Source organism: Zalophus californianus, chromosome Y (assembly GCF_009762305.2).
Source record: "Zalophus californianus isolate mZalCal1 chromosome Y, mZalCal1.pri.v2, whole genome shotgun sequence".
Taxonomy (NCBI): domain Eukaryota; kingdom Metazoa; phylum Chordata; class Mammalia; order Carnivora; family Otariidae; genus Zalophus; species Zalophus californianus.
The window spans coordinates 1,821,132-1,893,031 of NC_045613.1; the positions used below are offsets into that span (position 1 = coordinate 1,821,132).

General features: G+C 42.7%; 3 protein-coding genes and 1 pseudogene across 4 annotated transcripts; 2 read left to right on the forward strand and 2 right to left on the reverse strand.

The window, feature by feature from the left end:
• Nucleotides 1–351: 351 nt before the first annotated feature.
• LOC118356621 (transcription elongation factor A N-terminal and central domain-containing protein-like) lies at nucleotides 352–8,854 on the reverse strand. Of its 2 annotated transcripts, none has more exons than XM_035725912.1 (3): nucleotides 8,783–8,854; nucleotides 6,717–6,843; nucleotides 352–1,572 (listed from the first exon to the last, which is right to left on the reverse strand). In XM_035725912.1, exons 2-3 carry the CDS (start codon nucleotides 6,772–6,774, stop codon nucleotides 524–526), a joined length of 1,107 nt encoding a protein of 368 aa, XP_035581805.1. In that variant the 5' UTR covers nucleotides 6,775–6,843; nucleotides 8,783–8,854; the 3' UTR covers nucleotides 352–523. The 2 variants fall into 2 exon arrangements, with proteins under 2 accessions (XP_035581805.1, XP_035581806.1); XM_035725913.1 differs by having other exon boundaries at nucleotides 8,697–8,811.
• A 6,523-nt stretch (nucleotides 8,855–15,377) lies between these two features.
• Nucleotides 15,378–45,084, reverse strand: LOC118356649 (epidermal growth factor-like protein 6). Its single transcript, XM_035725943.1, is given in 10 exon segments — nucleotides 15,378–15,488; nucleotides 22,266–22,531; nucleotides 25,179–25,283; nucleotides 26,897–26,977; nucleotides 28,030–28,353; nucleotides 37,400–37,522; nucleotides 39,511–39,645; nucleotides 42,054–42,173; nucleotides 44,772–44,922; nucleotides 45,013–45,084. Coding segments are annotated over 10 exon segments (1,488 nt in total).
• Nucleotides 45,085–51,939: 6,855 nt separating this feature from the next.
• On the forward strand, nucleotides 51,940–56,634 carry LOC118356650 (annotated as a pseudogene).
• Nucleotides 56,635–70,548: 13,914 nt separating this feature from the next.
• On the forward strand, nucleotides 70,549–70,956 carry LOC118356633 (NADH dehydrogenase [ubiquinone] 1 alpha subcomplex subunit 1). Its single transcript, XM_035725931.1, has one exon. It carries the CDS (start codon nucleotides 70,608–70,610, stop codon nucleotides 70,818–70,820), a length of 213 nt encoding a protein of 70 aa, XP_035581824.1. The 5' UTR covers nucleotides 70,549–70,607; the 3' UTR covers nucleotides 70,821–70,956.
• Nucleotides 70,957–71,900: the final 944 nt, after the last annotated feature.

The window sequence follows — 71,900 nt, forward strand, 5'->3', positions numbered from 1 at the left end:
TTTCCTTCCTCTTAGGATTAAGAATATTGTTGGGGGGGGGGGGTACCTGGGGGGCTCAGTCGTTAAGCGTCTGCCTTCGGCTCAGGTCATGGTCCCAGGGTCCTGGGATCGAGCCCCGCATCGGGCTCCCTGCTCCGTGGGGAGCCTGCTTCTCCCTCTCCCCGCCTTCTGCTTGTGCTCTCTCTCGCTATCTCCCTCTCTCTCCAATAAATAAAATAAGATTTTATTTATTTTATTTATTGGAGAGAGAGCGAAAGTGACCGAGCATACAAAGGGAAAGGAAGAAGCAGGCTCGCTGCTGAGCAGGGAGCCCCATGCGGGGCTCAATCCCAGGACTCTGGGACCACGGACCTGAGCCGAAGGCAGTCGCCTAACCAACTGAGCCACCCAGGTGCCCCTAAAATAAAATCTTGGGGAAAAAAAAGAATATAGTGCATGTAAGATTTTAAAACCAAGCACAAAAGGGTGGCACCAAAAAAACGGTATCACTCCAGTTCTTGGTTAAGAGAACGTTTATTTACCATCACAGGCAGACCCACTTGCTATGATACCACTGCTCCCCACATTCGTTACAGATCATATAGGTCATCATCTCTTCATCTGGATTTGAATTCCGCACCCAACTTGGCAGGAAAAGTGTTCCTCTGGCGATTACGGTGACCTTGCAATTGAACTTCTCACAGTGTCTGCATTTTATTTTCTTTGTCTGCATGCCCTCAGTGGCGTGGGGAAGGTGATGCTCCTGTATGCAAGATTCTGTGTTGGAGGCTCTCAACTGCTTCAGTTCCTTGCTTGCCATCTCCACCACCGTCATTTCGGCGAATTCTCTCGGAGACGTGGTCCCAGAGAGCAAGTTCTGTTGTAAGTGAGAATTTTTGGGGTTCTTCAGGTTGGCAACTTTGCTTCTAACACAAGTTTTGTACTTTTTGAGGTTCTTCGAATGAAGAGTAAAAATGTGCCCTTCAATTTCTCTTGCAAAGTTTTGCCACAAATCAGCTTTGGGCTGATCTGTGCAAGAACTTGTTAAAGCTTCATAAAGAAGCTCTGCGCATTTAGCTCTCACAGGTACTGTGGGATCCAGCGACTCACTGGATCTCTGGTCAGTGGATTTTGGGTCACCACCCCTGAAATGCTCCTCCCTGGGCTCCATCTGACTCGTGCTATTTTCAGGCACAAGTGTTTCAATAGCTCCTGCAACATCGTGGGGTGATGAATTAGACCTGGAGCCGCCTGGTATCTCATCCTGACTTGGGTCATGAGAAAGTCTGGAGTTTCTGCCGGTAGGGAGTGATTTAGGGCTGTCCCTTGGTTTGAAGTGGAGATCCTTATAAAGAGCTTTCCATTCTGACAGCAAATGCTTGGCTTTCTTTTTCAAAGCCACCGTAGGGCAGTTTTTGAGGACTCTGTACACCGCCCTCACCACAACAGTCTCCTGGAGATGCTCTTTAGTCACATGAAGAGTCTCCAGCTCAGTAAGGTGGTTGCCAAGATCCTCAAAATTCCTTTTAGACATCAGTTGCTCAATAAGGGAGGCTTTGGCAGCTCCCTGCTTCTGGTCAGACATCTTTACAGCTGCAAAGAAAAGAGAAAAGAGGTTTCTGTTTTTTTAAGCTTGGGCTTACCAGTTGCAGCTTCCTGATAGTAGCAGAGTGCTTTCTGCCAGTTACCTACGCGGCGTTTTCTGAAAGAGTTACGTAACAGAAGTGGGCGTGACCTGTTAGAAAATGGAATCTGCAATGTGGTATGGTTCAGTTGCAAAAGGCTGAGTCTGGGTAGTTGGGGGGGAAAAAAAAAAGCAGCACTGCAACCAGCTTCCACATTAACGGTTGCTTAAAAGAAGCTTACTAGAAGAGCTCTAAAACTTTTGCCAATCAAATTTTCCAAATCAATGCTCTTTCCAGATCCAGATTGGTCAATTGCTTTGGATGGAATTTGGTGGTCATGCTGGGCATGGAATCATGCCAGTGTCAGCATGAACAGGGTAAGTCTGAGCAAGACTGGACTGTTTACCCCCATATTCAGCTATATAGCTGAACTACTTGCTGATTTTATCATATTTAAGTGGTATTTTTCTGAATAACAGAATGAGAAACAGGGCAATAGGGGGATGCTGTTTAGATGTCCCAAGGAATCTGAAGAAATCATAAGACAGTTATCGGCTGCAAGGCAGCCGGAACCAGATCCGATGGGCCCCAAGAGTCAACGGGCACTGTGCTGACATCCGAGTCTTCTGAAAAGCAGGGTAAGGGTTCACACGAAGCGATCTGGACCATTTATGACTTTGGACCAGCTAGTCCCTAGGCCACTTTGGTTCCGTTAACTTTTCTGTTTAACTTTGAGGTGCAAAAAGTTGCTTGATGATTATCTCATCCTGGGCAGGTAAATATTTACTTTATCTAACCAGTCTATTTTTCTCTCCACATAATGCACATAACCTTGCTACCTAATACCCCTGGATCTGCATCTGCCCATCTGGTCTAAATATGGACTTATGCATCTTGATAGCAGGGACCTTGTCTTTTCAAAAACTCATGGGCTTCTGTTTCATAGCACTTTATATTAAATGCCCATTACTGGGGCGCCTGGGTGGCTCAGTAGGTTGAGCATCTGATTCTTGGTTTTGGCTCAGGTCATGATCTCGGGGTCGTGGGATCGAGCCCCGTGTCGGGCTCTGCACTCAGCAGGGAGTCTGCTGGAGATTCTCTCCCTCTCCCTCCCCCCTCTGCCCCTCCCCCTGCTCTCACACACTCTAAATAAATAAAAAAATCTTTAAAAAAATGCTCATCACTAAGCACATAGTCTAATAACACTGAAGCGAGCACAGAGAGGATCAATGCCATCTTCTTAGAAACCATCCGACAAGTTCTGTGAAATGCAATGTCTTTTTCTTTTGGTCAGTGATTCCATTTCTATAAAATTACTTTAGGGAAGCAAGAGGCGTGGAAGCTGTCCATGTAAGAATTTTCTTCCAACTCTGAAGAAACTGTAAGGTCCCAAATGGTTAAGCTTGCAAACACATGTTCACAGCAGCATTACTCTTAATAGCCAAAAAGTGGAAACAACCCAAATGCCCGTCAACTGGAGAAACAACATGTAGCCTATCCATCCAATGGAATGGTATTTGGCAAAACAAAACAAAACAAAACCATGAAATTCTGATATATACTGCAACATGGACGAGCTTTGAAAACACTATGCTAAGTTAAAAAACACAGAAGACCCCATATTGTATGATTCCATTTATATGAAATGTCCGGAACAGGCAAATCTATTTGGTGGTTGACTAGGGCTGGAGCAGAGGGATGCAGGGAACCAGTGCGGTGGAATGAAAGGGGGGTGGCTGCCAACGGGTACAGTTTTTCTTGGGGAAACTGAACAAACTTCTCTAAAGTTGACTGTGGTGATGAACTGCACAACTGTAAATATATTAAAAATCACTGAAGTGTACACTTTGAGGAGGTGAACTGTATGGTATATAAATATCTGAATAAAGTTGTTATTTAAAAACAGCATATAGAGTCTGATCCAAATTTTATTTAAGAATCACATGTGAAGAGAAATGGTCAAAAACAAATACACAAAACTTTAGACAGTGACATTTTCTGAATGGCAAGATTTTAGATGATTTTTTGTTCGTTCTTTTATTCCTTCCCGTATTTTGTATGATGAGTATGTATTATTTTCATAACCAGAAAAGTGACTCGTCCAATATCATTTCATGATAAACTCCACGTATTTACAATGTTTGCCTATTTGAAAATGGCACGGTAAATGGATCAGTCTTCTACCTTCCCTCTAGAATCAGAATATCATGAAGGTGCTAAGCGACGTGTGGCTTTGCCTTCAGATTAGCATTCACAATTTCCTAAGAAGTCTACTGCTGGGTCTAAACCAGTTGCATCTCCTCTCAAGCAGGAAGAGTAAGTACCCTGGGTCACAACTGTGAGGTTCCTACGGGTGTTTCCCTGCTGGGCCAGCTCAAGGATGACAGAGATTGCGAGTCTGGCAGTTTTGCCACCAGAGGGAGCTGGTATGTGGACAACCCGGGCAGTCCCTTGTGAGGCAGCAACTCAGGATCTTAACAGGCTTTTTTTTTTTTTAAGATTTTATTTATTTGAGAGAGAGAGAGAGAAAGTGAGAGAGAGCACGAGAACAGGGTGAGGGGCAGAGGGAGAAGCAGACTCCCTGCCGAGCAGGGAGCCCGATGCGGGGCTCGATCCCAGGACAATGAGATCACGACCTGAGCCGAAGGCAGATGCTGAACGGACTGAGCCGCACAGGCGCCCTTAAGAGGCTATTTTTTATCATTATCAAGAATCAGTACTTCAAGATCATTGTTTTACCTGTTTTACAATTCCAGAGTGAAAACAGTGAAGGAGGTCTTCCTAAGGATCAGAGGCTCAGTAAACAAAGAACAGGCAAGGTAAAAATGCAGAAAAATTAAAAATACATGGCCTCCATTGCTGAACTTTCTCTCAGAATTGTCTGCCTGACATCCTGGCATCTGGAGGAAGTCACGCAGCCAAGTCACCGTGATAAGGTTTCAAGCTGCTTAAGATACTTGAACCCTCCCCAACTTGTTGGGAAGTTTCCTAACAAAGAAGAAATAGTCATCTTGCTTGCATTCCGTATTCATTCTAGAGGCACTGCTACTGAAGAAATCAGGATGGAAGTTTGCCAGATGTTGGCAAGGTGGTTAATAAGAGACAGGTCTAGAGTGCCCACAGGGAGGTTGGGCAATATTTAACTCAGGTCAGAATTTCTCAACGAACGGTCAGAGTCTCAAGGAGAGTCTGAAGGGAACTTTATAGCTTCGGAGCTTCAGAATGATGAGAACAGCAGTCTGTCTTACCAGCAAAACTTTTCTTCACTTCTGTAAATCCACAGACGTTAATGTATTCACACATAAGTACTCTGCTCTTTATTTCATATGTCCTTTTATTTACCTCTCCTCTGTATTTCTTTTTCATTTCTAATTGTGGTAAAATACACACACCGTAAGACTTATCATCTCAAACATTTTTTTCCCATCTTAAACATTTTAAAGCAGTATTCAGTAGTGTTAAGTACATTCACGTTGTTGTGCAACCAACTCCCAGAACGCTTTTCCTCTTGCAAACCAAACTTTGTACCCATTAAACAACAGCTCCCTGTTCCTTTCTCCCCCACAGCCCCTGGCAACCATCATTCTACTTTCTGTCTCGATGAATTTGACTACGTGCTGCACGTTAAGTGCAATCATACAGTATCTGGCCTTTTGTGTCTGTCTCATTTCACTCGGCATAATGTCCTCAAAGTTCACCTGTGTTGTAGCCTGTGTCCTGGACTATTACTATTCCACTGTATGTATAGACCACGTGGTCCTTATCCATTCATCATAAACATTTGCGTTGCTTCCACCTTTTCGCCGTTGTGAATAAACGCTGCTATGAACACGGACATACAAATCTCTCTTCGGGACCCTGCCCTCAATGCTTTTGGGTAAATATCCAGAAGTGGGATTGCTGGGTCACATGGTCATGCTATTTGCAATTTTCCGAGGAACCACCATACTGTTCTCCACCCTCCTCCTCATGTCTAACAGCACTTAAATCCTGCCAAACCTTCTGCTCCCCCTGTGGGACAATGACGTGGATATAAAGCATTTACTGCCCTAGGAGGGTATGCTGTGAAAGCAACGGAGATAGAGACTTTTGAGTACTGCCATAAGAAGACAAGGAAAGCTGTGTATCCAGTTTATAGCTCTACAGAGCTCATTCAATAAATATTTATTACACATCTAAGGACACATTAGCTGCTGAGCCTAAAGAGATCCTCTCTGCCTTGAGGGAGCTGACAGCCCAGTGGAAGGAATACGGACAAGAAACTGGCCACTTTCAACACAGGGTGTCTGCAAAGGATAGACAGGGCTGCTAGAGGACACTCCCAGGAGGAATGCTGGGGCCCAATCTGGGCTTCCCACCATCTGGCAGGTTCTAACTGCTTCTTCACTGCGTCCCTTCTGATTCACGGCACTCTGTCAGAGGGATCATCCTCTACTACAGAGCTCACCAAGATATCCCCTCAACTTCCCACTTAAAGCCCTTCAGAGGTGCCCCTGTGCTCTCAGGATGGAGCCCCAAGGCCCTTGGCCAGGTGATAAAAGGCCCCCCTTCCAGCCTCCTCCGTGATCCTCCTCCATGACCTCGCTTGACACCGACAGGCTCTGCCCATTTCACAGCTCTGTGCCTTTGTGTCACTAGCTCCCTGGGCCCAGCCTAATTCTCACCATGGGTGGCTGTCCGTCCTGACTATAAACCTGAATCGGCTGGAGAAATTGAACAGCAAAAACAAAAACAACGCCAGGGCCTCGTCCCAGGCAGAAGCGATCAGAACCCCTGAGGGTAGGCCTGGGTATCCTCCCAGCTATCCCAGTGACTCTGATTTAAACCAGAGCTGCCACCACTGCCCTGTGCGCACGGGCAAGAGGCCCTCCCGCGGCAGGACCGTCTCAGTTACGCTGCCATCCCCCTGAAGACAGCCCCGGACCTGCTCCTAGACCAAATACATAGAACCTCTCTGCTTTCGGATTCAGCTGGATGAGTCCCACTGGGAAATAGTAAAAACACCTGCCATGTACCGCTCACCTGAGAACGTTCTCTACAGTGACAACTGGTGGTTGCAGTGTGTTAAGTGTCACGATGCACCCAATGCCCTGGACTCATTCCCTTCCTTACCTCTTAACAGCAGAAGGCAATGTACATTTATTGAAGTCCATGTGCCACACACATTCATGTCATCTCCATCCTCACAATGAGCCCGAGTCAGGTATATGGCTTATCTCCATCTTACAGATGAGGAAACCTGTTAAAAACAAAAGAAAACAAAACAAAAAACCATCCAATAGTTGCAGTGGTTTTTTTTCATGGTGTGTATCACATTAAAAATTGTTTTATTGTCTGCCTTCCCCACAAGACCGTAAAAGAATGACGTCTGTTTCATTCACTGAGACATGCCTGGCAAACACCTGGCCAGTGCTTACTATCACTCAACAAGTGTTTCTATGTTAAATGAGAAAAGAGCACCCAGAGCGCTCCCTCTCCTCTCTGCTCGTGCGCTTCATTCTTTTCACTACAGACCAGCTTGCTTGTACCCACGGCACCGAAGCCCAGTGCCCCTCAGCTTCTTCCACGGGAGCCGACCTCATCTCAAGTCTAGTTCGAAAAGTCATTTAAAATTAAAAAATAATTTAATAAAGGCAGCAGCATGGGGCCCACTGTGGGCTAATCAAGCAGACTCCAGGAATCAAACGTGTGGGGATAAGGAGGGTCAAGAAGGTATAGTTCACAGAAGTGAGGGGTGTTGAGCGTGTCTGGTAAGTTTCTTGCCCGTTCTGGGCCTCGATTTCCTCATCTACAAAATCGGGGAAATTCCACATCCTAGGATTAATGCGGGAAATAAATGAGATAGTCCTTATAAACTCCTTAGAACCAGGCCTGTCACACAGTAAGCCTGAATGACAATTATACAGGGCTGTAATGAAAAGATTTACATGACATGTATTTACCATACCAGGCGCTGTTCTAGAGCAAGGGGTCGGCAAACTTTTCCTGTAAAAGGGCAGATAGTAAATATTTTCAGCTGTGCAGGCCATCCGATCTCTGTATGGACTACTCAACTCTGCTGCTCTTGTGGCAGACACGGCAGCCATAGACAATCCATGAAAGAATGAGTATGGCTTTCCTCCAATCAATCCTTTTTCAAAGACAGGCAGGCTGGATTTGGCTGCATTTGGCTGCAGGCCCTAGTCTGCTGACCCCTTTCTAAAGCAGTGCTATCCAACAGAAATATAATGCATAACTTAAAATTTTCTAGTAACCACGTTAAAAAATGAACAGGTGAAATTAATGACATTTTACCTAACCAGTGTATCCAAAATACTGCCATTTCAACAGGTAATCGATAAAAACAAATTAGTGATATTTTACATTCTCTTTTTCATTCTAATTCTCCAGAATTCACTGTTTGATATATCTCAGTTAGGACTAGGAACATTTCAAGTGTTCATTAGCCTGTGTAGCTAGTGGCTACCTATTGGACAACACAGTTCTAGAGCATATGCTAAAATGGGTAATGCTTACACACACACCTATAGCCCTAGCTTCTGAATACATATCACAAAGAGTTTATACCGGGCCGGCAAGAGCCGGTCCTATATATCTGTTGACTGAATGCATATAAAAGCTCGTAAATATTAACTAATATGGGCAGGTTGCACACATCTGCCCACATCTGGCTTAAACCCCGGGGAGAAGGGAGATCAAAGAGAAATTCTGTTTCTGGTCATAAGCCACATACACTTCTCCAGCTACACAGGGAGGCCCTTCCTCTATGGAGAGAACTGATGCCACCTGTTGGGGCGCCGCCGTTTCTCAACAGCCCCTCAACACGGCGCTAGGGCCCTTTCATGTTAGGACGATCCCTAGCACAGGTGCAGCGAGTGGAAGGGACCAGCCCAAGGGCCCGCTCAGGCCCGGGTTCGGGTTCCGCAGGGTGGGGCGGGGCGACAAGCGAAGGCTGCTGCAAGCCGTCCCCGTGTGCCAGCCCGCCACCCAGCCCAGAAGCGGCGGCGGTCCCGAGAGATCGGCCCACCCCGGCGACTTCGGGTGGAGAAGAGGAGCGAGGGCACGATCGGGCCTACCCGACCCAGGACGCACCGAGGGCACCCCCCGGGGCAGTGGTGGGCTTTTCGGAGCACCGGTGCGCAGAGACACCGGAGAACCCAGCCCAAGGAGTCGCTCACCGAGAAGCGCAGGAGCCGCGGAATCTCGGGAGACCTCCGCGTCAAGAGACAGTTTCCGGTACGCGGGGCGGGACCACCGAGGCTCAACCAATCCAAGCCCGCAGAGTAGAGAGCGCGAGCCCGGGCCCCAGCGCATGCGTGCTAGGTAAATGGCGTCTGCGCAGAGCGACTAGCGGCGGCGGATCCGCCTCCGCCGCTGGCTGCAGGGCGGTCCCTGGCCGGGCTGTCGATCTGGCGGCAGGGCCTGAATTCAAAGAAACTAAAAGCTTTTCAGCTGCAAAGTTTGTTGAACTACTCTACGGCGTACGCTTTCTGCTCTCATTCAAGACGTTGCTCAGCGAAATGTTGACAAAACTTTGGCCAGAAATGCGATATACCGAATGTAGTCATTAACTCGACAAGGTATTTATTGCACCCCTAGCACACAGCAGTTGATGTGAAAGTAGCAAACATTAAGCGGCCATGTGAGTCCTGCACTTCTCACCTGTACACATTGTTTCCCTGCAAGGGTCCAATAAAATCAAAGTGATGGTAAAGCTAGAGACTATTTTCAAAAGGCTATTGCTTTAAGATTGTTTCTATCACAAGAACAAAGTGCGACACCTATAAATCTAATTTATTGAACAGGCTCTTGGGGGCGCCTGGGTGGCCTCAGTCAGTTAAGTGTCTGCTTTGGGCTGGGATCCTGATTTCGGGGTCCTGGGATCAAGCCCCTGGTCAGGCTTCCTGCTCAGCGGGGTGTCTGTTTCTCTCTCTCCCTCTGCCCCTCCCCACTGCTCATTCTCTCCCTCTCTTAAATAATAAAATCTTTGAAAAAAAAAAGTAAATCTCTTGAATTGGTAGGCTGGCTGGGGCAATTACATGTACCCGATGCCAGCTTTTATGTAATGGGGTCCAGGTGGTGGACTTTGGTGGGTTTGGGCCACTCAGCTTTCAGCCCACCTTCTGAACAGCCGATTGGGTGCCGCCATCTGCCCTAGCCAGGGGCCAGCCACAGGAACAAGCTGGGCCCATTGCACACCCCTCCCTAGACTGTGAATTTTGAGCAGAGTAATGTGGAGACTAGTATGGTGAGAGATCATTCCAGCAACGTTGGCATGCTGATCAGCAATGGCTTCTTTCCACTGCTCTGCTTCCAGCCCTGGAGCCCGTTTCCAAGGCTGGATTGCTGGCCTTCCCATGCACCTGAACACTCCTGTTTCCTTACCATAACTTCCCTTTGCCATAAGTTAGCTGAAGTCTGGTTCTATTGCTTGCTACCAGCAAACACTAAGTGACACAGCCCCCATCTTAATGTATCTGTGTGATTTGAGGGCCATCCAAAGAGAATCCCTGATCGTTGATGGTGCTGAAACTGCCTTCTTACTTGTTCCTTCATATTAAAGCACTGGAAGCTGCAAATCTAAAAGAACAAATATCAGAAAGGTTACACTTGCCGCTCTTTATTCCCTACACCTGAGTTATCTTAGAAGGGTCGCCTCTCTTCACCTGTCAGAGACCAGCAGAATGGGACAGAGGACAAGTAAATGTTGACCCGGGTAAATGGGAAAGAATGAAAGGGCCGCAAGATTGGATTCTTGGAGATCTCCGGAGTCACTGAATTGGAAGGTTCTAGGTATCCAGAAAGAGGCATGAGTTCACAGGACACGGGGGAGGGGAGAAATGGAGCAAAGCAGGAGCGGGAGATGCTGCAGACAGCCCTCTCTGCTGTTTGCCAGGTGGCAGCCACACACGGGCACGTAGGCCGTCACAAGAGGGCACTGCCAGAGCTCTGAGAAGGGTCCAAAAACTGAATGCGAGCACCCAGTGCCTCACCTTCAGGAGGAGAGCTGTGTGACTGCAGCTTGGACCCATGAGGAAAAAGATTTCTAAAGGGACAGTCACAGGGACAAGAAAGGGGGCTGTAGAAATTTTATGGGTGTCCAGGAAGACCAATAGATGTGTGGAAGGAGAGGGTTCAGGCTTTCTGAGCATCAGGCACATTTCCTCAGGCCTCAGCCCCCTCAAAATTCCAATGCCGTTGACCTCCCGCAACCCGCTTGATGTCCAGAGTCCATTGGTATCCTGGAGAGCAAGCCAGGGGACATCCCCAGTGTCAGAGTCATTGGTGGCTGGATTATACATGAGTCTGTGGAACTTCAGTTACAGCCTGCCTGGTATCGAGGGCTGAATTCACTCGAGGGGTCCCAAGTCAACTGGCACAGTCAGATAGGTGAGGCTCAGTTGGGGGGGAGGGGGCGGGCTAATACTTTCACTTTCTAAAGTAAATTTTCATTGAAGTATAACCCATATGTAGAAATGCTGGTGCGTAAATCCTAAGTGTACTGCTCAATGATTTTCACAAAGTGAACATGTCCATCCAAAAAGCATCAAGAAACAGCATGACCAGGCCCCGAGACACCACCCCCTCGTGCTTCCTCCTAGCAACCCCCCCAGAGGGTAACCACAACCCCAACTTCTCCAGCATAGATTAATCCTGCCTCGTCTTGAAACTTACGTAACCGGAGCCACACAGTATGTCCTTTCTGGTTTCTTTTGATCAATGTCATCTTTTAAAATTCATCTGTCTTGCTGTGGGCAGCATTAGTTTCTTCATGCTCACTGATAGTATTTCACTGGATGACTATACCACAGTTTATTTTTCCATCCTACCCACAAGGGACATTATGGATATCTGAGTGGTCCCACTGTGACCATTACAAGTAGTGCTTCTGTGCAGTTCTATTGAGTGTATACCTAGGAGTGGAATTCTGGGTTGGTAATACTGTTTGGGGCCATAAATGACACATGACCTTAAGTTGTTGATACAAAGTCTCTTGCATGATTTTTCTACCTGAAGTCTCTTGAAGTCTGTAAGGGAGGGACAGGAGAGACTTCCCTGGCCACAAGGAGGCTTTTCCCAACCCCTAGAGCAGAGGACTCCAGTGTCATTCAGTACCCCTCCCTGCTTATGACAAAGGCCCAGATGTGTTTTCAAAATCACCTTGGTGCTTTAGTCAGCCACTGACATTCAGCCCCAGAGAGGAGGCAAAAATGGGGGGCAAAAATTGTGCCATTGTTATTTCAATGTGTTAATATAAACCCATGAGGCCGGAAGACGCGGGACGTCCTGTGACTGTTACCTAGTCTATGCCAGCGAATAGGCAAGCGCCACTCAGTGGTAATTTGGGCAGCATTCGGGGTCTGTGCAAGGTGGAAGATCATGGTTTTGTTGAAGAATCAATCTGCACAATGTGTCATTTTTTGTAACACTGCTCAGCAGTCTGGTGATGGGATAGAGAAAAGAAAGCAGTGGGGTGATCAAGATTGGGGCTCTGTACGGTGGCCGTGGTGGAAGAACACAAGAGCGTGGGTCTTGGGGGGGCAATGGCAAGAGTGTCTCTGAAGGGACGGCGGGCCTTAGAATCTAGGTTATGTTTTATTAGAGAGTCAAGACAGGAAGCCAAGAGATGGGAAGAAAATGAAAATGTCAAGGGAACAGAGCTTTCAAAAAGTCCAAAGGAGAAATGTGAGGAGATTAGGAGAAAGCCAGATAAACTAGACAGTTTGATGTTGGAGTTCAAGTCCAAGGTGGTGGCCATGGTGCAGTGACCAGAGAGATGATGGTAAGTGGAATAGAGGTCAAAGAACCGTGGGGCTAGGACATCAGATGGGTCATTTGCATAGATGTCACCACATTGGTCGATGACAATGGCAACGAAGGGCCGAGAGGCCTGTAGAACTGTTTAACTGCACCCTCAAGGAACAGTGGCTTTTACATGGAAATAGAGAAATAGGAGATTGTGAACAAGAGTGGGGCAACCAGGGTGCCACCTTCAACCGGACCCTGCATGTGTGCAGCATGGAAGGATGAGCAGATTTCATTTGCTAAGGCTGCAAGGGGAGAGGTCGCCCAGGAGAGAGCTCAGCTGAGGAAGAGGTCGTTGGCAGAGTTAAGATGGAGGGGAGTTTGTTTACCAGACAATGCAGTGTATGTGATGGGGGAGAGGGCAGAAAGAGTGGAAGTTAGTATCCAGAGGAATGAGCCCATAACAATGTGGGGAGGAGAGTAGGAGAGGGTGGATGACAAGGGGGTTTCATGTTGAGTGGTGGCCAGGGACAACAGATATGCATGCTGGCTAAATTATCTGACTTTAGGTTCCCCAAAGGAACCCAAGTATGACTCGGTGCTAGTGCAGGCTAGAGTTCCATGACACAATAGCCCGTTGACTGGAATTCAAAACAATATGTTGGTATTTAAGGGTCCAAAGAGTTAGTCCCCGAAGACTATGGTCATGTGGTGGAAATGGCAGGGGCAGCCCCCAGGGGTCAGGGAAGAGTGGTCATCACCGGAGTCTGGATTGTGCTTTGTTTGAAATCCTAGATAGGCCCAGAGAGGGTTCATTTTTCTCTCACTTAATAAAATGTTGAACAGTGACCGGTTTGGGACAGGGATCGTGATGCCACAGTGTCATCAGGGACCCAGGCTTCTTCCAGCCATGCACTCCTCCGTAAGGTACGGTCTTTGACTTCATGATCACAAGGTAGTTCAAAGAGCTCCCGCCTCCACAACCAACCACACTGCAGGAAGGAAGGAGGAGGAAAAGAAACGGCAAGAGAGGCTGCCAACTGACAACTCTCTTTAATGAGCCTTCCCGGAAGCCCCACCAATGACTTCAGTAGGCTCTCCATCTGAAAGAAAGGTCGGGAAGTGCTCTCCTACTCCTTCTAATTCAGCACATTCCCCTCCCCACCCACCAAAAAAAAGAAAAAAAATAAAGAAAGAAAGAAGGAAAAGAAAAAAGAAAACACACAGACATTTATAGGGTTATACTAGTAAGGAAAAAATTCAAGAATGGATATTGGGTAGACAACTAGAAATCTCTGCTACAGATATTAGAGAAAATGAAATACTATTATTCAGTTCAACTTGACTCAGCCCTGTGCAATGATTTTCTACCCATTTTTAACATGATTCCCAGGCTTCCCTATTTCATTTCTGGTTCAACATCTCTTCCTCTAACCTGGATCACTGGGGCACTGATCCTTCATTGCAAGTTCTCCCTTCTATCTTCCTTTATTCTAAGCCATAACTGTGCTCTCGAATCTCCTTGGTCACTGAAGAAATAGAGGGTTCTTCTTCACGTTCTATCACAGTATTAGAAACCACCTGTATCAGTTAGCTCTTGCTGCGTAACAAACCACTTCAAATCTTAGTGTCTTCAAACGACCATTTTATTATCTCTCACAATTTTGCAGGCTGATTTGACTTAGCTAGGCACCTCTTCATCTGGTCTCACTAGAAACACTATTTTTTGGGTTTCTATAACTAGCAGTTGTCCTAACAGATACAATTACAGCTGTTGAAGACAAGACTTTGTAGGCCAAAATTACTTCACACTAAAGGAAAACAATGTTTTTCCCCTACAATCTTAAAAGGTTGTATGTGTTCGTTGTATTAAAGGTTGTATGTGTTCCCCTACAATCTTAAAAGGTTGTATGTGTTCATTGTATTAAATTCCACTGTTGAAAAAAAAGGTTACTAAATTAAAAAAAAGGATTACTAAGAGTTTCAGTTTAAAAAAAAACTTTGAGTGAGGCTACAAATATTAAAGATTAGTAAGTGGACTACCTTCTCTCTTTCCTTTCTCCTGCAGCTGAAGGCCTTCATTGCTTTAGGGGATAACAGGCAAATATCTGGAGAACCTTCTGTTTATGATCCAGAATCTTAAAACATAATATATGTTCATCCTCAGGGAATATACTCAAGATTCATTACCACACAAAGCTGTTGTTGAATTTGGAAGAAAAGAGAAACAGAGAAAAGAAGACATTGGTCTTTCCTCTGAATCCCGACACTTGTGTGATTTAGTTTTAGGTATTTCTCTTAGGCCTTAAATTCAACGACTTAAGCTAATTTGTATCACACTTATGAGGCCTAATAAAGCAGTCACGTGTGCTCCCATAAAAGGAATTTCATGAATTTTTAAGAATATAGAGTATTTCCAAGGAAAAAGAAGAAAACCCATGTTCCAGTAAAACAAATAATTATACACATAATGAAACAGAGCATTAACAACACATTTTCTTACTTAGAAAAACTTAAACCATGACACAAGGTGATTATTTGAATATTATTACAAAGAATTTAAATATACAAGCTTGGCTATAAAAGATCAGGCTAAGCCACTTAGATAAAAATCTACCTGTGATGTCAGTTTCCAAGAAGTGCCAGAACAGTCAAATAGAGAAACAATTCCCTGTGGGGTTTTTGTTGTTGTTGTTATTTGTTTTTTATAATTCTAAAAATGTTATATAAAGGCTCATCAACACACGGAGACAAATCAGATACACTGGAGGTGGGGGCGGGGTGGAAAGCTGAGCTTTTCCCACATTTCCACATTTTATAAATTCAGAAATGAATGAGTGGTGCTATATTGAAAGCAAATATTGGCACATCTTATACAAGAAAGGCACCTTACAATAATGTTTCTGTTGGTATGTTATGGTTTTTCAGTTTGTATTTCTAAAGTGGGGCGATCTATGATGTAATATCAGAAAATGGGGAACTGACATAAGAAGCCACATATAAAGGCACAAAAGACCCTAGTAACATTCAGCCATTCGCAGATAAAAGGCCATCTGGACACAAGCCCGAGAGCAGCAAGATGCCATCCACTGCAATTTCTCCACTTTTGCCCTTGCCACGTTCTGCTTCAAAAATGATCTAATAATGAAGAAGATAAAAAAAATATTACTTCAAACTATTCAAGTCAATGACAGAAACAAACTATTTAATAGTGATTAAAGAGGACTAAACTCGGGGCGCCTGGCCGACTCAGTCAGTGGAGCGTGAGACTCTTGATCTTGGGTCATGAGTTCAAGCCCCATTCTGTGCATAAAGATTACTTAAAAAAAAAAAAAAAGGACCGAACTCATCAGCCCCTACTGCAAAAACGAACAGACGTTGGCATTGCATATATAGTAATGTATTTTCCAGATGCCAGTATCTTGCACTGAGTGGATAATATTCAGAGAAAACAGGGTCACTGCAACTCCTAAAAGTATCTGCACAGCCTGAAAAGCTGAGAAAGGTACGGCTGAAGAGGAAATTTTGGAATTCCCATTTAAAGAAAGGAAAAAATAAATGATGCGTTTTCTTTTCAAAAACCAGGCTAGAAGAAATTTAACACTCCTGGTGAACATCTAACATGAAACTATATAGTTGAAAGGGAATTATTTTGATATATTCAGCTTTTGTCAGTTTGTAGTAATATAGTTATTTTTCTTAAAATATTGGCTTTAATATTGGAAATTATTGGGAATGTCATTGGTTTTACGTGTTGAAAAGTGTTACCGAGTAGGCTATGATCATTTTTATCCATGATAAAATGGATCAAATAAAATATCCATTACCTATTAATAATCAAAAGAGCAGCAAACTTCTTTATATTTTAGAAATATCTAATGTATAGAGAACAGAGAGAGGATGAATACTAAAAAATGTATCTTGAAATTGGACACAAAATGACAGGAGTGACTCATTTAACAAAATTAAAGATATACAGTTACTATTTTATATTCATTCATCCAAAAATGTTTACAAGAAATATTAAAATAACAGCTGAATGATGTTTTTCTTTTTCCCATTACAATAACTTTTTAAAAAATTTTAGTTCCAGTATAGTTAACATACAGTGTTATGTTAGCTTCAAATGCACAATACAGTGATTCAACAATTCGGTACTCGGTGCTCATCATGGTAAGTGTGCTCTGCCTCCCCTTCACAACTATTTCCTGCATCCCCCCCCACCCGCCTCCCCTCTGGTAACCATCAGTTTGTTCTCTAGAGTTAGGTGTTTTTGGTTTGTGTGTGTCTCTCTTTTTTGGGGGGGGGTCATTTGTTTTGGTTCTTAAATTCCACATACAAGTGAAATCATGTGGTACTTGCCTTTCTCTGACTGACTGATTTCACTTACTGTTATCTCCTCTAGTTCCATACATGTTGCTGCAAATGGCAAGATTTCATTCTTTTATATGGCTGAGTAATATTCCATTGTGTGTATATACCACATCTTTTTTACCCATTTGGCTACTGATGAACACTTGGGGCACTTCCATATCTTGGTTATCATAAATACTGCTGCAATAAACATGGGGGTGTGCATATATTTTCAATTTAGTATTTTTGTTTTCTTTGGGTAAATACCCAGTAGTAGAATTACTGGATCATATGGTAATACTGTCTTTAATTTTTTTAAAGGTTTTATTTAATTATTTGACAGAGAGGGAGAGCACAAGCAGGGGGAGCAGCAGAAGGAGAGGGAGAAGCAGGCTCCCTGCCGAGCAGGGAGCCCGATGTGGGGCTCAATCCCAAGACCCTGGGACCATGACCTGAGCTGAAGGCAGACACTTAACTGACTGAGCCACCAAGGCGCCCTGTAACTCTGTCTTTAATCATTTGAGGAACCTCCATACTATTTTCCACAGTGGGTGCACCAGTTTGCATTCCCCTCCAACAGTGCAACAGGGTTCCCCTTTCTCTACATCCTCACCAACACCTGTTGTTCCTTGTGTTTTTGATTTTAACCATTCTGACAGGTGTGAGTTGATATCTCATTGTGGTTTTGATTTGCATTTCCCTGATGATGAGTGATGTTGAGCATCTTTTCATGTGTCTGTTGGCCGTCACTGTGTCTTCTTTGGAGAAGTATCTTCTACCCCTTTTTTTCTGTTTGTTTGTTTGTTTGTTTGTTTGTTTTAGAGAGAGAGCACTCGAACTGGGGAGGAGGGGCAGAGAGAGAATCCCAAGCGGACTCTGTGCTGAGCTTGGAGCCTGACTCGGGACTTGATCTCATGACCCTGAGATCACGACCTGAGCTGAAATCAAGAGTTGGACGCTCAAATGACTGAGCCACCCAGGTGCCCCTATCCATTTTTTAATTGGATTATTTGGTTTTTTTGGTGTTGAGTTGCATAAGTTCTTTATTTATTTTGGATACTAACACTTTATCGGATGTCATTTGCAAATATTTTCTCCCATTGAGTAGGCTGTCTTTTAACTTTTTGTTAATTGTTTCCTTTGCTGTGCAGAAAGAAGCTTTTTATTTTGATGTAGCCCCCATAGTTTCCTTTGCCTTAGGAGACATCTAGGAAAATGTTGTGACTGCAGTCAGAGAAATTACTGCTTTGCTCTCTTCTAGGATTTTTATGGTTTCAGGTCTCACATTTAGGTCTTTAATCCATTTTGAGTTTATTTTTGGGTATGGTGTAAGAAAGTGGTCCAGTTTAATTTTTACATGTAGCTGTCCAGTTTGCCCAACACCATTTGTTGAAGAGACTGTCCTTTCCCCATTGCGTAGTTTTGCCTCCTTTGTTGTAGATTAATTGACCATATCTGGGCTCTCTATTCTGTTCCACTGCTCTGTGTGTCTATTTTGGGGCCAGTACCATACTGTTTTGATTACTACAGCTTTGTAGTGTATCTTGAAATCTGGGATTATAATACCTCCAGCTTTGTTCTTTTTTCTCAAGATGGCTTTGGCTATTTGGGGTCTTCTGTGGTTCCATACAAATTGTAAGATTATTCTAGTTCTGTGAAAAATGTTGTTGGTATGTTGGTAGGGATTGCACTAAATCTGTAGATTGCTTTGGGTAGTATGAACATTTTAACAATATCTGTATTCCAAATCCATGAGAATGGAATATCTTTCCATCTGTTTATGTCATCTTCCATTTCTTTCATCGATGTTTTATAGTTTTCAGAGTACAGTTCTTTCACCACTTTGGTTAAGTTTTTTTCTACATATTTTATTATTTTGAGTGCAATTATACATAGGTCAGCTTTCTTAATTTCTCTGCTTCTTCGTTATTAGTGTATAGAAATGCAACAGACTTCTGCACATTGATTTTGTATCCTGTGAACTCACTGAGTTCATTTGTCAGTTCTAGTAGCTTTTTGGTGGAGTCTTTAGGGTTTTCTACATGTAGTACCATGTCATCTGCCAATACTGAAAGTTTAACTTCTTCCTTACCAATTTGAATGCCTTTTATTTTTCTTGTCTGATTGCTGTGGCTAGGACTTCCAGTACCGTGTTGAATAAAAGTGGTGAGAGTGGACATTTTTGTCTTGTTCCTGATCTTAGGGGAAAAGCTCTCGGTTTTTCACCATTATGATGTTAGCTGGGTATTTTTCATGTATGGCCTTTACTATGTTGCAGTATGTTCCCTCTAAACCTACTTTGTTGAGGGTTTTTATCATAAATGGATGTTGTACTTTGTGAAATGCTTTTTCTGCATCTATTGAAATGACTGTATGATTTTTATCCTTTCTTTTATTGATGTGGTGGATCACATTGATTTGTGAATATTGAACCACTCTTGCATCCCAGGCATAAATCCCACTTGATCATGGTAAATGACATTTTTAAGTGTATTGGTTTGGTTTGATTTGATTTGGTTTGCTAATAATTTGTTGAGGATTTTGGCATCTATGTTCATCAGAGATATTGGGCTGTAGTTCTCTTTTTTTTGTGGTTTCTTTATCTGGTTTTGGTATCAGGGCAATGCTGGCCTCATGGAATGAATTTGGAAGCTTCCCTTCCTCTTCTAGTCTTTGAAATAGTTTGAGAAGAAGAGGTATTAACTCTTCTTTAAATGTTTGGTAGAATTCACCTGTGGAGCTGTCTGATCCTGGATTTGTTTCTTGAGAGATTTTTGATTACTGATTCAATTTCATCACTGGTAATCAGTTTATTCAAATGGTTGTCTGAGGTTTCTATTGAGGCTAGATTCTTAGCCAACAAGACTTCAGCCTCAGTAAAGATTTGTGTGTCCTGGCCATGCATGGAAGTTGAAGAAATGAGTGAGTGACTTTACATGCAACATGGGTACATAGAATATCCACGGCCCCCATGATGAAGTAAAAATGTGCTGCCCTCTCTTAATATCTGTGCTGCTTTTAGCCCTTCAGAAGCACAGGCCACCCTAGCGAGGGGCACCCTCCCTCAATCGTGCATGAGCAAATAGCCGAGATTGAATCCCACCCCATCCCCCTGCCACATGAAGGATGCAGCTTTAGATTTAGATATAATTTGATTCAGAGAAAGCAATGTGCCTTACCTTGTATGCCTGTGTTTATGGAAGAAGAGTTGCATCTGCTACAAATATCCACGGCCAATGCGACCTTGACAAACTTTATGGTATGCATGCTTTAGTCTAGATTACTCAGCATCCTCACACTCCAGTAAGCCCCAGTAAGGGTTCCCCTCATACTGAAAAAGTTCAGGGCATAGGTGCCTGCATCAGGGCCTCGCTGGGCCTGAGCATCCCTCTTGACAGAGCTGTGTTGTGTTATAGTGCCACTGCTGGCCAGGCTCTTTGGAGGCATATTTGCAAAAATGTGTATTAAAAAAAAATTATTGTTTTGATGGCACATGCTGTTACCCACCCCCAAGCTACCATGTTATATAATGTATTTCTCAGTATATAAATTCAGTCATGGAGGTAATTATGAATGCTGTGCAGAGGCATATTTCAATTCTCCAACAGCATGTCAACTATACATAGCACAGCTCAGTGGTCATGGTCCCCAAACCATGCTACAAACACAACGATGTAAATATGTGGATTGGATTTGTATCGAGGCAGATATGCTGCAATCAGCATCAACTAGAATCAATGTGTTCGCCAGCACTAAACAAGCATGGGCAAGAGGGAAAGAATGGTGAGAAAATTCAACTATAGCCCAACATGTATTTTATCTATAGTCATATCGTAGGATGTATTTTGAATAAGATGCTCTGCTTAAGTGGGACAAGCAAATAAAAAGATATTGAATATAATGTCCGACACCAGACCCCAGGCTTTCTATTACTGCCTATTATCAAAAAACAGGATTTTCCTTACGTTCATGAATCATTATCTTTCACAAGCCAAGTGTAAATGGAATCCCAATTTATGGATCTACTAATTGCTCTTCCTCTTGAAACCATTAGTTGGTACTCAGGTTTTCATGTATCTCCTTCTAGCTTCCACCCTACCTCTTCTCTTCCCACCCCAACCAAGCTTTACACAAGGGTCCATAGTGGCTGCCTCCCAGGCTCTGCTCCCTTCCCTCCTCATCTCTCTCTAGGCTGGCCTTCCCCCTCCCCTCCAGAGAAACAACCCCCGCAAGGGGCACCAGCCACCTCCTGATGGTCAAACTTGATAGACTCTTGGTCATTTTTATCCTATTCATTCTTTCTGAGCATTTCATCTCATTGACCAGCTTCCTCTTAGATGTTGTTCCCTTGTCCTTTATTAAACCCACTATACAGTAAAGGATTGATCCAGGAGGTCTGGGTTGTCCAAACCCTGAACATTCGAAAGAAAGATTTGGCTCTTGACTGGTTCCTGGGAGATAACCTCTAAGTCCTTGGATTATCTTGCCTCTTAAGAGTGCCTTCGCCCATGCCAGATAATCGATGCTAACAATGTGATTTATAGTGGGGGCCCTGAGCCACAAAGAAACAGTCTGACCTCTGGAGAGTCTGGAGACTGAGTAACTAAGGTCAGCTATGCAGGCAGTCACATGGGCAGACTGAACCCCAACAAAAGCCCAGAACACCAAGGCCTGGGTGAGCTTCGAGGGTGGGTAACATTTGGTGAGTGTTGTCACACGTCATTGCTGAGAGAATGAAGAGCTGTACCTATGATACTACTGGCGGAGGAATACCACAAGCTTGTGCCCACTCTCTCCTGGACTCTGCCTTATGCACCTTTTCCCTCTGCTGAACTTATTCACCACCCTTTCACTGTAATAAACTATATTCATGAATAGAACAGCTTCTCTGAATTCTGTGAGTCCTTCTAAGGAACCACAGAACCTGAATGGTCTTGAGACCCCAGACAACAGCCACAATCTCAGTTTAATTTTAAAAACATTAAAAAAAAAAATGACCTCCTAGGGCGCCTGGGTGGCTCAGTCGGTTAAGCGTCTGCCTTCAGCTCAGGTCATGGTCTTGGGGTCCTGGGATCGAGCCCCGCGTCGGGCTCCCTGCTCAGCGGGGAGTGTGCTTCTGCCTCTCCCTCTGCCTCTGCCTCTATCCCCTACTCCAGCGCTCGTGCTCTCTCTCTCTCAGATAAATAAATAAAATCTTTTTAAAAATTGGCCTTCTAGCTTCCATTCATTGTGATAAGTACTGGGCACAGAATGAATGAGCAAGACATTCTTGTACATATTAAGGATTTTACAGTCTGGTGTGAGAGGCTGCTGGGGAGGAGCCTGACACGCAGACAGATCGTTTCTATAGCATGTGATGCGCATGCACTTGACAACCCCAGTGGTGCTGATCCATCGCCTTGCCTATTTTGCTCAAGAATATAAACTCTTTAACTGTAGGGAGAAAGTCGTAATTACTCATCTTTGTGGCCCCAGTGCCTAGGTCCTTGAGTGTTTTGTTTTATTTGCTGAATCACTGAAAAAGAATGTCAGGATCTCATTTAACACTGGCTATCCACTTACACTTTTGGTAGTGCCGATCCCTTGATGGAACTGAATTTTCCCAGTCTTCCACCTCTCATCCTCACTTCTGGTCTCCTCCCAGGCCTGGGCATTGTTACTGTTTTTCACAAACACTCGAAGCTTCCCTACTTTGTCTCCGGCCAGCTGGTAATCAAAAAGCAAACAGAAATTGCTTTGCGGTTGCAGGTCAGGGAGGAGGAGTTTCAACCGGCCAACGTCCTTCTTACGGCCCACCAGGGCCGGAACTGCCATATAGTAGCCAACAGCTGCAAGAGAAGAAAAACACCCAGTTAATGAAGCCATTGTATAGGGTCTGGCTACAGTGTCTAAAATAGGATAGAAAATGAATGATAACTGGAATTAAAAATTTTTAAAAACCATTAAAAAAAAAAGAACATGAATGATAGTCTCCTATAGTGAAGGAAATGAAGTCCTCTTCATTTCCAACACAGGAACAAAATTTACATGCTAAAATGGCTTTTAGGGATCACAAAGATGAAATCCTTTATGGTACAGAAAAGGAAACTGAGGGTCAGAGAAACTGAGGAATTTGTCCACATTCACAAAGCGTGGTGGTAGCAGATATGCATTAAGAATCTAATGAAATAGTCTTTTAGCACTGCAGGTAATTTGCCGCTGTTGGAGAACTTGTGTTCCAGAACTTTCCACCTTGGTTGCTGGAATGCATTTTCCCGCAGAGTCAATGATACGTATGATGGCCAGCTTGTGGCATTTAATCCACAACATACATGAATTTGTCCGAGCAGTTTCATGGAGCCCAACCACCACTTGCAACGTATCACTCTGAGTTCCGATTTAGGATGACAGGGACGCAGCTATTTTCTAAGATCCATCTCCTAAGTATCTTTTATTTATTTATTTATTTTTTCTCCTAAGTATCTTTTAACCAGTGGTAGTGGACATTGCTCATCTCCAAACCTCTGGTTGTGGCTTTGATAAACCTGGGCAAAAATTCTCATAGAATGGGGTCTCATAGAGTGGAGTCTGACTGAAAGGAAGCAATTCCTGTGGAAGCCAGGAGGATTACACTGGGGACAGGGAGTGGGGGCTGGAGTCTTCTGCTGGTATCTTCCTGGAGACATCTGCAGGAGCCAGGGTGACATTGCCTTAGTTTTCACTGGACTCAGAGACTGTCTGGTCTTCTTCCCCAGCTGGTAACGTTGCAGATTCAGCAGCTAAAGATACGGGATGCTCAGGAGAGTTTACATTTCAGATAAGGAGCATGTCTGAGATACACTAAAAAATATTCACTGCTTCTCTGAAATGTAGGCATCCTACATTTATCTAGCCACTCTACCAGTGACACCCTCTCTTCTGTGACCCACTGTGGCCAATTTCTCCTTCTCTCTCAGCTAAAGCCCATTTCGATCTGTCCTTGAGATTTTATCCTTCTAAAAATGCTGATTCATCCTGTGTTTCTTTCTTATATTTAACTCTGTAGGGAAAGACAAGCCCACCTAGAAGTCTGAAGGGGGTTCAGGAGGGAAGAAAGTACGCTTTGGGGGACACAAAGGCTGAGAACCCTGGGGCCGTTTGCTAATCGTGTTTGTAAACAGGGGACTTCCCATTATTGGAAAACCCAACTTAGGACACTGCTGACCATGTGAGCTGTCAAGATCCTGGAATAACTTACAGGCTCCCCATGTGCTATAACTCTGGCAGACATAAACTTGCAGATGCCATGATGCAAGAAAGGAGAAACTCAAGTTAGCTATCGACAAGACAGGCTGTCCGAAGATGTACTGTCTCCAGACTGATTAAACTTGCCCTGTGTTTGCCCTGAGTCTTTGGTGATAGTCCCACTCACGTGATTTGCTGTGCGGCATGTATCCCCGCCCCCCGAATCTCGAGTTTCATGAGGAATTTTTGTTAGGGGCTATCCAGGTTTCCCGGTTGCACGTGAAGGCTCGAAAGGAAAGATCTAAGGGCGGAATTAATCTGGAGGAAGGATGAAGAAGGATCTGGTAACGGAGAGCTAAACTTGTAGGTCCCCAGATTAATAAACGGACTGGTAAGGAACTTGAGTCCCCGAAGTTGTCTCTAACTACACAGTCAGCCTCAGGAGACAGGGATTTGATTTATGCTCCAAATGGGAGCTGCCAGCGAAATGCTCTACCCAAGGGAAAAGACAGGGCCCATCAGTAGTGTTTCAGCAAGAAGTGGAGAGGGCTGGACTGCCACAGCTCAGAGCTGAAGTTGAGAAAAGTCCAAGTTTCAGTGGCCAGAAAGAAATCTGCAAGCAATAGAGGGGAAAGTTCAGGTTGCCGACCTGATGGCTCCTTATGGTGTTGATCCTTTGAGGGGTGACTTTGCTAAACCTTCAGGTGGAGGTAGAGGTCATATTTCCTTTCCAGATTTATTTTTCCCACAAAAGGCAAAACAGAAGCTACAAAGCACCCCATTAGCTGGCCAACTGGGGAAAAGGAACAATTTCTTTCTGCCTTTCCCCCAGTACTCTTAAAATGCACACGAATTCTGGGGCGCCTGGCTGGCTCAGTTGGTAGAGCACGCAACTCTGGGCCTTGGGGTCATGAGTTCGAGCCCTACGCTGGGCATGGAGATTACCTTAAAAAAAGTGTTCCTTTAAAAGTCTTTTAAAAAAAAAATGTACATGAATTCCAACATCTGCCTCTCAGCCGCAGCAGCGACTATGGAAGGGTTCTGCAGGAACACCCCGGGTGTGGGTGGGTGGGGGTAGGAGGGATAAGGCGGAGCATGGATGCGGAACCAACTTAGCCGTTCATCAGGGGAGATTTCAGGAAGGTCTGCAGGTTTCCAAACACGACAAACAACCCTGGCCTAACAAGAGGGAAGAAGAACAACCCCACCTCACTGGAGGGCCTTCTTGCCCTGTGTCACACCACAGAACACAAAAGAGTAAAATCTAAATACCATCGTCTCGGTCCGCGGGATTCCAGTCAAAGCCGTCCTCTATATCCTGTTTCCAGTCACAGACCCCATGGTCAAAGCTGCAGTCAACTGAGATATTTAAATCTGCTAAGAAAAAGGGTACATTTCATAATCATTAAGAGTATTAGACACATGTCTAACATTTGGAGCTTTGGAAGGCCACGCCACGTTTTCAGTTGCTGTCGAGCACTGAGCGAAGCTACTCCAAGGTGTCGCTGCCTCGGCCACCATTTTGTTTGGCCAAACAGCCTACAGGAGCCTAAAAGTGACCTTTGTCCCTCATGCGAGGGCCAGCCCTAGATCTAGAGCAGCCCGCCGAGTCACAGGGAAATGTAAGTTCTTGACAGGACTTGCCAACAGCTCTTGTGATCAACAGTCCCCCCTGTCTCCCAGGGCCATCCCTTTAGGGGACCCTAAGGGTGCACTCCTTAGATAAGACTCCCTTGGAGCTCAACAACATCCTGACCTTTCTGGTTTGAGTTGACCGATCCAGCTTCAGCCCGGGGAACCCCAAAGTACTCTGCACACGAACACTAATAAGGGCATGTGCCCCAGGTCCTGTCTCTCTCTCTTTAAGCACCCTGCCTCGACTTCCCCGTGTGGCCCTTGATGTGCGCCATGATCCTCCAGGACCTGTGAGTAATAAACTTCTCCATTTCAATTTCCCTTGTGGTCTCTTGTTGAACCATCTGGCGCTGGGGGGCTCCACTTAACAAATACTAATTTAACAAAGTCAGAACAACTGTGTGGAGTACAGATCACGGCAAAGGGAATGGCCTTAAGGACAGTGTCAAACCAGATACTCTGTTTCAATTTAAATCTGTGAAGTCCTTCTGGACCAACTCTGTTATGATCTTTAAAAAACGACTTCCTGTATCCATGCTCTTCACAATATAACTTTGTACCACCATCCCAGCACTTAAGTCTGGCCCGGCCTGGTGACTTTCCTCGGACAACAGAATACAGAAGTGAGCTGAGCCAGTCCTGAGCCTAGACCTCAAAAGGCCTGTGTGCTTCCACTCGATTCCTTGGAACCCTGCCACTGCTTCATGACAACAAGCTTGGCTGGCTTGCTGGAGGATGAGACACCACCTGGAGCGGAGCGGAGTCAGCCCTGTTGTCTCAGTTGAGGCCTCAGATACGTGAGAGAACCACGTCACCGAGGCGGCCCACGGCTGACTACAGGCACATGGGTAAGCCCCATCCAGACCAGCCCGGTCGGCACTACCCAGCTGATCCAGACTCATAAGCAAAAATAAATATTTATTGCTGTAGGCCACTGAGGGTGTGTGGCTTTTTATTACGCAGCACTATTGTGGCAATGGGTGATGGACACTGGAACTCGGGTCCGGAATTTAGTACGTGGTAATTTTCATGTTGTGGGCCCTCAGGTGTTGCAGCTGAAGCAAGTGTGTCATTTTCTCCCATCTTCAAATAAATACTATCTGCCTCGACCCATCACTCCAGGTGTCAGGCAGGAGTAATGGAGAGAAGACAGCCTTCCTATATTGTTACCACAGGTACTAATCACATAAAGGCCTACTTTCATACTGACACTGTGGGTCAAGATGTTCGGATTCTTCCTTTGGGTGTTTAGGAATGAAGCCGTGATTCATAAACAATCATCTCATCGTATGAAGACATTAAAATGATATGGGACATTGTCGAAGAGCATACGCTTGAGAGAAAGTATTACTTACCTTTGTGTTCGAATCTGGATGTTCCAGGTTTTCCGTGGACCAGAACCAGACCCAATTCACCTGCTTCATTGACCCTAGGGGCTAATAAAGAACACTTGATCAGTTAAGAAAAACCCTGAACCTTCACATGCTAAGAAGGAAATGAATAACTGACTGAACAAAGAGTTTTATCATGTATTCTAATCATAGAATATGTTAGAGCACAGTTTCCTTAACGTTCCCAAACCATTCACGTTGGTTCCACTTTCCTCGTCTAGAGCATTGTTTTCCAAAGATGTCCCAAGCATCTACGCTAGTAACCTGTCCCTTCTCACCAGGCTTTTGAAATATACTTTCTTGAGATTTTCACTCTCTATTAGAGGACACAATGTCATTGATATTGTAGTTCTTGGATAGGTGGGCTTGGGTGTACTTTTCATTTGGTTAGATCTAACAGCCATGGAACCAAGGACAGACAAGGCCAAAAACAGAGGCAGCAACAAATGCCTAGCAAAAAGGAAATACGAAGTCTCAGCGTGGGGATGTGGGGGCATTAATAAGGAAACCGCCCGGGAGGGGCTGAGACTTATGGTGGGGTTCCACAGAGCGACCAGTGAGAAGGGCATATAACCTCCAGTACATGGAGAAAACTTAAGCTCTTCTATAGAATGTTCCTCCCTACAACTGTCATTTGGGCTTTTTAAATTGTAGCCACAGAACTATGAAATCCCCCTTGCAATGAGTGGGCCTGTCAAAAGTGCCTTTAGGAAGTAAATACGCAGCGGCTGGCAGATCCACCTGGATCCGGGGGCTCTCTGGTTTGGGGGTGCGCTGCGTGGACAGCCAGACAGCCAGACAACTTGTAGGGCAAGCAAGTGTGCTTGGTGGGGAGCAGAAAGAGGGTCTGCATCAAACAGGAACAGCCCCCCGGGGGGAAGGGGAAAGGACTTATCCTCCTTGTTTCCCACAGCAGCAAATTTGATTTGGGATCTGCAGAAGATGTTGATTTCCACACCTTACAGACAGCCCTGCTTCTTAAGGATCAGCACCGAACCTAATTTTGCTTCAGGCACGAAGCTGTCTTCTTTCACTTGCCAGGAGAAGTCACAATTCATTTTTCATAAAATGTGTAAACTAACAGAAGTGTTACTCACAGAACACATCTCCTCAAAGGCTTTGCTCCCGCTCCACGTGGTTTTTCAGGGCTTTCTCATTTTTTTTCTCTTCCTCAAGGCCCTCTTTCTTTCTCTCTTCATTCTGTTTTTTTCCTCCATTAGAGTTCCTAGCTCTGGAAACAGTCTCTTCAGAGTTGAGGGGCCACAAGTTAACCTTAGGGGCAGGAGTTCCAGAAGGTTCTGTGATGACATTTTTAATTTTTACCTTCTTTTTCATGTTTTTGTGAGCCAGCAACTTCTTGATTCTGTCTTTGATGACACCACGTGCTCTGAGGACTTCCTTCACAGAATTTTCAGGGATAACTAAAATAAACAATAAAGGTGGGATGTTTCCCATTGGCCATTAATTAGGTCACTTGTGAAAAATGGAGCATTTAAAGTGCAGTAAACAAATGCTTCCAGAATCAACCCACATGAGGCTCTACCACCCGATATTTTAATTGTTTTTGAAGCAGGCTCCACACCCAACGTGGGGCTTGAACTCACGACCCTGAGATCAAGAGCCGCATGTTTTACCAACTGAGCCAGCCAAACGCCCCACTACCACTTGATATTTTAGGAAAAACTGTATTTGCATCCATTTAAAGCAGTTCCAATGTTATGGTAGTATCTTAGCTACCTTTCGTTAGAGGAAACACTTTTGTTTTGCTTCAGAAATTACTACAATGAAATAAATAGCTGCTCCTCCCAAGGTGGGCTACAGATCCCATAGTGATGGATTTTCCAGGGTCCTCTACTCTTTCTGCATTCATACTGGTGTTCTTCAAAGCTGGTGCTGTCCGGGCAACCTACCGATTTGTCCAAGTTTGACGTTCTAAGATTACAACCATAGCGATAGGTTGAACCATATAAATTGCCAATAATGGGTCACTTAGAACCTACAAAAATGGTGATTTATGGTTCAATCTATACAGACCCAATTTTTCTTCCCTGTTCTCTCTCCCCTTTGAATCTCTTCGCCTCAATCGACTATCTAAAACCAAATGATTTTACTTATTGAATATTTAGAGAGGCTTCTGTATTTACTATCTTATACTCATTTTTTATTTCTCACCGCTAAATTAAATTGCTTTTAGAAATGCAGTTCTAAAAAATATAAAATAGGGCGCCTGGGTGACTCAGTCGGTTAAGCATCTGCCTTCGGCTTAGGTCATGAACCCCGGGTCCTGGGATTGAGCCCCGCGTCGGGCCCTCTGCTCAGCGGGGAGTCGGCTTCTCCCTCTCCCTCGGCCCCTCTCACCTGCTCATGTTCTCTCACTCTCAAATAAATAAATAAAATCTTCTAATAAAATATATATATATGTGTGTGTGTATATATATATATCTATATATCTATATATAGATATATATATATAAAATAAAATAACACACTTCCGGGTTGATTCCTCTTACCCCGCATGGACCAATGTCCCGGGGCAGGGGGCGGGGGGCAGAATATGTTTGTGTGGAAGAACGCAAGAGGTAGAAGAATGGTCCTTTAGCCTAACACCTTTGTTTTGTAGATGAGACAACTGGGTAATGTTGAGTCACTTGCCTAAAGTCACTCAGCGACGAGGGGCAAGGTTAGAATTTGAGGGTAAGAAGATGAACGACTCCTTTTCCAGTCCTATTTCCATGGCAGGTTTATTCCTGCTTTAGGGTTAAGGGTTACTTTTCTACAGACTGGTTCAAATTCCTTGAGATCTAGAGTCCAAAGATACATGCCCTTTTTCCAGGGATCTACTCATGATAATTAAGAATATCCAACTGATATAAAAAAAAAAGTAATTTTTGGGCGCCTGGGTGGCTCAGTTGGTTAAGCGACTGCCTTCGGCTCAGGTCATGATCCTGGAGTCCCGGGATCGAGTCCCACATCGGGCTCCCTGCTCGGCGGGGAGTCTGCTTCTCCCTCCCACCCTCCCCCCTCTCATGCTCTATCTCATTCTCTCTCTCAAGTAAATAAATGAATGAAATATTTTTTTAAAAAAGTAATTTTTATTTTATTTTTTTAAAAGATTTTATTTATTTATTTCTTTGACAGAGGGAGAGAGCACAAGCAGGGGGGAGTGGCAGGCAGAGGAGGAAGCAAGCTACCCGCTGAGCAAGGAGCCCCATGTGGGGCTTGATCCCAGGACCCTGGGATCAGGACCTGAGCTGAAGGCAGACACTTAACCAACAGAGCCACCCAGGTGCCCGTAAAAGGTAATTTTCAAAGAATTGAACAGACTGATCTTTAAAATCAGATATATTGTCTTTTTATAAAATATCTACGCATGTGCCAGTCTAAGACTAGGCAAGAAATGGTCTAATAACACCTGAACCAATTCACTCAATTCTACTACTTGGACATAGTTTACAGGAAAATGAAATAAGGGAGTAGACATTAAGTTCAGTGCCTATAAACAATGCTAGAAAAATAAACCGGATTGGAATTTTATTAGAATATTTTTCTTGGCAATCTTCTAATCTCTTCTCCCACTCAGTTCCTTCTCCATCATTTGGCCGATTCAGTCTGTACCAAAGTGGTAGAAAAATAAACGAGAAGAAGTCTCCAATATTTGGGATAATCAAAAGAAGGAACAATGCTTTGAAAATATAAATGCTCTTAATTAACACATTGCTTTTACTTTGAAATCAATCTAAAGCTATTATAGCAAGAACTGCATTTCCTTTTTCAACAAAATGTTCTAGCTGTTTATCAGTGTGACAGTCTGTAGTTATGGGTTGGAAACCAACTACTAGTAATACAAGTAATGCATCATTACTCATTTTCCTGACCTTCCGATGGCCTGTTTTAGCTTCTTTGCAAGAGGCTGCATGTTAAGTTTTGATTGTAAGGTGCTGATCATATGGACCTTCCTCTGGAGGTCCCACTGTGTAATTTTGTTGACGGTTCCCTGAGTCTTTTCCCAAGACCTCACATGAAAAATTAACAGGAAACACCCATTCTCTGGAAATTTCCTTCATGCAATCAGTAACCTAAAACTAAGGACCTTTACTAAATAATGGGAAGAGAGTTTCAACCCACATCAGGCAAACCTAAACATCTGCTTTCAGTTTCTGCTTTGAAGTTTCGATTTTTTCCAATTGAAAAAAAAATCAAACCATCACAACCTCTGTGGTGTCAACAATTCCACTGCTTTAGTATGTAAAAAGAGCTGGGGCAAGGGATAAAAGCTAGGCATGTACATGACTATGAATGGATAGATGTGGCTTTATCTAGATATTGCTGTGTCAAACTTAACAGGTGATTGTTCCTCTTAAACATTTCTTGATTAATGCATCATCTTTGTGAGAATATAAACACGTGGGAGTAGTTACAGTAGGAGGGTCATTGGCACCTTTGGGGATTGCGGACCTAAAAATGGGGAATTCCAGAGTTTTCAGACTCACAGGCCAGTCTCCTGTAAATGAAGTTGACAATTTCTCTTGGGAGAGATTTGAGAGTTCTCCAAATATCCACTTTGTCAAAAACTTCTACCTACCTGAAAATCTTAACTTTAGAGAAGATCACTATGATGTGAGAACATCTTTCCCAAGACGAACAGGACTCTGACATTTCATTCACCTGGGCTTGGTTCATCAGATGATCTCTAATAAGATAATTTTTTTAAAAATATTTTATTTTAAGATTTTATTTATTTATTTGACAGAGAGAGAATGAGAGAGAGAGCACGAGAGGGAGGAGGGTCAGAGGGAGAAGCAGACTCCCTGCTGAGCAGGGAGCCCGATGCGGGACTCGATCCTGGGACTCCAGGATCATGACCTGAGCCGAAGGCAGTTGCTTAACGAACTGAGCCACCCAGGCAGGAGAAACGTTCTTCTCATCCGAACTTTGCACACAGTGCTGGGAGGAGAGGCTTAATCATGGGTGAGGAAGGTACTGTAGCATGGAACCCAGGAAACAGGGCGGGGCTAGGATGGCGAAAGGCTGAGCCACGGCTGTTTGTTGCGAAAGGGCCCACAAGAGGTCTCCATCTCTGAGGAGTAGCCACAGTCATGGACACACCTAGCCTGTGTTTAAGCACACATCCCCGGAGCCCAGTTCCCTTGTTTTGACTCCTAGCTCTTGCCTTCTCTGGGCATTTGTCCTCAAACCAATACTTAACCCCTCTTTGCCTCAGTTTGCCCATTTGTAAAAGTTGGGACAAGAATACGGTTTTTATGAGGTTTAAATGAGCAAATACATGTCAATTACTAAGATTAGTGCCTGACATATATTTGGCCTATTTGCATTTATTTATTTATTTATTTTTAAAAGTATTTTATTTATTGTTTATTTTAAAAAGTATTTTATTTATTTATTTATTTATTTATTTATTTATTTATTTATTTATTTATTTATTTATTGGAGAGAGAGAGGGAGGGAGAGGGAGAGAGAATCTGAGGCGGACTCCGTGCTGAGCACAGAACCCAATGAGGGACTCGATCCCACAGCCCTGAGTTCATGACCTGAACCGAAACCAAGAGTCAGACGTTTAACCAACTGAGCCACCCAGGCGCCCCTGTTTGCTATTATTTTTAAAATTCACCACCAGAACGTTTAAAATCTTTTACTGAGTTAAAAAGATATTTTTTCCAGGCCATACCTCCAAGCTTCTAACATTTATACTATAATCGAAGAAGCAAGTTGGAATGGCCCATTGTAGCAACACCTGTGATCTTGAATATGTGGTCTATAAATGGAATTAAATCAGAAGCACATTTCTAATGACCGAGAAAACTGCTTTTAATGGGAACAATTGTTGAATTCTGGTAAAGAAGCCACTGCCACTACCACTCCTAGTACTAGTGCACGATTATCGAGCATTTAATATAATCTTGGCTGGAACTAAACCCTTTATATGGACATTTATTTATTTTGTTGGGATCATTTCATGTAAATATCAAAAGAATATTAAGGGCCAGATACCATTATCTTTATTTTGCAGATGTGGAAACTGAAGCACTAAAGGTTAAATCGAGTTTGTTTACAGCCCACGGGTAGCAGGCCAGGGAGCCAATAGTCAAGCCAAGGTAATGTGATTCCAGAAGCCATGCTCCTGGTAACAAAATGACATCGTTTCCATTCCTAAATTGACTTACCGCCCAAGTTGGATAATATTGAAGTTCTGATTTGCTTAGAATGAGTAGAGCTACTGTCAAATTAAGACCAAATTATCTAACAGTGTATTACCAATACTCACATATATTAGACCAGGAAAAAAACATACATGTCTACATTTAGGGTACTCCTTCCTCTGGGTACATATGAGCATAAGGATAATCTACTAACTCCTCTTTTTTTTCCTTGGGGACGGGGGAGGAAGAGAGGGAGAGAGAGAATCTGAAGAGAATCTGAGATCATGAAATCAAGAATCAGACGCTTAACAGACTGAGCCATTCAGGCGCCCCCTAACTCCTCTTCTGTATTGCAACATAGACTCTGGACTTTTGCAAAAACAATGAACTCATAATAAAAGTTGCTATATCAGTGCTGTATATTATGTAACAGCAATTCATGTGCATACAAATGTATTTTACAATATAACATTTTAAAATGCTGCATGCTAATTGGATGGGATTCTCAATTTTGTTTGCATGACTTTCCTATGCACATAAGAATGAATTTGGGGCCGTCCTTTAAGCAGTGTGGTTAAGAACCTGTTAAGATCAATTTTCAACAGAGACATGGCTATCTATTTTACAAAGAATCAAAGCAGAATGGAAAGCGCTGGACAAATAATACAGTGAACGACCCAAAGACAGTTTTCTCTTTTAAATAAACACTCTGGTGAGAGATGAAAGAAAAAATTCAGCTGCAGAATGGGTAGTAACAAAATGAATGGTTTCAAGGTATCAATCAGAATATTGGGAGGAATTTGAGGTTTCAAAGAATAAAGAAAAATTTGTTTTACCCAAGAATATGCCTAAAGCTGGAGGGTCAAAGAAAAACAGAAGTCTTCTTGACATAAGAATGGGTAGTAACAAAATGAATGGTTTCAAGGTATCAAAGAGAACATTGTGAGGAATTTGAGGTTTCAAAGAATAAGGAAAAATTTGTTTTACCCAAGAATATGCCTAAAGCTGGAGGGTCAAAGAAAAACAGAAGTCTTCTTGACGTAAGAAATGTTTGTGTTGAGGTGAGATTTATAATTTCAAAATGCTGCGGGACAATATAGAAAATGTGGGCTCCGAAGAGCTATCGTGCTGCATGCTTAGGGACGTTGCCTTCATTTGGACATGAGTAACACATTGTGGGGGTGCCTGGGTGGCTCAGTCAGTTAAGCGTCTGACTCTTGATTTTGGCTCAGGTCATGAGCTCAGCGTCAGGAGACTGAGCCCCACGTTGGGCTCCATGCTTAGCGGGGGAGTCTGCTTGAGAGTCTCTCTCTCTCCCTCTCCCTCAGCCAGCTCACATGCTCTCTAAAATAAATAAATAAATAAATAAAATCTTAAAAAAAAAATAACACATTGTGGTTTCAAGGAGGTTCAATGATCAGGAAGGAAGATGATTCCAGGTTTACTCTGGGCAGTTCTTGCTTTGATTCTTAGGCCTGGGGCCAGGGGTGGGTATGCAGAGGTGAGTTGCTCACTTTCTGAGACAAGTGTTTTCCTGAGGCATCTCTTTTGTACGCACAGCATTTGTGCATCTACCTTCACAGATTTTCAGATTAAAGAGTAGCTGGCCCTTAGCACACAGCTCTTTGAAATGGCTCGAATATCAATAACCATAACTAACTTTATTGAGCATCTACTATGCGCTCAGGTGAACTAAGGTCTCTAACTATATTATCTCAATTCGAATCTCGCAATGCACTTGCGAGGTACCTGTCCTAATGAGTGTTCCCCCAAGGAGAACCTGAACCAAGGGCTTGGGTGCAGGGGGTTTATTTGGGAGGTTATCCCAGGAAGCAGGCGTGGGGGAAGCAGGAGAGCAAGACAGGGAGGGGGAAAAAGCTAAAGATGGTGCCTCACTGGGCAGGAAGTCACCGTCGGTGAGGGGCTCAGTCCTGCTGGGGACATCTGGGGGCCAATGTAGAACACAGCTCAGAACCGCCCCATCCTGCGACCATCTGGGGTATTTATCCAGACCCCTGGTGCCCACTGGTTGAAGGCTGCCCTTGCAAAGGGGCTGAGCAGTACTCTAGAGAAAGCGCAGGGCCACGGGCAGGGAGCCCGCGGCACTGGGGCTAAGGATCCGCATGGAACTGTCCACTCTGCCTTGCTGAAACTAGGGAGCGTCCAGAGACTGGGGCCTGGCTCGTCACAAGCTGCACAGGAGGAAATTGAGTTTGGAGAGGTTAAGACAACTTACTAAAGGTCACAGCCAGGAGAGGGCAGAGTTCAGATTTAGATTCAGGCTTTCCTAGGTCCTGAGCCTCAGCTGTTGACCATTACCCCAAACGGCCCAAGACAAGTGAGGCTGGAATATACATGTTCACATTTGGTGGCATGAAGGAGCCCTTGACCATCATCCAACAGAGAACGATGATTTACTCAGTTTCCTCTCTGGGGGCCTCTCCACGTTACGCATCCCTCCTCCCGATCCACCCATGCACAGCCCTGCACAGTCAGCCAATCTCTCTCTGTCTTTGAATAAAGTTCCAGAAGGAGATCATGAGCACACAGTGCACAGAGGGATAGACACCACAGCATCGAGTTGCTGGAGGCTGAGCGGCTCTGTAATCCCACCTCTAGCCCAAGGCAGGAATCCTGCCAAGGGCCAAGAGCAAAGAGCCGGGCCTGGAAGGCTGTGTGGTGGAACGTGCCCCTTGGCAGGGCTCCAGGGTCCACTCTCAGATACCTGGCCGTCATTCGTAAGAGAGAATGTAGCCTCCACCTTGCTCCTCGTCTCCACATTGCTCCTAGTCCACTTTGGGAAGTCATTTTTTTTTTTTAAGATTTTATTAATTTATTTGACAGAGAGAGACACAGCGAGAGAGGGAACACAAGCAGGGGGAGCGGGAGAGGGAGAAGCAGGCTTCCCGCGGAGCAGGGAGCCCAACACAGGGCTCTATCCCAGGACCCTGGGACCATGACCTGAGCCGAAGGCAGGCTTAACCGACTGAGCCACCGAGGCGCCCCTCGGAAGTCACTTTTATTTCACAGTCCTTCAAAGATATACAGGCACCATTTATACTTTTCCACACTGTTTCTTCCGGATGAAATGCTGCCCAGTTCTTCTGGCATTCCTCAGAGAATGTGATCTCCTGACTCCTCTTCCTTCCCTACATACTCTCGTCCAGTGGCACTCAACCACAGCCCACGGGGTACTGTGAACCTTTACGCCTCCACTGCTCAATGTCTGTCATGGTGCAGACACCCTGTTTTTGCTCTGCTGTGTCGTCAGGAGCACTGGCTGCCTGAGGGCACAGGACAGGTCAAGGCACAACCTGCAGCCATACGTGTTGGAAGACGTGGGGACTCTGCTAAGGGGTCCACAGGAGAGTGGGGTCGGGGCAGTGAACAAATCCAGGCACACGATGAGCCAGTGCTAAAAGGGACAAGAGCAGGGGCGCCTGGGTAGCTCAGTCATTAAGTATCTGCCTTCGGCTGGGATCACAATTCCGGGGTCCTGGGATCGAGCCCCGCATTGGGCTCCCTGCTCAGCAGGAGGCCTGCTTCTCCCTCTCCCACTCCCCCTGCTTGTGTTCCCTCTCTTGCTGTGTCTCTCTCTGTCAAATAAATAAATAAAATCTTAAAAAATAAATAAATAAAAGGGACAAGAGCAGCCAGATAAATCTGCTCTGGTCATGATCCCGGGGTCCTGGGATGGAGCCCCGCGTCGGGCTCCTCGCTTAGCGGGAAGCCGGCTTCTCCCTCTGCCTCTGCCCCTCCCCCTGCTCGTGCTCTCTCTCTCTCAAATAAATAAATCAAATCTTTAAAAAAATGTGAATCTAGGTTTGAGGATGACAGATAAAGTGACGTTAGCTTCATCATACTTTCTTCCGGTTGTGTATTCTGGAGGAAGTTTGGATTCACGTGGTTAAAAAGTTTGTGGTTCTAAGACACTGACGCTTTAGGATTGCTTGTCACTGCCACCATAACCTACCCCATCCTGACAGGTAACATCTGCAGAGCGCCATTTGTCCTTAAAGCTTATTTTCAGTATTTGAAAGTAAGTTGTGACCAGAGAAATATCCAGAACCTTTGCTGGTCTTTAAGCTTAGTGCCCACAACTTCAGTGAGTAATGAAGATGTGGTCCGATTAGCAGAGAAGACAAGACTGAGGCAGAGTGAAACTTTCGAACACTGCATGCACACACTATCACCCGTGCATGCAGACAGACAGACAGACACAGGGAGAGAAATGAGGGAGGAAGGAAGGAGATATGCAGAGAACGCTTTAGCGAGAATAGCTAAGACACCATGAGCAAACGCTACTTACCGGAACACTGAAGTCCATTACCTTTATATCCCTGCTTGCATTTACACTTGAAGGATCCTTGGGTATTGAGGCAATTGGCATAGAGGCTGCACGTATGGGTATTCACGGCACATTCGTTTATATCTAAAAATGTGAACGTTCCCATGAACAACTTTGTGGCAGCAGGGCTTGCTAAAAGACTATCCCTTACTTACTATAAGACTACCACTTGAGCAAATCCAGGGCCAACCACTCAACACTGCCAAACCAACCGAGTGGGGCCTGAGAAGTGAGAGGTGTTCAAAACGCCCGACGCCTTGGCCCAGAGCCCGGCCTTTGCCTGACACCAGCAAATGCGGAGCTGGGGGGCTCCCTGCAGCCCACCGCCCCCACGGCATCTCGACTACTCATCAATACTACCGAAATCTGTAAGATGTTTGGGTTTTTTCTTAACTTTTTCATCTGTCTAATTCAGAATTAAATAACAGTACCAGAAAATAAATTCTACATGTGGAAGGGCTTGGGACTCCTAACCAACAAAAGATAAGGGGGCGCCTGGGTGGTTCAATGGGTGAAGCATCTGCCTTCGGCTCGGGTCATGGTCTCAGGGTCCTGGGATTGAGCCCGACGTTGGGCTTTCTGCTCAGTGGGGACTCTGCTTCTCCCTCTCCTCTGCCTGTCTCCCCAGCTTGTGCTCTTTCTCTCTGAAATAAATAAAAATCTTAAAAAAAAAAAGGATAAGGTGGGCTATGAACCGTTGACATCATCTGAATTCATCAGCATTTTGTTCAAAGGCTGCCAGGAGCAGGGTCAGGCTGGTCTGAGCTCGTCTGCTGGATGGAGACCAGGAAAGTTTGCCGAATCCTACCCGAGTGAGAAGTTCATTAGCCAGAAGCTCTTCTCCATCTCACCCGCTCTCCACGCTTTGGGAGACATACGCACACAAAATAGTCCATTGTTTTTAATTTAGCCACCAAAGGAGCTCAGATGCTGATCTTAATCACTTAGAATCACCAGATGTGTTTCTCTTGGAAGCTCTCCATGTGCATCCCTCCCTGTCCAGTGGAACATCCTAGGTATCAGCGAACAGGCTTCTTCTCCCGGATGGGTCTGCAGCAGGGCCTGGGGGCCGAGCCCACAAGAAACATGGATTTTATGAGCCTGTGTAGGCCAGCCTTTGTGTTTAAAAAGATCTGAGTGAAGAGCTGTGGAGGCTTCACGAGATGGTTCAAAACCCTGGAACCAACCGTTGCCACAACATGGTTTCGCAGGACATGTCCTGGGATACTCTGGATGGAGGGTTGAGAGAAATCCTACTTTCGCCCCAACCCATTAGCGTTCCCCGTCGTACACACGTTTGCTCCACATTTTACATGAAGAGGCATCTACAGGGAGCCTGCATCTCCCTTCACGGTAGGGCAGGCCCCGTCCTGCGTTACATCAAGGGCAACGTGAGTGCGTCCCAGGGCTCCCAAACACCCCCCTTCACTTGCTCATTCAGTCTTGGAATCCCTTCACTGAAGACCAAAATATTTTATTTCACACTGAGGCACAGAATCTTATCAGAGTAGCTTCGGTGACCCGGAAAGGGCATATTTTAGGGGATTTGGACCTTGAACCATGACAGGGCCGAACGAGGAAAGAGCACGCACCTTCATCTCCCTCACACATTTTTCTAAAGCCTCCCCTGAAGGACACTGTTATGAACAGATCACTGAGATCAAGATCAAACAGACCTTTTTATTCTTCCTTTTGTGCTTTATTGTTCCCATTTTTAGATATGTATCCGGGGAATCAAACGTTAAAAAGAAAACCAACCGAATTTTCAACAAATCCACAAAAATCATCTCTAGATATTTGAGGTATTTCCACAAAGCAGAACTATATCCCCAACAGCCCCTTACTTTAGACTTTTACTGACCCGGCTTCACCTAATTCCTCTCACCAGAGTTCCCTAAAAGTCAGAAACAAACAAACAAACAAACAAAAAAGTGACCCCTTCTGTATTGTCCAAGTGGTCAGTACAGTAGACTGTTCAACTACTAGACTGAATTGACATCCAAATACCTGTAGACAAAGCCTACAGGTTTGGCAGGGAGAGGGCAAAAGGAAAATGTGCCACCGACTCTTACCTACGCAGTCATATCGGCCCCTGACATATTTCAGTTCGAAACCAACATGACATTTGCAGTAGTAGCTGCCGAACGTGTTCACACATCTTCGATTATAAGGACAGACAGCTTTACCGGAGGCACATTCGTCGATGTCTGGGAGGTAGAACCAGAAGGTGTCAGTGATAGCAAGAGAAGCGCTCTCCCTCCAAAACACACACACATGCACATGTGCACACACACATACACAGTTTCTCTGGTGGAAAACTCTGATTATTCTGCTGCCTACATCACGCCCCCCGGGGAAGTGTTCTAGACGCCCTCAGCACACTCACAGCTCCTCCTTTATGTGTTTCCGTCACGTTGTACATATCATTTTCGAGACATCAACTCACTGTCTTGTCGCTACTCACATCCCCATCTCTCCTGGGGCAGGAAGTGGATGTCTGGCACTTGGCACAAAGACATGACATGCTGTTGTTGATGGAATTAATATTTCTCTGGCTATGTGTGTTGTATGGCGTATACAACTTTTGAAAACCGAGTCAGGTAACTACATGTTAAGCAAACCGGATACACACTTTCGATGTTGTCTTCTACAGAAGAATTATTTCATCGGTCAGCTCCCCCAAGGCTCCCACGATACTGACCCAAATACCAGAGACATGGTTTCCTACAACCGCACTTAAACACAGATTGTGGGTCAAGTGTAATGATGTTGTGATGCAACTTGGGCAGACAAGAGGCTTCCCTGCTTTCCTTGAGAGTCAGGTTACTGAGGGGCTGGCAGCTATGCTGATCCAAATATCCAGACTCAGGCTTTGCTTTTACTTTAAAATGATAAATCGAATACATGTTTTATGTTGTTAATTTGGACCTGTGGTTAAACGTGCAAGTTGGTGCTGTTCTTATTGTTCTCTTTGCATTCTTAAAATACTAAATACGTGTTGGGTTGACCAAAATAATTTTTCAGGGACCACTTTCATGCGGATCATCTTTCCCTTCAATAAAAATGACACCCTTCAAATCAGAGCTGGGTAAAAATTGACTTCAGTTTGGTCAAGAACGAGCCTTGTCATATAAATCTCATTTCACCGAGGAATGCTAAACCCTGTGAATCTAATTAAATCTGATTACTCTCAAAGAGCAGGGCCAAAATTTTAATTGTACAGGGATTTTTTTTTAAAAGTATTTCACTGATTTAGGGCCTATTTGGCTGAACTTTCTAAATGCAGCTTATCAAGGTATGAACATTTGGGATAAAAAAACGTCCAGCGCTGAGAAATGTTTCTACTTCAGTAAACGGGTAAGAATATTAAATTGCACAGATATTTGCTTATTTAAATAAAAAAGATCAACAACTCGTTCAACATTCTGATTTGGTTTGATATCCCTTATTAATGCTATGTGCTCACTTGCAGGTAAGTACAGAAGGATGAGTATATACAGTTTGGTTACTGAACGTAATTCCGATCCACAAGGGAACCAAGGCCGAAAGTGTTGCATCAGTCACTGAGGGCGCCCTGTGGGGTGCCCCACCCATCGCCCTTGGCATTCAGTGTGTCCGTACCTGCCTAAGGCTGCACCTGTGGCATCCTGCAGTGACCCTCATCCAGGCTGGGCTGGGTGTGCCGGGGAGTCAAGGTTCCAGAGCAGCGTCCCTCCCCCAGTCAGTAAAGAACAGGAGTTGGTGCTTAAATCCCCAGCACCCTTGACCCAGGAGGAAAACTTGGAAGCAGCTTCCCCTGTCTCCTAGAGGGGCACAGATGCTTAACCTGCTCCTTGAACTCAGCCTGAGCTGGGGCCTTCCCTCACCTCCTCCTCAACCAGTGTTCCCTGGGATCACCTCCCAAATCAACTACTTGCTCAGGGTTAGCTTCTGCGGGGCCCAAAACTAAGACACAAAATAAGACAGGGGAGAGCAAGAGGCAAAGTTCTAATCCATTGATTCGACTAAATTCAAAGCTATAAATGAGGGCTCTATCTCCCCCTTCAACAACATGGATTTAATTTGCTCATCATCTCCAAGCAGAAATGTTTTGGAATACTTTAGAGCAACCTTTAAAGACAATGGGAAGCTGGTTACTTGCTACCTTAAACAACGTCAAAATGATATACTATTCTCAATAGTCTTAGATCTAAAAATGAAAAATACATAAATACATTTTTGTAGGAAAATATTAGCTGGAACCCAAAATGGAGCCCAATGGCCCTTGGGGTTTCACTCACTGAATGACAGTGAGTAGCAGGTTTCTATGGTAATTGAAGTGAAACATGCAGGGTAAATATACTAAAATAAAATTACCCCTATCCTTTTTCCACTAGGGCATTAGACAATCCCAAAGTAACAGAGAAGTGTACTAGGGCATTAGACAATCCCAAAGTAACAGAGAAGTGTTCTTTCTAGCATCCGGAAGTGTGTCTAGAGTCTATGTGGACAGTCGGCTCAGAAATGGGCAGAAATCTCTACTTTCAGTCTAGTCAACAAGCAGATTGTGCTGAATGACAGAGAAGGAAATCAGTAGAGGGGGAAGGAGGAATGGAGGCGCGCCGGGCTGCCCTACCTATACAGACTCTCCCTTTGGGGGCCAGGCGCAAGCCCGAGGACGGACACAGACAGCGCGGCCCCTCCTCCGTGTCTTCGCAGGCGTACTGGCAGCTCGTCACGGCACACGTCCTGGAGTCTGAAAACGTACGCAAGCGTTAGCCTTCTCCTCCCGAGCCGATAAAAAGCCCTCAGTGAGAAAGGATCTCTGCGTTCTAGGACATTCGGTGTCATATATGGGATGTATTACAGGATGAGCATCACTGTCTGAGGCCCAAATGGGTCTGGGCAAGGGTGGTGTCTTGGTGGCGCCACGGTCTCTTCTGTGGGCCAGTGTGTTAAATTTGCCTGTCTTTAGGTCGGGCAGGCACCCCTTGGTTACCAAAGGCTGCATCCTCTCTCCTCTTGTACATTCTCTCATCACGCCTTTATGTCACCCGGCCGGCCTCTCTAGCCGGAAATGCAACCTCTGATGGAGATCGTCAATCTGAGTCGTCAGGGGGACAAAATCCATTCTACAGATCTCTCCATACATACCCAGCCTCAACGAGAGCCACTCAAGTCGCGAGACCTGGTCATTTCCATGCCTGTATTAAAACGTGGCAAATATGACTGACTGGCTACCCCAAAGCCATCCTGGACCACTTTTCCTCTCGCCACTCCCATCACTGAGGCTGGAAAACCAGTTACTTGTCTTCATCCCAGCTTCCCTTGCAGCAACGATGGGTGGCCATAGGACCCAGCTGTGACCAAAGAGATATAAAGATAAGTCTGCTGGAGGGAGCGGGGCTTCTGGAAAAGATGCTGCTGCATGATGAAAGGGACAAGAGCGAAAGAGTCATTCATTCACTGGCATCACTCCTCTCCCCTTTGTCAGGCCTCCCTTAAATGTATGTGTGATGTCTGGAGCTGGGGCAGCCATCTTGTGACTACGAGGTCACAAGCATGAGCATAAAATCAGTATCCTGAAAATGGCAGAGAGTGAGTCCTTGCTGAGCTGTTCTGGAACTGCCTGCCTCCAGCTTTTTTGGTAAATGAGATAATTTAGGTGGATTTTTCTGTCACTTGTTGCTAAACAGAACTTATCTCACAAAAATGCATTTCCTTAGCAGAAGTCTACAATATATGGATCACAGGTGTCTCCAACAGGGAAGTGCAGTGAATACGCTCTCCCTTTATCCAGTGCCATCCATAATATGCCGATCACCCAGCGGGACAAAAGAAACTGCCAGGAACCAAGTGAAATAAAATCAGGAGAGGGGTCCAGGGCTCCCCGGATGCTTTGAGCTCTAAACAGGGAGGCCCGAGCAACCCTTTCATATACGGAAATAGACAAAGAAGGTACACACATCAAGGTAATATAACAAACACCTACCAGTGATAACATTTCCCCTTTATTCTCTCTTCTCTTTAGTTGCCTTCTTTTAAAATTAGTCTTCAACATTTCCCTAATCCTGTCCTTCCATTTGGGAAAACATACCTTTTTTGGCACTGACTGGGCTTTCATGGAATGTTTCAAAACATCCATTAGCATAGATCTTTTAAAAAATGTTAAGCGATCACTATAAAAGCCTAGATAGTGGTTCCCGTGATGGGGTATGGAGGGGCGGGTTCTGGTAAAATTCCCCTTGGTAGTGGTTACATGGGTGCTCGCCTTATAAGAATTCATTCAACTACATATTATGTTATATATAACATCATATATATTATATACATATTTGTCTCTTATTTATAACAATCAGGATTTTTAAAAAGATTTCGAGTGTCTGCTTTATCTCTTAAGCCTTCTTGCCAACAGAGGATCTAGGTGACTGGTGGTGTTGGGGCCCTTTGCCAAGGACGGAAAACACAAGGACAAGCCAGGGGAGCAGCAAACCATGCACTAGCCAAGACTGTGTAACTGTCGCAAAGTCCCAGATGGGCTAGGGAGTCCATAACTCTGTAACCCTAGGAAGCTAGCAGCAGCCATAAGCTTCCAGGTTTGGTGGGGGCTACGGTACAAAGGAAAGAGAGATGGGAGGGGGGAAGAGGGGAGGAAGGGAGACAGGCAGGGAGGGTGGGTTTGCCTTTCAGCTGCAATATTAAACCTGATTTGCTCTGGATAAATGAGTGGGTATACTCTTACCTCCCACGGGACATAGGTTTCTCTTTATCACAGAACGGCTTTTCTTTTTCGGGAACGTGAATCGGAATGTTATTTCCAACGAGAGTCACTAATCTTTGAGCATGGGGCAAGGGGCGTGAGAAAGGCAGCTGGTGGGAAGAACTGATGTCCCAAGATGGAATTTAAACGTTATCACCTCCCTAAAACAACATGCTTATTTTCATGAAGAAACCCCATACGCGCTGCATATATAGAGAGATAGAATTTATTTTTCTCCCCAATTAGCCTCTTTCTTTAAAAAGCAGCTATCCAGAATAGGCAAATCCAGAGAGACAGAAAGCAGATTAGTGGGTGAGGTGGGGGGGGGCGGGGCTGGCGAGGAAGAATGGGGAGTGATTGGTAATGGGCACAGGGTTTTCTTTTGGGGTGATGACGATGTTCTAGAATTAGACAGTCGTGACAGTTGTACAGCATTGTAAGTGTACTAAATGCCACTGAATTGTACGGTTGAAAATGGTGAATTTCATGTTATATTTATTTTACAAAAAAATCTAGTCTATGACAAACATCTAGTCTATGGCAAACATCTAGTCTCAAAGGATGAGCGTGAGCAGCCTGGCCATTGGAACTGACTCGCACATGTGGCATCTGGCATGAGCATGTGGCCGCCGAGGCAAAAGCACTTGTAGCTCCCGTGCGTATTCACACACCGGTGTTGGCACGGCCGGGGTTTTACTCCACACTCGTTTACATCTGCAGGGGGCAGGCAGAACATGAAGAGAGGCTAACTGGATCAGGAAACATCAAGATGGAGAGTTGGATTGGCTTCCCTGGATCCCACCGGTGGGGGTGGGTACACAGGGCAATGACTCACCTTTTCTCCAATCATCAGTAAAACCCCATTCTGAAGGACTAATGACGATGTGGGTGCAAACAGGACAATCATGCACCGGCAGAGGGGAGGCAAATGGGCACAACCACTTTGGAAAACTCTTTGGCAGAATCTACTGTAGCTAGAGACACGGATACCCATGACCTAGCGATTCCACTCCTGACTAGATCCCCAACGGCAACGTGGATGTGGGCCCACCAAGAAAATATGTACTAAAATGATCACAGTAGCAGTATTCTTAACAGCCCCAAGCTGGAAAGAACCCAAACATCTCCCAACAGACGGCAGGAGAGATGACTTGTATACTCGTGCAAAGGAATACTACACAGCAATGAGGCTGAACACACTATAGCTCCAAGGCACAACGGATGAAGCTCACAACCACGAGAGTGAGCAGAAGAAGCTGGAGACAAAGGAGAACGTTAAAAATCAGGCAAGGGGTGCCTGGCTGGCTCAGTCAGTGGAGCATGCAACTCTTGATTTCGGGGTTGTGAGTTTGAGCCCCACATTGGGTGTACGGATTACTAAAAATAAAATCTTAAAAAAAAAAAAAAAAGCCAGGCACAGGGGCACCTGGGTGGTTCGGTCAGTTAAGTGTCTGCCTTCCGCTCAGGTCATGATCCCAGGGTCCTGGGATGGAGCCTCATGTCGGGGAGTCTGCTTCTCCCTCTGCCCCTCTCCCCATTCATGCTCTCTCAAATAAATAAATTAAATCTTTTTTTTTTTTTATAAATAAATAAATTAAATCTTAAAAAAAGGTCAGCACAACTAATTTGTGGTGTAAAAGGTCAAGATAGAGCTCCTTGGGGGTGGGGGGCAAGTCACTGGAGGGGAGCAGGAGGGGTCTTCAGGAAGGCTACTGAGTTTCTGTTTCTTGGTTATGTGGATGTATTTGAAAATTCATTGAGCAGTACACTGTTGATATATGCACAATTCTGTGTGTATAATACTAGAATAAAAGGCTAGAAATACAATTTAGATACTTTAGCCTTTAGTACTGTCCCAGGCTGCCTATGACAGGTGCCCACAGCGATGCCTCCTTTCAGTTGTTCCTGTTTTGGGCAGCCCCACACCGACTAACTTGTGTTGGCTCACACCCTTCCAGAGGGAGCCCTGACAGGCAGCTATCGGCGGTGAGGCTGTAGGACACCATTTAAGCCTGGGAGGCTACGCTCTCAATGCCAATAATGGTTATCTCCAGGGGCTAAGACTGGGGGTGACTTTCTTCTCTGTGTGTCTCAGTGTTTCCTAAAAAGAATTTAAATACTAAGAATGAATGACTTTTTGGGGCACCTGCATGGCTCAGTCAGTTGGGCGTCTGCCTTCGGTTCAGGTCATGATCTCAGGGTCCTGGGATCAAGCCCCACACGGGGCTCCCACTCAGGCTGAGTCGGCTTCTCCCTCTGCCCCTGCCCACCCACTCATGTGCTCTCTATCTCTCTCAAATAAATAAAAATATATTTTTTTAAATTTAATTTTATTCATTTATTTGACAGAGGGAGAGCGCATACAAACCTGAATAATATTGTATATATACACATTTTCCTTATCCATCCATCAATAGACACATAGGTTGTTTCCTTGTATTGACTATTGTAAAGAGTGCTGCAATGAACTTCGTAGTGCATATATCATTACAACTTATGTGTCAGTTTCCTGAAATTTGAAGTAGAATTACTGCACCATATGGTAGTTCTACTTGTAGTCTTTAGAAGAACTTCTAGCCTTTCCATAGGGTCTGTACCAATTTACATTTCTATCAAAAGTACACAAAAGGTCCCTTTGCTCCATATCCTCACCAACTTGTTATTTCAAGGCTTTTGATAATACCCATACCAATATGTGTGAGGTAATATCTCACTGTGGTTTTGATTTGCATTTATTGTTTTTCTTTTCCAGTTTGGAATGTCTTTCTTTTTTATTGTTATGTTAATCACCATACATTACATCATTAGTTTTTGATGTAGTGTTCCATGATTCACTGTTTGTGCATAACACCCAGTGCTCCACGCAGAATGTGCCCTCTTTAATACCCATCACCAAGCTAACCCATCCCCCCACCCCCCTCCCCTCTAGAAGCCTCAGTTTGTTTTTCAGAGTCCATCGTCTCTCATGGTTTATCTCCCCCTCCGATTTAATCCCCTTCATTCTTCCCCTCCCGCTATCTTCTTCTTCTTCTTTTTTTTCTTAACATATATTGCATTATTTGTTTCAGAGGTACAGATCTGTGATTCAACAGTCTTGCACAATTCACAGCGCTCACCATAGCACATACCCTACCCAATGTCTATCACCCAGCCACCCCATCCCTCCCACCCCATCACCACTCCAGCAAGCCTTATTTTGTTTCCTGAAATTAAGAATTCCTCATATCAGTGAGGTCATATGATACATGTCTTTCTCTGACTGACTTATTTCACTCAGTATAACACCCTCCAGTTCCATCCATGTCATTGCAAATAGCAAGAAAGATCTCATTCCTTTTGATGGCCGCATAATATTCCATTGTGTATATATACCATATCTCCTTTATCCATTCATCTGTCGATGGACATCTTGGCTCTTTCCACAGTTTGGCTATTGTGGACATTGCTGGTATAAACATCGGGGTGCACGTATCCCTTTGGATCCCTACATTTGTATCTTTGTGGTAAATACCCAGTAGTACCGGGTATTTGGATTGTATGGTAGCTCTATTTTCAACTTTTTGAGGAACCTCCATACTGTTTTCCAGAGTGGTTGCACCAGCTTGAGTTCCCACCAACAGTGTAGGAGAGTTCCCCTTTCTCCACAACCCCACCAACATCTGTCGCTTACTGACTTGTTAATTTTAGCCATTCTGACTGGTGTGAGGTGGTATCTCATTGAGGTTTTGATTTGGATTTCTCTGATGCCAAGCGATGTTGAGCAATTTTTCATGTGTCTGTTGGCCACTTGGATGTCTTCTTTGGAAAAATGTCTGTTCATGTCTTCTGCCCATTTCTTGTTTGGATTATTTGTTCTTTGGGTGTTGAGTTTGATAAATTCTTTATAGATTTTGGATACTAGCCTTTTATCTGATATGTCATTTGCAAATATTTTCTCCCATTCTGTCGGCTGTCTTTTGGTTTTGTGGACTGTTTCTTTTGCTGTGCAAAAGCTTTTTATCTTGATGAAGTCCCAATAGTTCATTTTTGCCTTTGCTTCCCTTGCCTTTGGCGATGTTTCTAGGAAGAAGTTGCTGCGGTGTAAGGAAATGGTCCAGTTTCATTCTTCCGCACGTGGCTGTCCAATTTCCCCAGCACCATTTGTTGAAGAGACTGTCTTTTTTCCACTGGACATTCTTTCCTGCTTTGTCAAAGATGAGTTGACCATAGAGTTGAGGGTCCATTTCTGGGCTCTCGATTCTGTTCCATTGATCTATGTGTCTGTTTTTGTGCCAGTACCATACTGTCTTGATGATGACAGCTTTGTAATAGAGCTGGAAGTCTGGAATTGTGATGCCGCCAGCTTTGCTTTTCTCTTTCAACATTCCTCTGGCTATTCGGGGTCTCTTCTGGTTCCATACAAATTTTAGGATTATTTGTTCCATGTCTTTGAAAAAAGTAGGTGGTATTTTGATGGGGATTGCATTGAATGTGTAGATTGCTCTAGGTAGCATTGACATCTTCACAATGTTGGTTCTTCCAATCCATGAGCATGGAACGTTTTTCCATTTCTTTGTGTCTTCCTCAATTTCTTTCATGAGTATTTCATAGTTTTCTGAGTACAGATCCTTTGCCTCTTTGGTTAAATTGATTCCTAGGTATCTTATGGTTTTGGGTGCAACTGTAAATGGGATCGACTCCTTGATTTGTCTCTCTTCTGTCTTGTTGTTGGTGTATAGGAATGCCACTGATTTCTGTGCATTGATTTTATATCCTGCCACTTTGCTGAATTCCTGTATGAGCTCTAGCAGTTTTAGGGTGGAGTCTTTTGAGTTGTCCACAGAAAGTATCATATCATCTGCAAAGAGTGAGAGTTTGACTTCCTCTTTGCCGATTTGGATGCCTTTTATTCTTTTTGTTGTCTGATTGCTGTGGCGAGGACTTCTAGTACTATGTTGAATAGCAGTGGTGATAGTGGACATCCCTGCTGTGTTCTTGACCTTAGGGGGAAAGCTCTCAGCTTTTCCCCATTGAGAATGATATTCGCTGTAGGTTTTTCGTAGATGGCTTTTATGATATTGAGGTATGTACCCTCAACCTGGTTAGATTTTAGTTCTTTTATTTCTCCAGAAAGGTTTCTCTAATAACTTCCACGCTTTTTTCAAGCCCAGCTAGTATCTTTAAAGTCATGATTCCGAACTCTAGGTCCGACATCGTACTAATTTCCGTATTGAGTAGGTCCCTGGCTGACGGTACTACCTCTTGTTCTTTTTGCTGAGGTGATTTTTTTCTTGTCATTTTGTCCAGAGGAGAATAGATGAATGAGAGAACAAAACGCTAACAGGTTAACAACGTCCCCAGCACATATACTGTATACAAATCAGAAAAGACCTGAAACCAGGGGAAAAGAAAGGGAAGGAAAGAAAAAAGGAAGAGAAAAAAAAGATAAAAACAAAAACAGAACAATACAAAAAAAGCAGAATATGATCAAATATGATCAGGCTAGTGCATAGATCAGTGCCACACACTAGATTTTGGGTGTATTTTGGTCTGTTAGAAAAAAGTGCCTCCTAAAATTTTAAAGGAAGAAAGACATATATGTACAAAATAAGGGTTGATACAATGAGGGGATGGAAGATGACTGTAAAGATGAAAATTATAAAAGATTTATAAAAGGAATTGACAAGGTAAGTAGTTTGAAAAAGGAAAGAAGTTTTAAAAAAAAAAAAGAAAAAAGGGAGAGAATATGATCAGGCAGGAGACTAGAACAAAGCCATACACTAGTGATTTAGGGTATATTTTGATCTGTTAGAAGAAACTGTATCTCAAAATTTTAAGAGAGAACAACTTATATATATATATACCAAAAATAAGGGTAACTACTATGAAGGGATAAAAGATAAAATATGACTCTAAAAATGAAAAATAAAAAATGTTTTTTTTTAAAAAGGGATTGATAAGATGTTGGTTGAAAAAGGGAAAAAGAAAAATTAAAAATAAAACAGTTAAAAAAATTAACTTTAATGAACTAATGAATCATGGTAAAAAAAAAGCCATGAATTCTATGTGTAGTATTCCCCCAGCACTGGAGTTCTCCCGTTCTCCTTGATCGGTAAACTTGGTCTTGGCTGGCTGGCTGTTCGTGCTGATCTTCTGGGGGAGGGGCCTGTTGCCGTGGTTCCCAAATGTCTTTGCCAGAGGCTGAATTGCCCTGCCCTTGTCGGTCTGGTCTAAGCAAGCTGCTCGGGTTTGCTCTCAGGACCTTTCGCTCCCTGCAAGCTCTCGGTACAGCTTTGGAGGACCAGGACCAAAATGGTGGCCTCCCAATCTCCGCCCGGAGGAGCTGAGAACTCGGGGCCCCGCTCCTCAGTGCGCCCCCAGAGAAAAGCAGTCACTCCCGTCTCCCTGGTCTCCGGCCACACTCCGTGCTCACCCGGCCTGTGACCGAGCATTTGTATCTCTGGCACCCGACCCCGTGTGGAGTCTCCAAACCCAGCAGATCCCTGAGGTGCCTTCCCACGCTGCTCCTCCTGGGGGAGAAAAGCGAGTCTCCCCGGATCTGCCGCTTGTTGGGTCCCTGCTGGAGGAACAGTGGCCCGACTGGGCCGCGGATAACAGTTTATGGCAACCCCGAGCTGAGAGCCAGCGCCTCGGCTCCGTCTCTGCAGCCGGCTTCCCCGCTCCGATACCTGGGAGCTCTGCCGCACTCAGGCACCCCTGGTCTTTCTGTGACCCTGAGGGTCCTGAGACCACACTGTCCCGGGAGGATTCCACCCCCCCCCCCCGTCCCCCCGCTTAGCCACTGCAGCGACGTCCCTCAGCGGAGCCAACTTCTAAAAGGTCCGATTTTGTGCTCCGCGGCTCTAGCACTTGCCAGAAGCGGCCGACCGAGGCCCCCTCCCCCGCCATCTATCCTCCTGCATATCACTTCGGATTCACTTCTCTGCACGTCCTTCCTTCCAGTAAGTGGTCGCTTCTCTGTTCAGAGAGTTGTTGCTACTCTCCTTTTCAATCTCCTGTTGAGTTCGTAGGTGTTCAGAATGGTTTGATCCCTATTCAGCTGAATTCCTGAGACCAGACGAAATCTAGGTCTCCTACTCCTCCGCCATCTTGCTCCGCCCCTTCCGCTCATTATTTTTTTAATAAAGATTTATTTATTTGTCAGAGAGAGAGAGAGCACAAGCAGAGGGAACAGCAGTAAGAACAGGGAGAGGAAGGAGCAGGCTTCCCGCTAAGGAGGGAACCCAATGCGGGGCTTGATCCCAGGACTCTGAGATCATGACCTGAGCCGAAGGCAGTCACCTAACCCACTGAGCCACCCAGGTGCCTCAACTGATGCTCATTGAATAGCAACAACTTTTAGTGTTTTAATATTATAATATTAAGTGTATTTTAATCAAACACATATTCTATATCATTATCAACCCATTTAACAATTCTTCAATTTAATATATTTAGAATTTTTGTGGGCTGGGCACAAAGTGACAGAGTTCAAGTAACTGAAGAATTTGATTCTCCATGTTAATTTTAGAATCAAGAAAGATTTTCAAATTTATGTAGAGCACAATATATCCATTGTCCATAGCTGCAGCTATCTATGGGTTTGTGTTCTTGAACCATTCTTTACTAGCAAATATACACTGAACATAAATAAGAAAATGAATAAGTAAAAAATATATCTCTGGTTATTTCTAATGTGATTTATTCCCTGTCACTATGATTGTTTTTTAAGAATGTGCTGTTAATTTCTTTGCTGCTGTAGGTTTGAGTAGCTGGTATGAGGATGGGTAAGTTCATGAAATCCAGGAAGGTGGCTCAGGTCCTGGCTGGACACTACTCAGGACAAAAAGCGGTGATAATGAGGAACATTGACAATGGTGCCTCAGATCATCCCTACAACCATGCTCTGGTCACTGGAATTGACCACTATTCCTGCAAAGTGACAGCTGCCATGGGCAAAAAGAAAATCACCAAGAGCTCAAAGATTTGTGAAAGTTTATAAACGCAATCATCTCATGTCCACAAGATACTGTGTGGATATCCCCTTGGAGACAACTATAATAACAAGGATGGCTTCAGAGATCCTGCTCTTCAGTGCAAGGCCTGATGAGAAGCCAAAGTCACGTTCCAGGAGAGGTACAAGACTGGTAAGAATAAATGGTTTTTCCTGAAGGTGCAGTTTTTATTATTATTATTTTTTAAAAGATTTTATTTATTTTTGAGAGAGAGAGAGAGAGCTCTTGAGAGTGTGTGAGAGGAGGAGAGCAGCAGACAGAGACAATCTCCAGCAGACTTTGTGCTGAGCATGAAGCACAGGGCTCAATCTCACAAGCCTGAGATTATGACCTGAGCCAAAATTAAGAGTTGGCCTCTTAACCAACTGAGCCACCCAGGCATCCTGAAGGTGCAGTTTTAGGTCTATTTTGTTTCTCTGTTTTGTAAAAATACAAAAAAAAATTTCTTTAAAAGAGTGTGCTGTGCTGTTTAATGTCTACAAATTGTGGATTTTCTGGTTTGCCTTCTGCCTTTCTAATTTTATTTCACATAGAAGAAGGAATTTGTATAATTTTAACCTTTGTTAAAATTTGTGCTCAAAATATGGTCTATCCTGGATAATGTTCCACATATACTTCAGAACATAGGTATTTTGTTGTTAGGTAGAGTATTCTGTATGTATTTGTTAGAGCTAATTGTTTTATACTATTGCTCATATTTTGTATTTATTTATTAATCTTGTAATTGTTCCATTCATTATTTAAAATTTGGTACTGAGTCCCCAACTACTATTGCGTAACTTTCTATTTCTCCCTTCAATTCTATCAGATTTTGCCTAATATATTTTTGGGTTCTGTTTTTAAGTGTGACATGTTTATAACTGCAATATCTATTTGATTAGTTGACCACTTTATCAATAAACAATGCCCTTCTTTGTCTCCTATAACAAAATTTAACTTGAATTATTGTCACCATTTGTATAGACTTCCTGTTTTCTTTTGTTCATTATTTGCATGTGATGTCTCTTTTCATCCTTTCACTTTCATCGTACTTGTAATATAGGCCCTAAAATGTAGACAGCATATTCTTGTATCCCTTTTTAAAAAAACTATTTTCCAATATCTACCTTTTATTTGACCAGCTTAATTCATTTATATTTAAAATAATTACCGATAATTACTTATTCTTGCCATTTTGTTATATGTTTTCTATATATCTTAGATGTTTTTTGTTCCTTAATTCCTCTACTACTCACCTTTATTTTTGCATTTAGTCTTTATCCTCTTCTCCTCCTTCTTGTTTTTCTTCTTCTCCTTCTTTTCTGAATATATATTAAATGTATTTTCTTTGTGACTACCTTAGAGATTACAATCAATACCCTAAATTTATAAAAATTTAGTTTGAATACCACCAACTTAATTTCAATAGTATACAAAAAAGTGGTTCCTATATATCTCCATCCCTCCCCTTTAACATTATTGTCATGGATTGCATCTTTTATTTGTGTGCCCGTTAATATAATTGTTTTATGCATTTACTTTCTAAATCAAATAGTAAATACGAATCAAAATTACAATGATACTGGCTTTTATATTTACCTACATAATTATTTGGAGTTACCATCTAGTATTATTTCATTTCAGTCTCAAGGACTCCCTCCTTTAACATTTCTTGTAGGGAATGTTTACTAGAAACAAGCAGTTTTGTATTTAGGAATGCCACAATTTCTCCCTCATTCTTGAATGACAGCATTGACAGATTCAAAATCCTTGGTTGAGATATTTTTCTTTCAACATTTCAAATATGTTATGACACTGCCTTATATTCTACATGATTTCTCATGGGAAATCAGTTGCTAATCTTATTGAGGATGACTTCTACATGAAAAGTCCCTTCTTTCTTACTGCCTTCAAGGTTCCATCTTTGTTTCTGTCTCAATGGGTATATCTTTGAGCTAATCTAACTTGGTATTGGCTCAGCCTCTTAGGTGTGTAAGTTCATGTTTTTAATCAAAATTGGGCATATTATTTTTCTGCCCTTGATCTCTCCTTCTTCCGGGACAGATAATGCATATAATGGTCTGCTTGATGATATTCTGCAGATCCCTTACACTCGCTTCAATTTTCTTTTTTCTTTCTGCTCCTCACATGGATAATTTCAAATATCCTATCATGAAGTTTGCTCATTCTTCTGTTCAAATCTGCTCTTGAACTCTTCCAATGAATTTTCACTTCATTTATTATAGCTTTTAGCTCCTGTTTTTATTTTAATAATTTCTATAGCATTATTGGTATTTCACTTTTGTTTTTTGTTTGTTTGTTTGTTTGTCTTGTTTGTTTGCTGTTTTTAGGAAAATAGGGCATTCAAAAGTGTCCATTAACTCAAAAGTGTCAGAGATAAAGAAAATTGTTCAGACATTGTTGTCCTGATTTCTTTTAGTTCCTTGCATATGCTTTCCTTTAGTTCTTTGCAAATATTTAAGATAATTATTTTAAAGTCTAAAAAAATCTAATATCTGCATTATTCAGACAAGTTAGTTTTGACTTACTCTGTTTTCTTTGATTGGGCCACACTTTCCTGTTTTGTTGTTGAAAAATTGAATTTGAATACCACAAATGTGGCAAATTTGAAGTTCAAATTTTCTCCCTGCTCCCAATTTTGCTGTTCTTGAGTGCTTAGGCTTAGATTATGTTCAGCCTGTGTTCTGACTGATATTTCCTAAAATGTTAGTAACTTAAAAATAAAAGAAGAAAAAAACAAACAAAACAAATAAACCAAAAACACTCGTCCCAGACATTTTCTTTATCTCTGACACTTTTGAGTTAATGGACACTTTTGAATGCCCTATTTTCCTAAAAACAGCAAACAAACAAGACAAACAAACAAACAAACAAAAACTTTCATCTCAGCTTTCCCCTTAGGTTTTAGGTGGTCAATTGCATGAATCAATTGTAGTCTTTTGCCCCAGGAGACTGCAGAATTTGCAGTATTTCTAATTGCCTTACAATGTGTTCAAGCAACGCCCTCTACTTTTCCCCAGAGTAGAAAGTTCCACTTTAGGTGAAACAGAGATGAGCTCCTTTTATCAGTCCTTTGACTAGCCCCAGACAGGTTGGAATAGACATTGATAAAAATTTGTGAAAACGTCCGCTCTGCTCTTTTGGATCCAGAGACGAGGAACAGAGCTGCTACCACTTTAAGGTTACTGCCATGCTTGAAAGGAGGTAGGAAAAGGGAAAGGAAAACTACTAAGCTTTCCTACCATTTTAAAGTTGTCTTTTTTACTGATTCAGGTCACTGTTTTCTAAAATTCTGAGAAAGTTGGTTCTAACCATTCTGGTTGTATTTTTACATTTATATGGAAAGGATAGCAGTTTGGAGATCCTAAAAAAAGAGTTTGGTGGTTCTATGTCACCCTTTTGCTGATATCTGAGTTTCAATGATATACTTCATAATTGAACATAACTACAGTGGTCTTTTATTTAAATCCCAGTTGGTTAACGTATTGAGTCGTAATAGGTTCAGGTGTAGAATTTAGTGGTTCAACACTTACATACAAAATCCAGGGCTGATCACAAGTGCCCTTCTTAATATAACATCACCTATTATATGCTTCATACTACCCACTCCCTTTCAGTAACTGTGTTTGTTCTTTGTAGTTAAGTCTATTTTCTGCTTTGCTTCTTTTACCCCCCAATGTTCATCTGCTTTGTTTCTTAAACTCCACATATGAGTGAAATCAGATGGTATGTGTCTTTTTCTGACTTATTTTCCTTAACATAATATTCCTTAGCTCCAAATGTGTTACTGCAAATGGTAAGATTTCATTCCATTTATGACTAATATTCCATTCTTCCATGTTTTCTCAAGCTCATCAAGTATCCTCATGATTGTTGCTTCAAATTCTCCACTAGGCATGTTACTTATATCTGTTTTGTCTGGCCATTACCTTATCTTGCTCTTTCAGTTTGTGATGAATTCCTCAATCTTGGCATTTTGTCTAGGTTTCTGTCTTTTTCTCTGTGTTAGAAAAGCCTGTTACATCTCCTGCCCTTGAGAGTAATGTTCTATGAAGAAGGGGTCATATAGTGCCCAGGGCCTAATGCTTCATGGGATTGTCTCCAGTGTGCTGTGTGCACTTTGCTATTGTGTTGACACGGCTGTATCCTTCAGGCCAGGTATCTGGCCATGACTAATTGTAAGTCTTTCTTTTGGAATGAATTCCTCCAACTTCACGTTTTGTCTAAGTCTCTGTCATCTCTGTGTTAGAAAAGCCTGTTATGTTTTCTGCTCCTGAGAACATGGCTTTATGTAGAAGAGGTTGTATAGTGCCTAGGGCCTAGTGCTTCAGGGAGTGTCCCTGCTGCATGCAGTCTGCTCCTGTGTCTTGGCTGCTCTGTCCTTCAGGCCATCTGCAGAGGCTCTTCTTGCCTTCAATGGGCAGTGTTTGGATCTTGGCCACAGTATGGCAAACTTTAACTAGGTGTCCTCTGGTCTGCTTCTCAAATGATATTTGGTACTACTTCCACTAGACTGAAGTCTTGCAGAATTCTGTGATTGGTAGACATAATGCATACAAAGGTTTTTGGGCTGGTCTTTTAGGGAAGGGGACTACTGCACAATGACTTAGGCACACTTGCTCGAGAAATGCAGTACCGGCAGATCACAGGGGGTCAGGATTTGGTGGAAACAGGTTAGGCAGCCAGTGTTGTTGTTGTATTGTTTACTGAAGTTGGTTTATGCTGAGGGACAGGGGGAGAAAAATGGTGCCAGCCAGCTCCTTTGTCCCTGGAGTGGGCTCTCTGTGTTTGCTGCTCTCAGGAATGCACTCCTAGAAGAGTGAATAATTTCCCTTCATGTGTTCCAGGTATTATTCAGATTGCTATTTCCACACTGTCTTTGGGTTCCTTGCCTGACTGGGCAGTGCAGTGCAATTTGGGCTCTATCCCAGCCAAGCCTGCTAACTTTTAAATCCTACACTTTAGAGGCATGCTGTGGTAGGACCTGCAGTGATCTTCTGGAGGAGGGTCTCACCCCACTGGAATGGATGCAGGTTTGGCCAGGAAGAGCAGTCATGCCAGAGCACAGGGGCATGGAATTTGTAGCAAAGCAGGCTAAAGAGCCAGTGTTTTGATTAGCTGCCTTCAGCACGTAGTTCTGTTACTATGCAGGAGGGCTGGGGGAAGGAAATGGTACCTGTAGGTCTTTTGTCCCCAGAGAGGCATCTCTGTGAATGCCACCTCTCATAGATGCATTCCAAAAAGAGCAAAAAGTCTCTCTCCATGTGCCTTAGGTGATCCTCAGATAAGGCCATCTGCCTTGGAGTTGCTTGCCTGCCTTCTCTCCAGGAGCAGGGCAGAACCTCAGGGTTCTATCCCAGCCAAGCCCATGGACCTCTAAAACTTCAGTCTTTGAGTCCTGCTGTTTGCAAAAACTCACGAAAATCTGTTTCTCTCATTTTCCTAGCCAATGGCTTTGGGGAAGTGTTCTCCTTGTGAGTATTCCTGTGTGCTCCACTCTCTCTTGCCTTTCCCCACAATCATGGTTCCCTCCTCTCTGTAACACCCATGATCTGTTTCTACCCTAAACCTCATCTCTGCCATCCTACCTTCCTTAATGTGGCTTATTCTCTCCCTCTTACTGTGTAATTTTTCTGTCTGTTCTCAGGTTGATTTCTTGTCTGTTGAAAATGATTTTATAGTTATCTACTTATAGTTGAAGGACAAGAAAAGCCTAGGGCCCTCCTACTGTGCTGCCATTTTAGCTCCCTTCTTCGGAGCATAACCATAGGATTCTTAAATGAGGTTTATTTTCCCCTTACATTGCCTTATTTCCTATAACTTCTGCTAATAAAGTATGATTAAGATACAAATCAGCTCCAGTAAAAGTGAAATACCTTAGTAATCTGTTCTTAAATGAAATAGTTTCTTATTATTAACCGGACTATATAAATGACATATTTTATATTGCTTACTATTACATAAGAATTTCATTTAATCCTTGGGTCAAATAAGGAAAATTCCATGACAAGCATAAAATATATTTGTCGCCACAAAAAAAATTCCATTTTCTCAAAATTTGACAGTGGCAATGTTGAACATATTATATATTTTTCCTTATATTTATTCATTAAGGAGATTCACTGCACAGTTCTCCTGAAGTAGTAGCTACTGATTTGGACATAGGATAACCCACATTTGAATTTTCCTATCAATCATTCTGGGACACTTCTTGACTCCATTTTAAGGTGGTTGACAATGTCATGTAAATAAACAATACAGCTTGGGGTACTTGGAAATCACATGGACATTTCATCCCAAGATTTCACATTTTGAAGCAAGATATATATAGAACACAGGAGGCTGAGGGAGGATTCTACCCTAATATTTTACAATAAGCTATCAGGAAAATGGCCCCAAAACATTACTTATCTATCAACTGATGAACAGAGAAACTAAATGTTAAATAATCAAATATTATTAACAATGAAAACAAATGAAGTATTGATGTGCAACATGACCTGAACCATGCAAACATGGTTTGCTGAACAAAGATGTTTGTGAAAGAAGACCACAGATTCTATGACTCCATTTATATAGAATGTCTACAACAAGGAAATATTCACAGAAAAGAAGGTATATTAGTGGTTGCTTAAGGATGGGGTAGGGAGGGAGAACAAAGGGGAGACATCAAGTAACAGTTGTGGGTAGGAAGCTTTTTAATATTTTATAATATGAGCTTTTTTAATATTTTTAAACAAAAATATATTAAATTAGATTTTGGACATAATTGTACATACCTGGGAATATATTTAAAAATCATTATATGTACATTTTAAATAGGTGAACTGTATGATATTTGGATTATACCTCAGTAAGAATGTGAAGTAAAATTAAGGGGTTATGATGAAAATATGAGACCATCAATTTTAATTTACACTCATTTCATTTAATTTCTTTGTTAAATTGTGTTATTTTAGACTTACTTTCCCTTCAGAACACCCTATTCAGTTACATTTACTTGTTTTCTATTTAGTTATTTTTTTATCTTTCTTATTTTAGAAAAGCTACAAAAATATTAGAGTTCCCATATACACTTCACCCAGCTTCTTCTTATGTTAGTATCTTACATAACCAGAAAACAGTTATAAAAACTAAAAAAATTAACCTCAATATAACTATTACAAATATTTAGTAAAGAGCAGAGGTTGTTTAGATTTTGCTGGTTTTTCTAATGTTCTTATTTGATCCAGGATCCAACCCAGGATCTTACACTACATTTAGTTGTCACATCTCCTTAGTCTCATGCAACTTGAGACCGTTCCTCATTCTTTTCTTGTTTTTCATTACTGACTCTTTTGAAGAGTACTAGTCACATATTTTGTAGAATGTCCCTCCTTTGGATTGTCTGATGATTCCTTTAGATTCAATTGAGGTTTTGCATTAGTGGGATATATTAGCGGAAATATATTCCCAAGGGGGAAAATGGAGGGAATTTTGAGTAGCCAAGCTCTCAGCAATCGGAAGAATATCATGTACTTTTCATTTGCAAATTCTGAAGGTACAGAGAGGCTAAGTGCTTTGCCCCCCCCAGTGCACTGAAGCAAGGCTGTGCTCAGACTCAAATATGGATCTTCCAACAGTTGTACAAAGTGGCCTTGAGTCTCAAAACTCAGGTTCAAAAACAGGCTCTATCACTTATTGGTTCAGTAAACTTGGAAAAGGGGCTTATTGTTTCCATGTCTGTTTCCTGATTCTTAAAAAAAGAGATAATAAACTTTATAGAGTGGTTTTAGGATTCAATGGTTTAATCCATGTTAAGTAATTAAAACAAAGTCTGACACACAATTAGCCCCCTAGGTATATTGTTTACAATTTTGATCATGATTAGCATTAGAACCCAGCTGCTTTATTCTAAATGCTAGGATTTTCTCCCTAATGAATGATTAAACATCATACATTTATATTTAAAAATGTATTGTTTTTGCTTGAATCTGAAGTATTCTGTCCTCTTCATATTTCATCATCAAAATACCAACTTCCCACTCATTACATTGTATTTGGTCTTTTCAAATGAAACACAGCCTTAAAATAAAGAGACCCAGACTGCTTTAAGTGACAAAAAAGATTTAATTGCAGTAGGAAATTCAATATGACTTCTAATGGTGCACTCCCTGGTCTGTAGAGAAATAGAGGCTAAGTTAAAATGCTTAGTTAAAAAAAAAGGTGGGAAAGCAAATATCAAAGACTTTTAGAAAGATGACCAATTTTAATTTACTCCAGAAGTTCAACAATTTAAAGAAGTTTTTGCAAAGAATCCTTACCATGATTATGAGACATGAAAAGAGCTGGCAGAACGATTCAAATGAGGCTTGGGTAGACCTGATACAAGTTAAAGTTTTCACTAATATACTTCCCAGGAAAAATGGATTTGATTAAGAACAAAGAATATCAAATGGTTTTCCCAATGGGAAAGGGACTTTTCCCTCATTGTAAAAGCAAAATACATACAGTAGAAAATAAGGAAATGTAGAGACATCTAAAGAAAACCTTAAAATAAAATTAGTATTTTCATATTTCAAGAAAATTGTTTTAATGTTTTGTAAATACAATACTCATTCTAAATAACAAATTGTATATATTATGAATGGATTTAAATATAATTACATAAAAGTGCATAGTACAAAGAATTTTATAGATGAAGTACTTCTTATATTAGAATATAAGCTGCAAATGGACAGGATCAGTCTATTTCTATACAAAGTTCATTCATACAATTATTATTATAATTACTGAGTAATTGCTAAAGTATCAGGCAAAATCCTGCACATTGTAATGCATCTGGGAAGAAAATAGACAAAATTCTCACTCTTATACTCTAGTGAACGGGAAGATGATATATAATAAACAAATGTAAATGTATGATATAAAAAAGTTGTGTTAAAAATGCAACAAGCCAGCTAACAGAGTATATACTGTGTATAATTAGGAGCTAAGCATAATCAGGGATGGTACCCGCAATTTGGGGACACTCAGTCCCTTTTAGAACTGCTGCCTGATTGAGTTCCAAGCTTCTCCAATCCCACATCTCCCTTCACAAATCTCCCACGTGTCCCTTATTGGAGGAATCAACAGTCATCAACCCTGCTCTGCCCTTGCTAGACAGTCTGTGATCCTTTAACTGTGACTTGAGGAGGAATATGTGTATTTGCACATTTGTGCAAGCTAGGGCTTGGGATTAGACATATCCCTTTTCTGCCAAAAGCCATGTCCAGTTTTCCAGCCTTGGTAGACCCTTGTCCTACTCCAGATCCTTGGCTCCCTGAACAGCAGTTCAATCTGCTGTTGTGAAGAGGCCTGCTGTTGACTCTGAAGGCATAAGGAAACTTCCACAAACCTGTGCAAGCTTAAGTACAGCACATCTACCTATAATCAATGGGGACAGTGGATGAGAGAACAGCTATTTTCCAGGGGGACCCAGCCTCTGTTATGGAGTGCTGTGTGTGCAACTTGAGTGGGCCTGTTGTCTGACAATATCTGAGGTGACATCATGCACATTCAATAATGCTGTGTACAGTTCCTGTAATAATGGACAAGCCACTGAGGCAATTTGGGAGCACCATCTCAATTCTCAAGCTAGGGGGCAAGACTGGGATTCACAGAAGTACACAGGCAAGACTATTTTCTGGGTGATGATTTCCAGGAGTGTTTCTGTGTCATTACAAGGCCTGGGTCATGGGGCAGGAGAGGACACTTCCCCGATCATACACTCCCGCAAAGGAGCTCCTTGCCGCACCCACACAGCTGCAGATCAGCTGGCAAATGCATAGCAGCAAGAACCATATCGCCTTCCTTCCGAATAAGGAATGCTCGCCATCTGGAAGAGAGATGGGGCCTTTGGAAGTTGAGGAGGGGATTGTGATATGGGACAAAACAATGTAACAAGATCTCAACAGTCTCTAAAATATACAATTAAGGCCCACCAAAGAGCACTGGGAGCATGTAAATTTTACAGGGATGCTGAGGTAGAGGGTTTCCTTAGGGTGCCCAATAAAGTATGAGTTATGCAAACAGAAAAGAGCTTAGGGGTGGGTGGACTCTATTCAGTATAGCTTCTAGGATCCAAGTTATTTCCCTAGCAGCAGTAAGAACAAAAAATAACTGTTTCAAAAACAATGTTTCTGTCCATCTGGGACTTTTGCATCATTGGATTGTATATACTTCAAAAATCACTCACCATAATTGCTCTTTTTTCCTGAAGTAGGTTAAATAAAATAAGGCCCTTGTGACCCTTTATACCTAAATATTTCATATGTATACATAAAAAATTGCATATTTCTACATGATCACAATACTATCATCCCTACAAGAGTTAACAATTCTTCTATAACATCCAAGGCTCCCCATCTATATTCAAATGTTGCTATTCATCCCTCCAAATGTCTTTGGTAGCTGATTTGATTCAAGAAGTTTGTAAAATGAGATAATTAGAAGCAAATACCACCCCCAAAGAAACATAAATAAAGATGGAAAATTTTACCTTAATAAAGAACATCTTTTAAAAAATCAGTGGGAACCCTTTACCTGTGTGTATTTTGTTGTTTTTGTGGTTGTTGTTGTTGTTAGTTTAGAGCTTAAAGTAGGGGCAAAATAGAAATCGATTATCTGAAGCAATAATTTTTTTCCCTTCTCCACCTTTTCCTTGCAAATGTTGATTTTCTTGTACCCTCACTGTCAGCTAGGGGCAGTGGTCTACCCACCAGCACAGGTGCTGAAAAACAAAGCAGAGGAGTCTGGGAGTGAGAAGGAGATTTTAAATATTTTTTTTAAAAGACTCAATGTAGTTTTGGGAATATAAAAATGTGTGGAAAGGTTTGAAACAAACAGTCCACCAGCACATACTGAAGAGCAACACTGTGCCAAATGTTTCACATCTATCTTATTTAATGCTCAAGAAGATCCATTAAGAATTTTTCATTATCTCTGTTATATAGATAAGAAAAGTGAAACTCTAAGATAAAGTGCAGTGACGCGCTGAGGTAGCTAGAATAATGCTTCCTCCCCAAGAGGTCTATGAACTAATCCCTGAAACATGTGAATTATTATCTTACATAGCAAAGGGGAATTAAGATTGCACATGGAATGGGGCGCCTGGGTGGCTCAGTCGTTAAGTGTCTGCCTTCGGCTCAGGTCATGATCCCAGGGTCCTGGGATCGAGCCCCGCATCGAGCCCCGCATCGAGCCCCGCATCGAGCCCCGCATCGAGCCCCGCATCGAGCCCCGCATCGAGCCCCGCATCGGGCTCCCCGCTCCGCGGGAAGCCTGCTTCTCCCTCTCCCACTCCCCCTGCTTGTGTTCCCTCTCTCGCTATGTCTCTCTCTGTCAAATAAATAAATAAAATCTTAAAAAAAAAAAATTGCACATGGAAGTAAGCTTCCTAATCATATGACCTGAAAATGTGGAGGTTATCCTAGGGTATACTGGGTAGGCCCAATGCAGTCATAACGATCCCTAGGTGTAGAAGGGGGAGGTAGAAAAAGTAGGAGTGGTATAATAAGAATACAGCCCTATGGCTTTGAAGATGGAGAAAGGCGCCATAAGCCAAGAAATACAGGCAGATAGAAAAGGCAAGATAATGGATTCTCCCCTCAATCCTTGAAAATGAACATAGCCCTAATAACCCATTTCAGGACATCTAATTTTCAGAACTGTAAGAGAATAAATTTGTACTAATTTAAGCTTCAAAACTTGTGGTAATTTTTGGCTTTTAAAATACTATTTTGAATATTTACTTTCAGCCAGTAGATATACCTTTTAAAATGTACTTAAGCTAAATATCAGTATACTTTCCTTAAAGAGGTAATAACTTACAACCAAAGAGAAGACCCACATAAAACAGGGTGACTGGCAGCATAACCACCAAGGGATAAAAAAAGTCACCAGAGGGAAAATGCTATGTAGACAGTCCACACAAAACTGGGAATTCGCTCTGTTGGCTAAAGTTTTTTAATTCAAATACAGTGATCCTTTTTCCAGTTTAAACTGTTAATTCAACACTGTAAAGGTATAATTATTTCATTTTAACAATTCTGAAAATTCTGAAAAGCAGTCAGCCCAAAAACCTTGTAAATATTACATTAAACAGTAGCATCTGAGGTGAAGAACCTAAACAAAATATAAACCACTTCATATACAGAGAGCTGATTCAAATGCTTGATTCCAAAAGTTATCCAAATGGTCAACACTGATTAAAAATATTACGATAAAAGGGATGTGGCTATTCTCCTCGGCCACTTAGCACTTTTTACTTTGAGCAACCATCTCTATCCACAAAAACCACTTTTATCTGCGGTGGTTCCTCAAATTTCAAAAGCCATCACCTGAATAATTTGTTCAAAATGATTGCTGAGCCCACCCAGCAAGTTCTGGTTAAGTAGGTCTACTGGAAAGAAACCCAAGATTTTCCTATTTCTAGCAAATTCCCAGCTGATGTTGGTGCTATTTGGGAACCACATTTTGAAATCCACCTTATATTATATTATATTATATTTATTATATTATATTATATTATGTTGTTATGTTATGTTATGTTATGTTATGTTATATTATATTATATTATATATTATATATATATTATATTATCCCTACCTGAAAATCAATTTCACTTGGGAAGGACAAAGCAATCTTTCCCTTATGAATAATGGAGGCTGGCCATTTCTTTTTTTTTTTTAAGATTTATTATTTATTAGAGAGAGTGAGAGAGAGAGTGGCAGAGAGCATGCATGGGGGTTCATCTCATTCCCCAGTGTGGCACCAGCAACCAAAACACCAACTGCAATGTAGAAAACACTCAGTAAATAGTTGTCAAATGAATAAATAAGCCAGTCAAAAGTGAGACATAGGGCAAGCAACCAAATTTCAATGAGGATGATGATCATATAGGAGGTAATGCTGCCTTAGTCCTATGGGTTTATTAGCTCATTTACATACATACTCACAACTCCAGAAGATAGTTACTATCACTAGCCCAAGCCTGCAGGTGAAGAAGCTTACGTATGAAAAGAAATTTGTCCAACATCACAGGCTAAAAACAGTCGAGCAAGGGATCAGAGCATAGAGACAGTAGCTATGAAAATCTTCCTTTTTTTCCTTTCCTTTCCTCCCCCCTTTCCTTCCCTCCCCTCCCATACCTTCCCCTTCCTCCCTTCCTCTCACTCTCGTTCTACTTCCCTCCCTTCCCCTCCCTTCCTCCCTCCCTCCCTACCCCCCTTCCTTCCTTCCTTCCTCTGTCTCTCAGTCTCTTTCCCTCCCTCCCTTCCCCCTTCATTACTTTCTCTTCCTCTTTCTCTTTCTTCCGCCCCCCCCCCCTCAAGTCTGCAATTTTATTTCTTCTTTGGGGTTAGGGTTGAGGGGAAACAGAGATTTTAACCAAGAAATGAACATTTTTGCTGAAATTGTATCCTGAAGTTTTAAGTAGGTAGCAGAAGTAGGGGAAGAAGTGGGGAATTGGGACCTAAAGTTTCTATCCTGTTTCCATGTCTGTCCCCATGATTTCATGTCCCAAACTAAATTACAATAGGGAAGGGAACCAGTCTACTCTTTATTTTGCTCATTAACGATCTAGAGAGGAGACAGAGAAGAGGGGGCCACTACAAGTTCTCCACAAGGAGGGGCACAAGTCCATTCATCTACTCCCTTTGCCTAAGCTATGATTCCCTAAGACCCCTACCAAAGGGTAGAAGGTTCCTATGTGCCTCCCTATCTTTTCCACAACTTTTCTGTCCAGGTGTTGCTGATGAATGGTGAGGAGGCAAGCGAAGACCAAGGCCACACCCATGACAGCCCCTTGGAATTTCCAGTTACATAATAAGGCAGCATGTCATTAAATTGGGTATTACCCGTAGACATTAGATAATTGAGCCTGGATCCTAACCAGATACTGACTCCAGATTAAAGAGTCAAAGATGTAAAAAAATGTGAGAGAAAGAAATATTACAATCTCCAGCTTACATAAGCATTCAAAATACTGACAAAACATTCATGTAGTGAATGGACCCAGAGGACATTACTAAAGGGTATTTGGGCTTTTCCCAAATTTATATAAGGGGAAACTGGAACCCAAAGGAAAGTAGAGGAAAATAACATTTGTTGAACATCTAAATATATGTTGCATATGTCACCTTACTTCAAGAGAAATCCAGGAAGTTCTTAGGGTAGGAGTCTTATTCCCCAACTCTGCATTCCCAAAATATGGCATTGTTCTGCAGAACTTCCATTTAAGGTGTACATAAAAAAATATTTTTAGGACGCCTGGGTGGCTCATTGGTTAAGCATCTGCCTTTGGCTCAGGTCATGATCCTAGGGTCCTGGGATTCAGTCCCACATCAGGCTCCCTACAGAAACTGCTTCTCCCTCTTCCTCTGCCCCTCATCCCACTAATTCTCTCAATCTCTCTCTCAAATATATAAGTAAAATCTTTTTTAAAAATGAAAAAACCTATTTTTAATTAAATATTCATGGCAAATTACTTTATTATACAATATACAGGCATCACATAGAAGATTAAACTTCACTTTGAAATTCTTTTCGAACTATCATTAGCTAGCACAAGCACTAAGTATTCCATTATCTTTTTTCTCTTTTTAGGAAAACAGCAGGAAATGCTGTCACTCTCCTCAAAGGGATACAAAGGTACTTATTACAACTGTTTAAAAAAATTCCAGTGCCAAGACCACTTCTTACAGTCTCACCACCTTTTGTCACTGCTGCAGACAAGAGTGTTGGATAGGAAGAGGAAAGTGCTGTCAAGACAGACATTTCACAGCAATGAATGAAAAGAAAATGAAAGTGTGCATAGCAGGGAAGTAGGTTTACTTTATACAGGAAAGATAGGTAATATTTTATGTTTGGATTTTGAGCAGTTTTCCACCCCAGTTACTTTCAACTGTTAACATAACAGCCTCAAATAAAATGCGGCGGGTATCTTTTTCAAGCTAAAACATGCAAAATAAAAGAACAAATATTTAAAAAACAGAAAAACTGTTCACTTTTGTGATATGGTGTTTAATTTACCAACAGTAGTTTAATTTAAATTACCAACAGAAATGCAATTTTGACCTAGACCTTTCTCTCAATTCTACAACTCACAAGCATAAAACACTTATTGTTTTTGGTTTTTGGTTATGTACTGAGGAAATACCAAAAAATTAGTATTTTCTATATGTAGTGGTGCAAATTTATTAAAATTTTAAGCTAATGAATTAGAAAGCAAAATCTCATGCTGAATTTTCACATTTACCCAATGATTAATTTAACCCAATGCCTTTAGGAACTCAACTGATCTCTTTGTAGGCTACCACATTTTTCTCTGGCAAAACCTTAGAACATTCCCCATAAATACCACATTCCTTCATCTGTATATTTATAGTACTGTATGTGTCGGGATATAACTGCTTTACTCGAGCATGTGAAAAATGCTTCTATTATACAACCACAGTATTTATAAGTTCCCAGCACTGTTGACATTACAGGGCCTTGAAGAATCCCTATATGAGCCAGCCCTCTGCTCAAATTTCAAGACCTTTTCCCTCTCGGCCTCCATGAAGTGAGGCCATCAAACCCTAAGCACTCATCCTTCTGCTGACATAGTCACTTCCCCAGCTCTCAACATGACTGAGTAACATTGAACTAAAGAGAATGACGTCTTCTGGGTCCCATTTCTCTCCACCGTAAGTCATTGCTTAACTCAAGATCAAAGTTAATGAGAATTAACTTTTATTCTTAACTCAAGAATCAAAGATAATGATAGAAAAACATAGAAACCCTTATCTCAGTGGTTGGTGAATGGATTGGGGTACAAAGTGGCAGATGCCCCCTCTAATAGTGGCCTTTGTCTTTCAACTACATTAATTGCAGTCTGAGTCCACTGGATCCACTGATAAATGCTGTGTGTTTCCACCGCTGGTAATAAACATAAGTCAAGCTCAAATGATGATAAGCAAAGTGGAAAGAGTTAATTCAGTTCATTACCTTGGGTTTCCTGGTTTGGAGGGCTCTGGAGACATCTTGGGGGAAGATACAGGGAAGGGTGACCTGGCAAGAACTTCCTCATACTGGCTTTACTACACCAGAAACAAGGGTAGTGAGAGGACAGCACCTCTCTCCACAGCGAAGTCCTGGGAGTCCACTAGTCAGTTTCATCAGACCTGCCATCAACATGGCCCCTCAGACTTACTCCCCTCCTTGTTGAAACAGAGATTTACAATGTTGGGAGAGAGGAATGGTGTGATAAGGCAGCAGAGTGTTCCTATTGTCTGCACATAAGAATCACCTGGGGAAGTTCTCATGGTTTCACACCAGATTGCTTATGGTGGGCATATGAGAACTACAGAGAATTTCTTTTTCCAAAAGCAAAAGACTTCTTTTCCATCCTCCTGAGAGTCTGCTATGGCCCAACATATTGTGCTATGCCTTCAGTGGTTTTCTAGGCCAGATACATTATTGGGACATTATCCAAAAGGAGCATACACACTTCTCAGATGTGGCTATGCAAACAAATTACCTGGGGGCTTTGTTAAAAGGCAGATTCTGATGCCAAAAGTCTGGGTTGGAGCCTGAGATTCTGGATTTCCAATAAACTCTGAGGTGATGGTGATGCTATTGGTCTCAGGACCACATTTGGAGAAGCAAGGACCTCGATAGTGGTTCTGAACATAGATGCACATTGGAATTATCTAGAGATTTAAATACTACTGATGCCTGGCCCCACTGCAGATAAATGGAACCCAATGCATGGATGTGGCCCAGACATTAATTCCCTGAGAATAATATCAGAAAAATAGTGCTTAGCCACAAACTCTCCATCCTATAGTTCCTCCAGTAGCAGAGGCTAGAAGACAGAAGATATTAGATATGTATGTATGGATAATGGCCAATTTACGATCCTAGTGATGTCCTACATATATATTAGTAGTAGAACCATCCATTTAGGGCACCTGGGTGGCTCAGTTGGTTAAGCGACTATCTTCGGCTCAGGTCATGATCCTGGAGTCCCGGGATCGAGTCCCGCATCGGGCTCCCTGCTCAGCGGGGAGTCTGCTTCTCCCTCTGACCCTCTTCCCTCTCGTGCTCTCTATCTCTCATTCTCTCTCTCTCAAATTAATAAATAAAATCTTAAAAAAAAAAAAGAACCATCCATTTAGGCAATATTTGTGTCTACTAAATCCTAGGAAAACTGTTCTGGGCATTGGGGATATGGTTGAGAACATAATGGATGTGGTCTGTATCCTCATGAAACTGAAAGTCTAGTGTGGCATTATTCAAATAATCACACAAATCCTCATGATTTTAAGGCATAACAAGTGCTAGAAATGAAAAGCTCTGAGTATAATGAGAACATGAAACATGATAGTGGTTTCACATTAAAGAACTGGGCAACACATGGTTTCTTTATTATCCAACCAATGATCATGGAATCATATAATTTAACTTAAAGTGACTTGGGGAGCTTATACTTCTATACCCTGATTTTAAAGAGAAGGAAGAGTGCTTTCAAAATCTTTACAACAGTATTATCCTGTAAAATGGAATTACACATGAAAGAAAAGCTGCTAGCCACATGCTTTTACTTAATTATTCCCAATAGTCATTGAAAAAAGAGGTAAGCTAGCCTCTTCAGTCATTGAAGGACAGGAATTAAATAAGTTACACCAAGATTCTCACCCTCAGCACTATTAACATTTGGGGATGGAAAATTCTGTGGTTGGGGCTCTTTTATGCATTGTAAGATGCTGAATTATACTGATGGGCTCTACCCACTAAGTACCAGTAGCCCACTCCCCAGTTGTGACAAATCAAAATTTCTCCTGACATTGCCAAATATCTCTTGGGGTTCAAGGTCACCCCAGTTGAGAACAACTGACTTAGAAGGATGCTTTCTTCAAGTGAAAATATTTGCCTTGTTTAAATTAGGACCTGATAGCACCATGGAAAACTGAATACTTTTAGATAAGGAGTTTGAGAAATAGCAGATACAGGAACCTTCCCTGAACACAGCTCACAAGAAGGTGCTTATCTTATTACCCAGAAGAAGGGAGCATCCTTGTCTCCAAAGATGGAGGTATACAGGTAGGAAACTGAAGACATAGCCCTTGTTAAGTTTTCCCTCACTCTACATACTTACTTAGCTCATACCATTTTGTCCTATTACGTTTTTTGATGACTTGCAGTGGAAATTCAAACCTAGCATAAAAATGCTCAGGTTTTACCATTTCTTCAGTTCTTCTTTTCTTTATGAAGGTTGATTTGTCACATAAAACATCAAATAAAGCTGCATGCTTTTTTCTTGTTAATCTCTCCTTGTTCCAATTGAGAACTTAAAAGGACAGAGAAAGGCCGAGGCCGGGTCACCTTTACCGGGCGGGGCAGGCAGGGGCTCGGCTCTGGCAACCGCGCTGCGATGTGGTTCGAGATCCTGCCTGGGATCGGGGTCATGGCCGTGTGCCTGGTCATCCCCGGCATAGCCACGGCGTACATCCACAGGTTCAGTAACGGGGGCAAGGAAAAAAGGGTTGCCTATTATCCATATCAATGGAGTTTGATGCAAAGAGATAGGCGAGTCTCTGGAGTTAATCGTTACTATGTGTCAAAGGGTTTGGAGAATATCGATTAAGGAAGCATTTTCCTGATTGATGAAAAATAACTCAGTCATACTCATCTACCCCTTCTAGAAGGTTATGCAGTGTATTAATGTAGTGCATAATAAAAACAACCAAAAAGTAAAAAAAAAAAAAAAAAAAAAAAAAAAAGGACCGAGAAAAAGATATTTTCCCTTTCCTATACACCAAAAAGGAGGATTTATCCTCCCTTTCAAAAAGATAAATCTGCTGTGGCCTCTCCATAATAGTACATATTGAAACCATCTGTGGAGGGGCACGTGGTGGCTTAGTTGGTTAAGTGTCTGACTTTGGCTCAGGTCATGATCTCAGGGTTCCGGTATTGAGCCCTGCTGCTCTCCCTGCCCCGCCCCCCTGCATAAACATGTGCTCTCTCTCTCCTCAAATAAATAAAGTTTTAAAAAAAAATCTAGGGAGCCTTTAAAATACCTATGTCCAAAAACCATATGATGTTATTCCTATATGGAATTTAGGAAACAAAACAGATGAACATAGGAGAAGGAAAGGAAAAATAAAATAAAATAAAAACAGAGAGGGAGACAAACCATAAGAGACTCTTAACTCTAGGAAACAAACTGAGTGTTGCTGGAGGGGAGGTGGGTGGGGGGATGGGGTAATTTGGTGATGGACATTAAGGAGGGCACTTGATGTAATGAGCACTAGGTGTTATATGCAATTGGTGAATCACTGAATGCTATCTCTGAAACTAATGATACACTCTATGTCAGCTAATTGAATTTAAATAATAATAATAAAAAAATATCCATGTCCAGTCTACATTCCAGACCAGTTAAACTTCAGGATATCTGGGCATGGGTCCCAGGTTGGAGTATTATTGTCAAAGGATCCTAAGCTATCCCAACATATCACAAGGTGAGAAACCACTGATCTAGTAAGTGCTATTTAATCATGGTGTGTGGATCAAGTGCAAAATCATTCCTGGGTGCTTGGAAAAAATATAGTCTTGGGCACCACTCCAGACCTAGTGCATCAAAAATCTGCTTTTTAGCCAGATCCTTACTAGCGATTCAAAGGTATATTATGATGGTGGTACTAATATACTAATTCATAAAAAA

Excerpts from the sequence above, each read along its gene's own strand:
- LOC118356633 (XM_035725931.1), top strand. The coding sequence starts at position 70,608 with ATGTGGTTCGAGATCCTGCCTGGGATCGGGGTCATGGCCGTGTGCCTG.
- LOC118356621 (XM_035725912.1), bottom strand. The coding sequence starts at position 6,774 with ATGAATGTGTGTGGCACATGGACTTCAATAAATGTACATTGCCTTCTG. Across the intron at positions 1,573-6,716 it reads TTGCCTTCTGCTGTTAAGAG|CTGTAAAGATGTCTGACCAG; the intron begins GTAAGGAAGGGA and ends TTTTCTTTGCAG.